Raw genomic sequence first — 72,089 nt, forward strand, 5'->3', positions numbered from 1 at the left:
GACTTTTAAACCAGCTGCAGTCCATATGATTTATTGTAGATATATGAACTCAGTATATTATTTGAAACCTGACAAAGTGTCAGTATCCGGTCCCTGCTGTTCCTCCATCACAAGGTCTCCATCACCTTTTCACCATCACCTGATCACTCACCCACCTGTTTCCTGTCAGTAGAACTATAAGAGATGCTCTCATTGACACACAGCTTACAAAGTATTGTTGTGTTAGCTACAATTCTAAGTGTTCCTGGATCCTTGTCTTTGACTTGCCTAGCCTGTGTTTTTGACTTTGTGCTGTTTTCTGATGATTGCTGCCGCCCTAACCCTCGCCTGTATCGAGATACTCTTGTTGCCTTGCCCTTGGACATTGTGTTTGCTGGTGTTGACCCTGCCTGTTTTGATTGCGCTCTTTCAAATAAAGCCTGCATTTGGATCTCCAACTCCGTTGCTACGCACGTCTGTTACACAAAGGTCTTTTTGTGGAAGTTTTGCTTGTAAAGTGTGCTTGTGCTGTCTTACATTTAAATTTACATTTACATTTAGCATTTAGCAGACGCTTTTATCCAAAGCGACTTACAGTGCATTCAAGCTATACATTTTGTTTGTGTATTCCCTGGGAATGAACCCACAACCTTTTGTGCTGCTAACCCAATGCTCTACCACTAAGCCACAGGAACACTGTGTAAAACGCACTCTTTCATTAATGTAAATGCCACTTTCTTTGATATTGGCACAGTGTGTTCAAACATTTCTAAGTGTGTCTTAAGTGTTGAAATGGTTTTCACGGCCGCTGTATCATTCAGAGAATGCACTTTCATATGAGAGACTCACGTCAAACATTCATCAAATAATCACAAGAAAAAAGAGAAAGCAGAGAGGAGAACAGGCAAGTAATATGCTAATACAGAGAGGATATTATCATGCAGATGGCTAGTTATTTTTACTCAAAAGGCTTTTCAAGCTTCCTCTCCACAGCTTCACTAATTCCTCCTCAAGCTCTTCTTTTTTGGACATGGCCAGTTTGGACTGGTAGTCCCGCACCACTGGTCTATGTAAGGGGCACTTGTGTTCCATGCAGCATGAGGGTCCACTCTTTCAGCACGCCGCTCTGTAGGCTTCGCCCTGGAAACCACCTCCAGCAGCAGGTTCCTCGAGGGTCCTCGCCCATGTGTGGGTGGTCATGAAGGGCCATTTGTCGAAGCCCACCTTGGCGGCATCATCCCGGGGTCGCGGCTCAGTAGGATGGACTTGGTCCCCATTGGTGAAGTCATGTTGACGTTGAGGTCCCCGCGGCGTCTGGCATGATGGTAATAACGGCCTGCACATGCTCCAGGTAGCGCACAAAGTTGTCTTTGCCCTGGCAGGCATCAGTCGTGATGCTCAGCACCAGTTTGTTGCCCGACTGTATTTTGCTGTGCAAAGAAAGAGAGCAAGAGAATGAGATTTTATAAAACTTGCATTTTAACACTGCAGAAGAGCAAGAGCAAAAGGAAACATGTAAACTGTGACTGATTTTAATTTTGAAGATGAGGAAGAGCAAGAGGAAAAGTGGGAATCAAACAGCAGTCACTTACAACCGTCTACATTCAATACTTCTGTGTTATGTATTTATATATATATATATATATATATATATATATATATCTATATATATATATATATATCAAAATCAGAATCAGAAAGAGCTTTATTGCCAAGTATGGTTGCGCATACAAGGAATTTGTTTTAGTGACATAAGCACGGATGTACTAGGATGGAGGGGTAACAAATAAACATAAGGATATTGCACATTTTTATTGCATAAGTGGGAACATTTAACTGTGCATGAGGTAGATTGCCTGGGGGAAGAAACTGTCTTGTGCCTGACTGGCCTGGTATTTGTGGCTTTGAAGTGCCGGCCAGATGGCAAACGTTCAAAGATGGGGTAACTTGGGTGTAACTTGGATATGAGGGATCCAGAGTGATTTCTGAGCCCTTATATATATATATAAGGGCTCAGAAAATCACTCTGGATCCTCATATCCTTTTACTGCATGGGGAACATTTAACTGTGTGCATGAGTGTAGATTGCCCGTGGGAAGAAACTTGTGCCTGAACTAGTCCTGTATTGGTGTATATGTATATAGTATATATTTGACAGCACAAACACTGCTCAGATAGATTTGATATATTGAGATGAGGATCCAAAGATATAGTTCTGCGCTTCCAGGAACAAACTTATGAAAACTGCTCACTGCATATACTATCCCTCGAGCATTCCAAGTTAAGATTTGAGGCACTCCACTTTCATCCTGAGTGCAACCTGCTTTCCCTTGCGAAACGTGAAGCAGGATATATTTCCAGAGTCTTTCAAAACGGATTACTGGAATTCGAGGCAAACGTGGGTTGATAATGTATCCACTGGGAACCATGCTTTGAAAAGGCTGGTGTGTGGAATAAACAGGAATAAGAAGGGTTTAAAAATTAAGTGGAAATATGCAAAGCAGACTATTTTCCATATAAAATAAATATATAAAACAATACAAGACCAACATTTTTATTAGATTGTTACACAACACCATGCATTCCCTAGGAGAAAAAGAAGTATGTTTAACTGTAATGAATGTGCACCAAAAATCTTAAAGTACATTTTAAAAAAGTTGTACTTTGTAGATGATAAATGGTGTACTTATGTCTCTTTGATGTTTCTTAACACATTACTTATTTTTTTAAGTACAATTTGTAACAATGCTAAAATAAAAGTTTCTACTTCATATTACATACATTAAATTATGTTGTAACAATTTTTTTAAAGTACACTTATTTTGATATTACATTTAAAATCAATATGATGAATAGATCTACCTTCAACTCCAAATTTTAACTCCATTATGCAATATGTTTTTGTTTACATTGTTCTTTCTATATTTTTTTATATTTTTAGAGTATTTTTTGTATAATACAGGTAAAATGTATTTTAATGTAAAATGTAATTCCTTTTTTATGCTGCAAATTGATTGAAATAGACAGTCATTAGGTATAAACATTTGCAAATTATCAACAAAAAGACCTAACCTACCTAAAATTGCTGTAAATGCAATGAATTGTAAATATACTTCATATAATGAATTTATTGAAACTTGTATGTCATGTATTTAATATATTTAATTTATCATAAATGCTTGTCAGTACATTCAGCAGTGTATTTTAACCATATTTCAAAGACAACAGATGTTGTTGTTGTTGTTGTTGTTGTAAAAAATGTTTTGTTGTAGTACTTATGCTGATCAGTAAATTAATTAGTGTATTTTGAAAATGTCTATTATTTTCCATAATGTAATGATAAAAATTAAACTTTCATATATTTTAGATTCATTGCACACCAACTGAAATATTTCAGGTCTTTTATTGTTTTAATACTGATGATTTTGGCATACAGCTCATGAAAACCCAAAATTCCTATCTCAAAAATAAATATTTCATGATAAGGTTCTCTAAACGAGCTATTAACCTAATCATCTGAATCAACTAATTAACTCTAAACACCTGCAAAAGATTCCTGAGGCTTTTAAAACTCCAGCCTGGTTCATTACTCAAACCGCAATCAGGGTAAGACTGTCCGACCTGACTGCTGTCCAGAAGGCCATCATTGACACCCTCAGCGAGAGGGTAAGACACAGAAAGAAATTTCTGAACGAATAGGCTGTTCCCAGAGTGCTGTATCAAGGCACCTCAGTGGGTAAGTCTGTGGGAAGGAAAAAGTGTGGCAAAAAACGCTGCACAACGAGAAGAGGTGACCGGACCCTGAGGAGATTGTGGAGAAGGACCGATTCCAGACCTTGGGGGACCTGCGGAAGCAGTGGACTGAGTCTGGAGTAGAAACACCCAGAGCCACCAGTGCACAGGCGTGTGCTTTTGAACCAGAAACAGCGGGCAGAAGCGCCTGACCTGGGCTACAGAGAAGCACCACTGGACTGTTGCTCAGTGGTCCAAAGTACTTTTTTCGGATGAAAGCAATTTTGCATGTCATTCGGAAATCAAGGTGCCAGAGTCTGGAGGAAGACTGGGGAGAAGGAAATGCCAAATGCTGAAGTCCAGTGTCAAGTACCCACAGTCAGTGATGGTCTGGGGTGCCATGTCAGCTGTGGTGTTGGTCCACTGTGTTTTATCAAGGCAGGGTCAATGCAGCTAGCTATCAGGAGATTTTGGAGCACTTCATGCTTCCATCTGCTGAAAAGCTTTATGGAGATGAAGATTTCGTTTTCAGCACGACCTGGCACCTGCTCACAGTGCCAAAACCACTGGTAACATGGTTTACTGACCATGGTATTACTGTGCTCAATTGGCCTGCCAACTCTCCTGACCTGAACCCCATAGAGAATCTGTGGGATATTGTGAAGAGAAAGTTGAGAGACGGAAGACCCAACACTCTGGATGAGCTTAAGGCCGCTATCGAAGCATCCTGGGCCTCCATAACACTCAGCAGTGCCACAGGCTGATTGCCTCCATGCCACGCCGCATTGAAGCAGTCATTTCTGCAAAGGATTCCCGACCAAGTATTGAGTGCATAACTGAACATAATATTTGAAGGTTGACTTTTTTTGTTTTAAAAACACTTTTCTTTTATTGGTCGGATGAAATATGCTAATTTTTTGAGATAGGAATTTGGGTTTTCATGAGCTGTATGTCAAAATCATCAGTATTAAAACAATAAAAGACCTGACAATTTCAGTTGGTGTGCAATGAATCTAAGATATGAAAGTTTAATTTTTATCTTTCCATTATGGAAATAATGAATTTTTTTCACAATATGCTAATTTTTAAAGAAGGCCCTGTTTGGGCCCAAATGCACTTTATGCTACCTAATAGCTTTTAAATATCAGGGTATACTAAAACTTTTTCTTTTAACATTAAATAAAAACATTCATATTAAAAATATTTTCATTTTTTTCTGTGTAAATGCTTTTTTTAAAAAGGATGCAAAAATTTTCCTTTTTTTTTTAAAAGGGGGTTAAATAGTGCCCAATTTAATATTCCATTTTTTTTTAAAAACTTAAATCATTTCTTTTTTTTTTTACTATTAGAGGGATGAATTTTCCTGGTGAATTCCGGGTTTAACTTTAAATTTCCGTTTCATTAGCTAAAAACCCCCGTAAGAAGGGAAAGACCCCCGGCCCAAAATGAAACAGGCATCAGACTCGAAAAATGTTTCCCCCCTCCCCAATTAAAAAAATGTAAATAAAAAATTTCCCAAAAATGAGTATGTGTGAAAAGAGCTGGAGCTTAATGAAAAGCCGGGTTTTTTTTTTTTTCAGAAAAACCCCGGGCAATTCTCCCATTCTGAGCTAGGGAATTTTCAAAAAAACCAGAAAAATGGGCCACGAAAAAAAAAAAAATTTCCCTCTTTTTCAAGGGTACCATCTTGCGGGCTAACAATTGCTTTGGCCAGAAAAGGGGTTTTTTCCCCCCTACATAAGGCTGTTTTGGGTTTTGGGGGCGCGAGCAAAAGGCCCCCCTTTTTTTTGGCGGGACAGCCTGTTTTTTGGTTCTGCGAGAAAACCCCGCACAGGATTTGAGGAGCGATTTTTAAAGGGGAAAAAATTTGCTTTTCCGAGGCAGGCCCTCCCACCTGGCCCATTACGTGCTAAAACCTTAGTGGGTGTGTTGTGTGCGCATCAGTTTTTGAGGGGCTGTTTTCCCCCCCGGAAAAACTAGTTGATAAAAAAACCCCAAAGGCCACAAAAGAGGACAAAAGGGTTTGGGGTTTGTGTTTGGGTGCACGAAAAAAAAACAACGTTATTAAAAACCGAAAAAACATCGAAAAAATGTAAAAGACCTGTTGGTTATTTTGTTTTGCGAAAACCCTTTCCCAGCAAAAGATGCCCAAAAACTATTAGTTATAAAAGGTATTTTGCGAAATAAAAACCCAAAATTTTGTGAGATAAAACCCCAAATTGTGCCCCAAAATTTCAAAAAAAAAAGCCCTACAAGTTTATATCTCAGTTCTGCCCTTTTTCCGGGAAAATTTCTTAAGTTTATACTCAAAAATTCTGTTTTTTTTTTTCCTTTGAAATTTCAAAGTCAAATTTGTGAGAAAAAAGGGCGAAATTTATTTTTTTTTACTTTTTTACCCCGTGGAATCGGGAAAAAATTTGTGAGAACAAATTTTCCGGGGAAAAGACGGGAATTGTGATATAAAAATCATACAGATTTTTTTTAAAATGAAATTCCCCGTTTTTTTTATCTCACAAATTTTTTTTAATCCCCCAATTTAATTTTATATCTCACAATTAAAAAAATTATTTATTTTTTTTTCCCAGGGGGGGGGGCCCTCCATGTAATGGGTGTCTTTTGGTAAAACGTAAAAGAAAAAAATTTTTCCTTTCCCGAAAACCATTTGATTTTAAATCTAAAAAAATTTACATGCAAAAATTTTCGGACAGACCAGGAACACGGGTAAATGGGTTTCAAATAAACCCTGGGCCAAAATTACGAAAAGGTGTGAGTCCCAATTCTGGATTTTTTTATGAAAACTTTAGAGTCCCTGAAAAACCCGGGTTCCCATTTTATGAAATGAAATTTAAACCCGTTTTGGCTTAAACACTCGGGAAAACGGGGAACTTGAAAAACAAACTGAGCCCTACCGGGAAACAAGGAGGAAGGTGAGCCCCAGCTTTTTTTTAAAATTATTTTGCTCTGGAACAAAAGGGGGCCATTTGTTGTCATTTGCCCCCTGTAATAGCTTTTTTTTTTTTTTTTTTGGTTTTTTTTTTTTTTTGTTTTTTTTTTTTTTGGCCATTTTGGAGTGCTTGATTTTGACCAAAGCATATCTCAAAGTTCTGAAAGTACACAGAAAACATTTTTTTTTAAATGTTAAACTTTGTTAATTAAGAGAAAAAAAAATATTTAAGTCTGAAAGGTCCCAAAAAATTACCCCTGTTTTTCTTTTTCACATGAGGGTGAGAAATTTATGGCAAAAAATCCTGAAGACCCCGGACAATAAAAATTTTCCCGGGAACTCCTGCAAAATAAATTTAAAACCCTGATTTCCCCTGGCCCAGGGACATTTGTGAGGGTGTTCGGGTAGTTATTTGCCGGGGTAGGCATTCATTAGCCCGTGTGGATACAGGGAAATGCTCTCCCTGTTTCCACTCATTACACCACTCACATTTTTCCCTTTACCACGGCTTGTTTGCTGTTCTTAAATTGTGCCTGCCAAACTCCTACCAACCCCGTGGGGTTTTGTTTATGAGGGGTCCCATTTTGGTCAAAGGAGGTTATGAAAAGGGAACCTACCAAAAAAGAGTGCACCCCAAAACACACACACAAAAACCCCCACACAAACACACACACACACACACAAAACCCCACCCCACACAGTCTCAGTGTAATTGAAAGCTTTTGCCATACCCGGGCAGTGCCCAGGGGGAAGTGGAGGGGACTAATTATGAGGTTTGAAAAACGAGGGGCCGAAGAACAGTTTGAGTGTGGAGAGTCAGGGGGCGACCCCTTTTAATTTAGGGCCTTCAAACAACCCAAAGGGGGGGCAGAGGGGCCCCGGGAAAACCCCAACCAAATCACACACAGGTATGATTCAAAAAAAAAGGGGGAAAAACAAATTTAACACCCCCTTTTTTTCTAAAATAAAATCTGTCTTAATTTTTATTTTTTTTTTTCCTTTTTTTTGGATAGGGCCACCCCAAAACGTGGGGGAGATGGGGGGTAGTTTTGTGCCCGGGGTTTTAAAGGGTTTTTAAAGGCACCCGGGGCCCTTTCACAATTAAGTGGGGTTTATTGCCATTAATGTCACCCCCCATGCCTTTCTTGAATCAAAACAAAAATCCCTAGGACCCAATTCACACCTGGGTGTGTTTCAGTCGTTTTTTTCCCCCATCCCCCCATGTAAAACAAGTTTCCAAATTAGATTGAGTTTTAGATCATGGGTTTGTTCCCAAAAAAGGCAAAGAGCATGAATCAGTTTGAAAAACCAGTGTAAATAAAGAAAAAAGCTTTATTAAAACCCCGGGTTCAAAAATAATTTAAAAAATTAAAAAAAAATTTCTGTGCAAAATGATAAAATTTTTTGAAAATTATATTTTTAAATTTTTTCTCCAGACCCTTTTCATTTGAAAATTTTACAGTCGGGCCCCCGCAGGGGAAATTAAAGTTAAAAACCCTCAGGGCCGCAGCCCGTAGTTTTTTTGTTCCCCCGGCTTTTTTCTGAAACTCACTGTTTTCCTCCCACGGATCCCGCCACCGTGGAATCTTTCCCGGGAACGGTTTTCCACCCCCCGGGGCCCATTTTGGGCCACCCCCCGGGAAACCAGAACCCGTACCCAAAACAGATGGTTGAACTCCGGGCCCCCCAAACACCCGTTCCCCCCCACGGGTTTGCCCCTCGTCATGCAGCTTTTTCCCTTAGGGTGAGGGCCCTCAGGGCTGCAGGTCCCCCCCAGTCAAGTTTGGTTTGGCAGGAAAAAACAAAATTTAAAGGAAACAATGTCAACCAGGGATAAAAAAAAAAAAAAAAATTCACTAGATGCTTGTTTGTCCTAACCATAAATCCTTTAAGCTCCCCAAACCCTAATAGTTCCCAAAACAATTTAATAAAAAAATGTGCACTTTGATTAAATAAATTTCCTCCCAAAAGCACAAGCAACAGAACAAAAAAAACCTTTTACATTGCAGGGGGTTTTCTCAAGAGCGCTCGACTCAAGATGAAGACAATTTGCGGGCCCAGCCTAAGGGGGAAGCGGTGTTGACTGTATATGATTTTTTTTAAAACTTTTTTTTAATTTTTTTTTACCACACCTGACTAAAATCCAGATATTGGGGGGGGTAAGACTAAACTTTATATGAGGCAAGGGGGTTTACTTTATTCATACAAAGTCTTGGAATAATTTTTAGGGTTTAAACACAGCATTTAGCGGGAAAAAAAGGAACTCAGAAGAAAAGAAAGCGGATTTAAATTTCAGATAGATATGTAACATTTAAAGAGACAAGCAAACCGGAAAAGGTAAATGTAAACAGAGTGTTTTTGACAAGATAAAAAAAAGGGGGTTGCTTTCCTTTACCACTAAATTTAAATTTTAAAAAAAGTATGTTGCAGCGTTTCTTGAAGGGCCCTAAAAAATCACAAACCAATTTTTGGAAAAGGGAAATTTAGGGCCCCTTTAAAATGCAGTGGTTGGGCCCCTTATTTCAAAAGGCTAAAGATTTTTTGATTTTAGCCTGAAACACCATTTGTTTTATGCCTGTCTCTTTCTTTTTCTTGTTTTTTTGGCTAAAGGGGCAAAAAATTTGGGAATCGGTTTTCAAAAAACGATGTAGGTAACACAATAAATACATTTTTGGTGTGTACATATATATATAAATATATAGTATGTAGTAGGAATGGTCGGGCTCGCCAAAATTCCAGGGGCCCCGAATTTTTGTCCCAGTCCCCCCTGAGCCCGCTGCACTACACCCCTTTGAGGGAAACCCCCAAATTTTACAAAAAAACATGGGAAACAGCTGCAGTTTCGCTTTTTTTTTACATTTGGCTAACAAAGAGACCTGCTCTCTCCCCCAACCCACCATTTTTATACTGAGCAAACACCCAAAGGGCTTTCCCCAGGGAAAGGGCCCTGTCAAAAAGCTTTTTAACACCATCCCGACACCAACGTCCCCCTGAAAAGTGTGAATGGGGGGAAATGAGTGGGAACTGTCAAATTTCCCCCCCCAGTTGGGCCCCCTTTCAAGCTTTTTCAATCAAATCTAGAAACCCAAATGTTGCTGTTTAAACACTGTCTACCTCGAGACGCACTCTTCTGACTTGGGAAACCCAAAGTATATGAAATTTTTAAAACCCGATAATATAAGGAAAAGGGGTTTTAGGGAAAATGCTGGGACCCTTTACCCCCTTTTTTTTAGGTTTTTGGGGCCCCAAAAAATAAAAAAACAATAAAAGCAGGGGAAACTTCCCAACAGCCTATTCCCCCGGCTTAGAAAACTGCTCCCCGCTAGGTTTTTAGGAAAAAGTTGTTAGTAAGGAACCCGCATGGAAGTTTAAATTTTCAATGGTGCCAGTGTTTTTGGGGTGTTTTTTTGTGTGGACATTTTATAATAAAAAAAATAAGAAAAAACAGTGGCGATATGATCCCCCTTTAAAAAAATAGTCCAAAATCTTTTTATTGATCCGTCAGTGGGGGTTCCCCCCTTAACCCTGAAATAGGTCTTTGGGTTCACACTCTTCTAAAGAGCCTAAAGTCCCCCGATGCAGCCAAATTGTTTGTTCCTTGGGTTCAAAGGGAAAAAAGGGGTAAGTGTTATTGAACCCCAAAAGGGGACTTTTAAAATTTTATTTTTGTGAAATGATTTGCAACTTTCCTGCCCGTTTGATTTCCCCATCAACGCCTTTAAAGTATGTGCAGGTCTCCCAGGATACCCTCCCTTTCCCCAGCAGGGTAACGTGGGTGCTGCCAGAGGCCCCCAAACTTTAGCCCGGAAATTTACACATTTTCCCCTTTTTTTCATGCTGCAAAACGTCCAGGACTTTTTTTGTTTATTTCAAAAAGAAAATTTTTTTAGAACTTCTGGGCTGTGTAGACTGGCCTCGGTTTTAAGGGGTTTGGAGAAGAAAGGATGGATGAAAGTTACAACAAAAAATGCTTTTAAGGGGTAAAAATAAAAAAATTCCCAATGACTTGGGGGGAAAAATAAGTTTTTCCCAAAACAATGAAATTTTAAAATTTAAAAAGGGGAAAGGAAAGGCCTGTTTTTTTTTTGGAGGTCATGCGGTTAAAATCTCATCCCTCTCAAAACCCCCGGGGAAAGGGAGCTTTTGGGTCGGCAAACCCACACCGTTTCAGTGTTTAAAAGGGAAATCAATCAGACTGAGGGGGCTTTTTAGAAAAGGGCTTTCTACGCTTTTGGGCCAACCCTCGTGCAGTAAACTACATCTCAGCTGCCCTCTGCCAGCGCTGCTGTCTTATTTTTTCATAAAACTTTGATAAGGCTCACTACTCATCATGTTGTGCGCTGGGGAAAAAAAAAAGTGGGACATACTTTTGGGCCCCCCAATGCCAGGGCAAACAAAGCCGCAGCCCCAGGGGGGGCGGCAGATGTGCCCGAATGCCCCAGTGTTTCCAAAATTTTCCCTACAGACCGGGGGGTGGCCGGGGGGAAAAGAAAAAGACAAAGAGAAAGCCTTAATTTAAACATTTTGTGCCGTGAAAAAACCATGTGAAAATTTCTTTGAAAATTTTAATTTAGGTTTTTTTTTCAGGATACCATCCCCAGTCAAAATGACGGGCACTTTGAAATTCCCTTTTATTGTTTTTGCTTCTGTTCTGAGTTAAAAATTCCCCGCTCACCCTTCAGCCGGGCAGGGTTTTGAATGAGCAGGGAGACCCATTTAACCCCCCCGGGGAAACAGAGCAAAACCAAAAGCAATTCCCTTAATTTTTTTAATGACATTTTATGTACAAAAATAAAAGGAATGATTTAAAAAAGGGCTGATTAAACAAGCAATATAGAAACCCCAAAATCCGGGGGGTTTTGGGGGTGGAGAAGGGGAATTTTGGGCCTGAGCAAGCAAAAAAAGCTAGAATAATACGGGAAAGCCTTATTAAAAGGGAAAGTTGTGTACGTCGTATTCCCATAGGTAGTGTGGGGCAGCGATGCAAGCTTTACTCACATGATATGCCAGAACTAATGCTACACTTGATTTTTGAATTGATTTAAGAGGCAGCAAAGGATGTGGAATTTTATGTTAAATTTAAAAAGAATGTATGAAATTCACAGGAGAGGTCGATGCTGTTCTAAGAAAAGTTATGAATTAATATTTAATGTGACTAACTTATATACATTGCCCAGAAATTATTTTACTATACATGCAGCTTTGCGTTAGAGAATTTTGTGAGCAATCTCCAAATGTAGTAATTCTAATACATTAATCTTTTTTTATTGACTATGGCGGAAGAGCATCAATTAGTCAAACCAAGATAAAGCACCCAGGCAGTGAAAAAAGTTTTTTTTTGTTTTGTTGTTTTTTTTTGTGGCCACTCATCAAGGGAATGCTGAAGTCAATTCGTAAATTTTGAACTTTGTTGGATTAACAGAAATTGTATTGACGCACTTGGTTCCACACATAAGGACCCCTCTCATCCAAATCTTTGTGTCACAACAACACTGAGGTAATGTCGATTTGAAGTCTGAAGTTCATGATCTATCAACAGGCGAAGATTGAAAAAAATCCATATTTAAACCTCCAGCGATGGACGTTTGTATTGTAACTAATTTTGGACTGATGTAAGCAAACCTCACTAAAATTCAACTATAGTATTTAGTGCTTTGTTGTAATTGATGTGGCCTATTTTGTAAAAATATATTTGAATGACTATCATTGTCTGTGAAAACTGTCATAATCAATACTGAGGTCGGTTTTCCAAATAGCTGTCACGCAAGGTTTAAGTGTTAACAATGAAGAAAACAGCCATCTTAATGGCAAATTTAGTTTCAAGCAATCCCAGATGGCATTGGGGTGTCTATCAAAGACCAAATGCTATCGTATATTGGAAGCACTCGAATCCCTAAATAGAAAAAGCACACCTAAGTAAAATACTAGACGACAACATATAAAAAGCAAGACATATAATTATATGTTGTCTTAAGAAGAAAATCAGTTCACCAAAAGAAAATTAGAACATGCTGCGCTTACTGTGGAATTCCACCCATACACGATGCTTGTGACAAACCTGTCTGGCTATATTAGGTCATAATTTTATGTTCAGGTGGCGGTATGGTATTCTATTATATTAAAATAGTATATCACGTTCCAAAAAACTACAGCCACTGGAAATAACATAAAATTCGTTGTATTCCTACTATTTAGACAATATAGCAATTGTAGGTAAAACAAACTCATATAAGAAATAAAGTGTCTATGTGCGGGTTAGTAGTCTTCCGCTTTTATGTTTTTTGAAAGAAGAAAAGGGTAATTCATCTGCACCTGTATATTTTTGGTTATTAATTGTCTACCCATTTCAGGTGCTCAATCAGAGAATAGCGATAAAAACGATTGGGGTTGTACACAGAACTGCCGGACGCTGACAACACAAAGGGGCAACTCACCTTGCGCCCTTTTCGGCATTGATGGAATGATGTCTATTGACAGACCTGAACCCTACGTCTTCAGTCTCATATGCTTTCTTACGAAGTCTTGGACAGCACAGGCTTACGTTGTTATGCATGAAGTTCCTAGTTGAATTGCATCCTAGCAATTGCCTACTCGACGAGATCATTGTTCAGGACACAAAAGGATGAAAACATGTAAATTCTCCAGTCATTGAGCACTGTCATTTACTCTGTATTATCACTCTGCTGGAAATAAAGGGGATGCGTTTTAAATCAAGTTTTTAAAGCACCTATGAAATGCACACTCTTGCACACCAAAACGATTCTTGTTGGTAAAAAATTTCTAGGACCTCAATGTCATTCCACTGCAAGACCTACCACAATTCACCCAGCATGCTTCCAGGGTTTGGTTTACCGCCGTTGATGAATGGTGGAAGGACGTAGATGAGGGTGGAGAGCAGAGTTTAATCAATACGAGCGCGGTGCGTCCGTCATTGATGGCTTAGGCTGTTAAATAGACAGGTCACTGTTACCCCATGACTCGGAGGCGTATAACGCGAAGGTTACAGTCGTTCATGCTACCACCATCTCCGGAGGCCCCACACATACGATGCGGCCTTTGCCAGCCCTCGGCAACCTGTCTGGACACCGTCACAAAGTGGCACTATAGGTGATGGCGAGCTTACGCAAAGCCAGCACTCAAACACCCGACACACAGCGCAAATAAGGAGGGCAGTTGTCTCTCTGTTGACCTATTTCTCTCGTTAGAGACGCCATTGGAGATTTCCATTTACATACACCTTCTATACTCACATAACCAAAATTGAAATGCTGATACTCCCGGAGCCCACAAGGCGGCGTTAACTACACTAACCTTCTTAAGTCTACAAGTAGGGAGGTGTGTGATGAGGACATGAGTCAGGCACGTGTTTTGTTGTCAGATTCTTGTCTGCAAGTTGTAATTTTTGATGCTTTTAGATGAATGCAAGAGCACTCTTTTCTTTAGGCTTTGTGTTTTATCGTGGCAGGCACCTGACCGGTAGAGAACAATTTGTTACAGTGCAATTGTGATCTTAAACAGGGTTACCTGCTTATTGTTATGTGAAACAGTACACCGGTTGATTATCCATACATAATGTAACATCGAGGAGCGGTATTATGCGATTATTTATGGTGCTTCCAGACCCCAGAGAATCAGCCCTCTTTGGAGGTAAAACAAATAAGAAAAAATAAGATGGTGTCTTTACATCTGCAATCGCTACAGAAACTGTAGGATCTTATCATAATTTTGATTTTATATACAAAAATACTCATTCCGCACCTATAACCCTAACGTTAGGTTGGGAAAATGTGTGATGGCAAGGGGCTAATAACACTTGCTAAGGTGTTATCGGCTTAATCTGAGGGAAAAAATAGAAACGTCTCAACCTGTGTTATAAAATAGAGTCACCACTTTACACACCCAAGTGTGTTAATACCTTGCAGGTGCCCCCCCCATTTAGGGACTTCATCAACCAGTCGCGCTATGGAAAGGTGTTCAGACGCCATTATTAGAAGCTGAGGGAGTGCCATGGCACCAATAACACAAACTCAATTCTTCAACCTGGCCGTTGGAAACGTGCCGGTCGCAACATTTGCGCAAAAATTAAGAGATTTATCAGAGCTTCTTGACGGCATGTTCCAACATCGTTCAAAATGCTACCATGTGAGTTGGCCCTGAAAAATGTATTGCAGTTTATCAGACACCAAGAATGTTAAGTTGGCAATGTTGTTATTAGGCCTCAATGCAGGAGGAAATAAATGCAAAACAGTTTACGAAGGTTCACAGGGGCAGAACTGTTCAATAGAAAACACTATAGTCACCCGTGGGTTAGCCGCAGATGCCGAACAAAATCCTGGGGTACAACAACGTGGGCGCGACAGCAAAACCCCATGCGCTCTGCAGAAGGTGTCTGTTAGCAGCCAGAGGGGTCAGGGTGGGGCGAGAAAGAAGAAAGGGGGGAAAATCCAAAAAAACACAAGTTAAAAAACACTAACCAGGAACATAAAAACTAGAAAAGAAACTGGAGCTAAAACAACCAAAATGTAGCAAGTTTAGCCACAAAAGATTCGCATATAAGTACACTAAAGCTAGAGACCCACAAAGAACCATCTATGCAAGGCACAAGACAAAAAAAGGGCGGCATAGATATATAGGGGCTGATAATGAGGAACACCGGACTGCTGAGTGCATTCAGCCTGGTGAGCTGAGCAATAACTCGTCTCCATAGAAGAAGGCTTTTCAAGTCTGATGCATTTTAATTATGGTTGTAGACAAACTAATATAGATTGAGATAGTCTGATCTGACCTAAGCATGCCACTAAACATGTTCGACAATTAATCCAGATCCGACCCTTTCATGGAACCTGATAACATCAATCCATGGCGATGAACATCATTGGAGATGTTTAATCCACAACCATTCTTTCTGAGGCATTTTTCCATTTGTGCTTGGTATTAACATCAATCCAACACAGTACCTTCTTTATTAGGTAAGGCTATTTCATACAAAATCATATATAAAAGCCAATTGGTGCCTAAGCATCGCATTTATAGTGTGACGGAGATTCGCAAATAAATTGGTATCCAACGGTAGCCACTCATGTTTGTAAATTGTTAGGTCTGCTTGTTAACGACTCCACACAAAAAAAAAAAAAAAAAAACACATATAATCCAGACATTGAAAAATATGCAAGATCCTATCCTTGAGTAACAGACCAGTGATCGCTAGAGTTTTATACAGGTGTTACTAGAAATGGTGATCAGATACCAACTATGAATAATGTGGAAAGTTACTGCCTTTTGCCTTGGTGTTGACTTCTCACAGCGTTGGCAGACAAGGCATATGGGCAGAGGACATTAACTCAAAAATGGTGGAAAAATCAAGTTTGCGCTCACAATTTTTTTTTTATGTTTTTATGTAGATAAGTTTCATTTTACTTCTAAAACCTCTACTTGTTAAATTTCCAGTGTCCCACCTATAAGTAATTTGGCCTGGACAAGTAAAACCTTTCAAGGTCGTTTTGTTAGCAGTTTCAAAACTCTAGCGAGTTAAGGTATTTTGCCTTTTTGTTAGGGCTAAGAAAATTGGTCTTGCATTAATTATTAATGATGCACTAGCAGCGTACTGATATGTTGCATTTTTACTATGCATAGGTTCAAGGTTTGTGTCAAATTAAAAACTTTATATAGCACTACTGTTGGGCAAGTTAATGCTGATAACAGTGCCAGTGATATTAGTTAACGGACCATGGTTTCTGATGTAGAGCTGGACTGTCAGAAAGCGAGCGGAGAAAAAAAAAAACATAGCCTACAGTTCTCTTTTATAGCACAGTAGCTGGTTTCTTTGGCACGGGCGGACCGGGCAGACGCCCCGGTGCGGCCTTTTTGCATGATTACATGGGGGGGTAGCACCAAGCGCAGTTGAAAAAAAAACTAATAAATAATCCTCTGCGCCGCCGCCGCGAAGCAAGTTTTCTCTTATCTATCAATTTTAGACTCATGTGGGGAATTCGGCAATTTGGACGCTCCTCCTTGATGAGACGTTGCCGTGCTCCGACGCTGTCTGTGCAGCAGCAAGGGGAGCCGGGGCTGGGCACGGGGGCCCGTTCCCTTATGGAGTCTCGCCCAAAATGGCCTCCGGCAAGGTTCACTGATATTCGCAGGCACTACTCTCATTGAATTCGTGGGCTCACAAGTCCGTCCCACCCCCCGACTCTTTCCCCATCCCGCACACATTTCACTTCATCACCTACTATACCAATCCAGGCGAGTCCCGTTCCTGCAAATGTATCTGGTTTTTATGACTTCGTAAGGTGACTCTGGCATACGTCACCCCTCGGTAATCCCACCCGCTTATGTAGGTCACCAAGGTGCCTTGGTTTCGTCTCAGGCCTTTGGTCCAGAGTGCCCGATGTAGACGGGGATGGGAACTCTGTTGATTGTCGTATCGTGCCAATAAAACCCCGAGAGGGACACAAAGACGAGTCGACAGCCATTCAGGGGCCCCATTTAGCCCCCAACCCAAAGCCACGCTGACAGGGAATACCACGCCGCGCCCGTATCCCGGTAGGGAGAACTCTGTTCTCTCGGTCTGATGATCCCACCCGGTGTCCCTGTCATGACTGAAGGGCTAATGGTACTTGGTGAGGTTATAACCTCTTACGTTTGGGTTTAATCTTTTTGCCTTATCATGCTTGCTCTGGCTTATACCACAAATCATTTCAGTTGCAACTCAACACCCCCCCCACCAGCTCTACATTTCCACCATACTATTGTGCTTTGCCCCACCCCCTCGATTCCCCGTTCACGTTGTCCTCGTTATATGTCAAATTTTATATAAAAAAAAAATTCCTGTACAACCAAAAAAGTAGGTGGTGACTTGAAAAAAAAATAATCACCATGGTTTTTGCCCCTCACCCATATATTGTGTGTCATTTTATTCTATTTTTTAACAAATGAGTTCTAGTGGTCCCCTACAGCGGATCACCAGCAGGAACATGAAGAAATTGCAGGTTTTTTATTTTTTACACATTTGTTTGTACCTGCTTGGTAACCACACTGTGGATGACCATGAAGAACCCAGCTTTTTTGGATTCTCCATAAGTGTTTTACAATATGTTCACCACTTAAGGCATTTGTGCATTGAAGAATACCAAATTCACTGCTTTTTTGCTTCTGGTTGTATATAATTACCAATTGTACGGTGTGTCATCAGCTATAATAGATTTTTTTTTGGGGGGGGGGGGGGCCCGGGGCTTCTTCGAATCCCTAGGATCATTAGCCTCCGGGAGGGCCTGTTTTTGTTGCCTATCGCAACTGCGACCGCTGCGTTGCCATGAGCGAGGCCGTTCCCGTTGTAAGTGATATCTTTATATATTCAGCTGCCTAAAACCTCACCCTGTATTTACATCTTTCCCGGGCATTTAGTCCTTACATATAAATCAATAATTCCACTAAAACATAAACCTCCCACTTTTGGTACGACTCAGTCATTAATGCTTTATATTTTGTATTTTTTATGTCCCGTACACTATTCAGCGTCGCCCTCCCATACTTCCATTTCGGTTAATTACTGGTAAGATTCACAAGATTCCGAAAAACTAACAATTTCTCCATGTTATTCATTCATTTTTCCTGTTCACAAATATAAAAAAACACTATGGCAGTCTCTTCTCGCCCGTTGGGCCTGTGCGACGAGGAGCGGCCCGATCGGGAACACCTGCTGTGTTTCTCAATCAGCAGATAAACACCAGTGAACTGTATGTATAGTTTAGTTTTTTATTGTTTTTGTTAAAATGTGGGTAGAAGCATGAATTTGAAATGAGGCTTCTGTTGCATTTCTTAGTCTTTATTTCACCGTTGACAACAATTCACGAACGGACCTGTTCCGAGTTGTTTGTCTGATCAGCAATATGCACGACTGTTACATTGCCAGTGCCTGTTTCTGGGTGTCAAGACCTCTACTGGGGCCTACACTGCGATGTAGCCATAGATTCCAACCGTTTTTTACCATTTCGCTTGACATGATAATACGAAAAAAAATGATATTAATATTCAGGTTCCTGTAAAAGTAAAAATCTAACATAACAGACCACAAACAACTTCAACTGGTGTCATTTTAGTGAACATAACCTCTCCATCTCTCTCTGTTTCTCTTCCTCTCTTGCTCTTTATGAATGGAGACCCATCAGCTGAACTCCAGAACAATTAGCTAAAACAAATGATTGCTCTTGGCTGCATGATTGAGGCAAAGTCAAAAAGTCGAACCGTATTTTATGTTTATGTTTTTAACTGTGGGTGCGTTTCCATCGTCCCTAGCCCGAGCTCGTGGACGTCAGTACGTGTACAAAAGTCGGTCACTGGTATGTTCCACTGGCTCGCTGCACATTGGGACAGTGATTACTCAATTTCCGGTGACATGAATAACGTACAACGTCAACAGAAACATTGTAGAACGTCAATGTCTTTTTGATATTATTTTTATTGTTTTTAACACATTGTTCTTTTACATGTTCTAGAAACATTGTAGAACGTCAATGTCTTTTTGATATTCCTGTTTTGCTAAAACACTGTTTTTAGCTGTTTATTTACTGTTTTATTTATTTTTTTTTTTGTTTTGTTGTTTTGCTAACTCAGCTGGTTTTACTGGTTTAAGTTGTTTTAGCTGTTTTTAGCTGGTTCGCTAAAATCAGCTGGTTTAGCTAGTTTAACATGCTTGCAAATCATAACTGCAAACTAGCATGTTTGTTAAAATGCTAATCATACTAGAAGCATGGTAGTTAAAACGTGTATGAAACCATAATATCAATGGTAATCATGCTACACAACTGCTAGGGCAACAGGTTAATCATGTTAAAACAGGTTACTAACATGCTAGATCTGTTAGAAACAGGGTATAACAACATTCTAATGCTAAACCAGGTAAATCAGGTTAGCAATGTGCAAATCATGCTAGCCAAACGATAGACATTCTATCTATCTAGCTTTCAAACTTCAAGTCCTACTTCAGCTACTTCAATCTTTTAGGACGAGGCTTTCTCAAGCCAACTTACAAAGCTTGTTTGCGGCTTTATCATCTCGTTAGCTTTTATTACCAAATACTGTGTTGTTGTTTTATCAACTTACATTACCATTTAGTCATTTAGCAGGCGCTTTTATCTAAAAGCGACTTAACAAGTGAGGGACAATGGGAAGCAATCAAAAAACAACAAAAAGAGCATTGATATACAAGGGCTATAACAAGTCCCAGTTAGATTAAACAAAGTACACGTAGCAAGGGCTTTTAAATAAAATATAATAAATAAAAAAGAAAAAACAGATAGAATAGAAAAAAGAATTAGAGCAAGCTAGTGTAGAGGTCTTTTTTATTAATTGTAAAGAAATGAAAAGAACATAGTAGAATACAAAAAAGATTAGAAAGGTAGTTAGATTTTATTGTTTTTTTTATATAGGAATAGAATAGTGAGTGCAAAAGGTTAGAGAGTCAAATAAGATGGAAGACGATGTCCTTTATAAGCGATTCTGAAGATGGTAAGGACTTAGCTGCTCAGATTGGTGGGGCAGGTCATTCATTCCACCAGGAGGGAACATTTAATTTAAAAGTCCGTAAAAGTGGACTTTGTGCTTCTTTGGGATTGGCACAAATCAAGCGAAGTTCACTTGCAGGAACGCAAAGCTTCTAGAGGGGCACATAAGCCTGAAAGAATGAACTTAGGTAAAGGGAGTGCAAGAAGCCCGTGGTGGGTTTTGTATGCAAACATCAATGCCTTGAATTTTATGCGAGCAGCTATTGGTAGCCAGTCCAAACTGATAAAACAGTAGGTGTGAGTGGTTCGTCGAGAAGTTAGCTGAATCATCAATCATAACTCCAAGGTTTCTGGCTGTTTTGAAGGGAGTTATGGTTGATGTGCCTAAACTGATGATGGTGAAATTGTGATTTAAACGATGGGTTTGCTGGGATTCACACAAAGCGTCTGGCGTGGCACGGTTGAGTGAAGGTGATAGGTCATTCATCCAGCAAGAAATGTCCTGTTAGACAAGAGGAGATGCGAGCAAGCTACGCTGGATCATCAGGCTGGAAATGGGAGGGTAAGCGAGTTATTGTGTTCAATCAGTCATGGCTTTTTCAATGGTTTTTATGTTTATAAAGTTGTCATGTTTCTGAATGACGAAACCTAATGATGGACTTGGAGACAGAGAAGAGAAGTTGGTCCATCCAAGAACTGAGCCCTGTAGGCCGCCAAGTAGGTAGATGTTGCGACTTGGACATCCTTCACCTATCCAAGGTACTTTGAAGGACCTATCTGATAGGTAAGACTCAAAACCACTGAGGTCGCGTGTTTCTTACTGATTTTGATTGACCTTTGTCAGTATAGGGTTGACAGGAGGATCTGGTGGTTTAAGCGAGTGTCAAAAGAGTGTTGTTGATTGTAGAGCAAGCAAAGTCTAAAGTTATTGAAAGATTTGGATTCCGCTTCTTGCCAGTCTTAGGGCTTCAACAAAATGAGAGGCAAGGCTAGTGCTCATTTGGATGTCCACTCTGCAAGCCAGATTGGTTGCTGTCAGGAGGTTTGTTCTGTATGCGAAAGGTATGAGGATTGTTTGAATACAGCCTCGTTCAATGGGTTTCTGCAAAGAAAGGAAAGACGGGGCAATGGTCTTTAGTTCTCTACAAGAGGATGGGTTGAGGTGGGTTTTTTAAGGAGTGGAGTTATACGACCCTGTCTAAATGATGAGGGAAAAAACCACAGTGTGGAGGGAATATGTTAATGATGTGCGTGAGTGGCAGGTTACAATGCAGGAGAAAAGTGCTTGAGGGAGATGAGATGGAATAGGATCCAACGCGGGACAAGTAGTAGGATGATTAGGAAAGATGAGTTTGGAGGATTCTGCCTCAGTCAGGAGAGTGAAGAGAACGTGTTTGTGCTTGGATAATTTCATACATTAGCACAATTTTCTATGCTTTTTTGGAACTGATTTGACATATTGATCTTTTTGGCCATAGATTGAGCTAGATTGGGCACGCCATGTTTTGCGGGAACTATGTGATAGAATTATCCTCAATTATTGCTTTTTTTACTCAAACTCTAAGTTGTTTGTGTGTTAGATTGAGCATATTAATTCCTCATATTAGTAATACAAACCTGTCCCAATTTAACAGAAACCACGTTGATAAAAGACCTGAGTGATAATAATATAGGCATATGCCTAGTGTTAACAAGCGATGTTCAAAATGTAAATTTCAGCAGGTTAGGGATCATAAGGTTAAAGGATTTTCAACACAGTGCAAGGGTTAAATAATTGGATATGTGTTATAACTACTACAAAAACATGTTGTAAGCCTGGTTATACTGTAAATTTTATTACTTGAATTAGTTGCTAGTGTGGGACCAGAATTGCCCATGGTGTTCTATCAGCAAAAACTCGTTGATCAAATGTCTGGAGTGTGTTAGTATATGTGTGTATTTTTGAATTCTTGATTTAATTTGTCTTCGTTTTTTCTTATTGACAGCAAGTTTTATCACCCACAGAAAATCATGGGGACTGATCCCAGATTTGTCTTCCACCAAGCCATCTTTACACAGGGTTGTAAAAGCAGCTGTGTGGTATTAATTGTTTGCTGCCCTTCAGGTAGGGTACAGTATACATCAATTCTAGAATTGTGTCTCTTGTGTGTTTGTGTTATTAGGGATGATGTGTGTGTGTTACATGACATGAATATACCCGTGTTACAAGAACATGACACTGATGAGCGATGGTGTTTTTTTTTGTGTGAAGATTTTCTTTATATGTCTATTGTGCAATGCCCCTGTGTTACATTTCTACTTGCTGTATAGTAACCACAAATTTTTGACTGACAAGTCGAGGTGATTTTTCTGTGGAAAGTGACATTATGCCAAACACACTGTAACCAGAAACAGGACAAACCACAGAGCTGACCTGTATCTGCCATTTTCATTAGCACTCTGTGTGGCAGCCTACAAATAAATAAATGAAGCATGCGAGATAAGTATTTGCCATCTATGCCCTCATAATGATTAAACATCGCCTCAGTATTACTACCCGGGCTCAACCTCCGCCCTCTCGAAATGCAGTGGGGGGGAGGTAAAACCTGAGGGACAGATGGATTGAGAGAGAGAAAGGGAGTCTTCACCCCATCAATGCTATTCTTGGTATAATCTGATTTCAATTGCAAAAAAGGGGGCTGTTCAAAACACACAGCGACTTTACTTTGTGCGGATGCCGTAGGCTTTGACAAGTGGAGCACCCTCTCATAAAGTCCTGACCTCAGCATGAGGAGCACTCAGCACCATTATACCCATTAGCCAAGGCAATGTTGTGAAGGCAGCAGTCACGAACAGAGGGAATGTGCAACTAAATGACACGACGTAGTGTGAAGCGATGAGACTTTGCAAGGTTGACATATGTTGGAGAACTCCTGGAGAGTGTTGGGGAGTCAAAGCATTTAATTTTAGTCATTTTGTGGAGGGTGTATTAGCATGAAGGTGTTTAGTATTTGGTGTGTATGACAACTGTGGGCACCTTCTAGACTAGTTGATATTCACCTTGTATTGAGGTTGCTTTCTTCATGTGGCTTTCTTCATCACCACCATGTTTGAAGGTGGTTGCCAATATATAATAAAGGTAAAAAAAATATGATTTTATTAATTTGGTATAAATCAATCTGTAAAAACTCCAAATTTTGCTACCATACATACATACATGCATACATGCAATAGATATATAGATATATATATATATATATATATATATATAATATCTATTATATATATACATATAATATATATATATATAATATATACATATAGGATGACTACACTGATATTTGCAGTTTCAAAAAGAGAGGTCAGCATTGATAACATTGCTGTAATATCTGCATACTTAACTGTGATTTGTTTGGGGGATTAGGGAATATATATAGAGATTTTCCTTCTGAAAAGAAAATTGTGAGAAAACTCGTTTTATTTGAATTGAATCTCTACATACACTCATATTTTCTGAAGCGTAGCATTAGTTGCCCAGTTGTCTGGGGTTTAAGTTGATCTAAAATGGCAGAGAGACCAGGAAGACTCAAATAAAAGGTTTAATCTGATTGGACAAGATGTTACAATTCTGTACCTCTGTTTTTTCTTTCTTTTTTCTCTCAGGTGATTTACAAGGGAATCAATTTAGCTACGCTTATCCTCCAAGAAACCTCTGTGGCTTTGGAACATGAGGTACGCCTTATTGACTCCGTCAGCCATAGCCTGCAGGGTAAGCTCACGTGGGCCGTCCACTGTTTTGCCATCATCGGTGGGACCCCAGCTGGCGCTGTAGATGTCAATAACCTGTGGCATGTGGCGGATGGATGAGGCTCGATGATGTCCGTATGAAGGGCTGTCCAGCATACGAAGGCCTGTGAAATTACAGGATTGAGAGCATGCCAACAGCAGTTAAAACCCCTCATATTGGGTCTGTGTATCAATTATTCTTTTGTAAATATTTTTAATGTCACCAAATTTTTAATTCGGGTCCTTTATTTGTCTGTTATTGGTCTTTTCTCATGGAGCTCCTGAGATGAAATTTAAATTCTATATATAAGAACAGATGCATGCACGCCAAATGTACTAATTCTGTATGTCACTGTAATTGACTTTATCTTGATTACTAGTTACATCAGCATATAATTATGTGCCCAGCAACATATTCATCTTAAAATTGCATGCAACTGTTAACAGTGAGTGGTGATGGTGCGTCAATCCTTTTTCTTCAATGTGTAAAAACATTGCAGTAGCGTACAACTCTTTATGAATTAATACCGTGCAGAAGACGTGGCTGTTTGATCAATCAAACGAAAGGGGCATTTCAGCACTGCCCACATGAGCGGATGAAATATTGAAGCCATTAACCGATTAGTAACCCACAAACAAAATAAAAAATAAATCTGTTTTTAAACATAACGAGCCATCTTTCCATTTCTTTAGTGTATTCCTCAAGGGATAAAGCAACTTGGTTCATACAGAAAAATGGAAAAATAAATATTGACCAGTTTTTTACAGGTTTTTTCGTTTGCCAGATTGAATGGGATAATTGAAAGATAGGATGATACACGGACCGATTGTACTCTATTCACGCTCTGTGGTGATGAGTGCTGGGGTGAGAGTGGTTGAGATTCACTGGCAATGACGACTGAACGTAATGGCTTTGGTACTTTATCAAGCACAAACGAGATTTAAACCTTAACTTTGCTTTTCTCTTCTCATCTACCAAACCTGCTGAAAATGAACTTACAAAAGTGTATACTGCAAGTTAATTTTATTAAGCAAACTTACGTAAAGTTCAAGTATTCTAAAGTAAAGTAAACTTTATTTAGAAAGTAGACTAAAATAATTGTACTTTAGTATACTTTGTATGTGTATTATGTCATCTTGGGACTCAACTGGCTTACTTTTTAGTTTATAAATGCTTTAATGCTAGCAAGTATACAGAAAAGTCTAAGTACACTTGGCCTTATACTTGTATTAATTTTTTGATTGATACTGTATATATTTAAAGTATAATTTAGTATTTCTAAGTATACTTGGCTTGTAGTTGTGTTTAATGTTGTAATAGAGTAACCTATTTTTCATACACATTAGCTTTTTTTGAGATAGCATATGTTTTACAATCTATCTGATAATCCTCTGTGTTCAAGCTCAGAGTAACTTCAAGGTTCAAGTCAGCTTCAAAGTCGAATAAAAAGGTTTTTAAAAAAGAAGTTTATTTTATTAAGAAAACTTAAGTAAAGTTCAAAGTTTGTGTCCCCAAATGATGCACTCTACACTATACACTTATACAGTAGACTATGTACTTATGCACTTTGTACAATCGGAGTCTGATAGCCCCTTCCCCCTTCGCTACATACTTAAAGCTGCAACAGTTGAGTGCATGAAGTGTCTCCAACATTCCATACTTCATGTTTCAGTTAATTAAGTGCATCATCCAGGTATTTTAAGTGCCCTTTTTGCTTTTCCAAAATTTTCAGTGTGAACATATTACTCGCACTATTCTCAAGCATTTTCAAGTATACTTTATGTACAGTATTAACTATAATAATAGTTAATATTCTAAGCATAGAATAGTAGTAGAAGGTATACTAATATCAATTCACTAGTAGTATACGTGTATATGTTACTATTTCAAGATCCTCTGGAAAAACTGACCCACTTTTTAGCTTATAAAAGTATCCTTTTAAGTGTAACAGTAGTAAACTTTCAGTATATGCGAAACTAGTTTACATCAAACTTTTTTACTCCTGAAAGTTTACTTTAAGTAAACCTTATTGGTATACAGTTAACTAGTTGTATACTTCTAACCCATTTTTTTTTTGTCTATGAAAGTCATACAGTAGTTCAGTAGTTTTTATACTGCAAGCTTTAATGTAATCTTGGTCAAAAGTGGGAGTATATGATATAAGATTATATAGGGAAAACACTGTATACAACTAAACAGAAAAGTCTAAGCTTAAATCCATGTATGGAGGCACTCCAGGAATATCAACTGCTCTGTGTCTTGAGATACAAGTGGCTGTTAGACTAAGACTCGTCATACTGACCTCTTCCTGGAAGAAAACCTTCTGTGAGCTGAAGAGGTAAAACTAGAGTCATGTGTGGCCCATTTGTGAGGGACAAAAGACATTCGCTGGCTATCAGTTGACTCCTCCTTTTCTTTTGTGGCCTTTTGAAAAGAAAAAAAAAAATCAATGTGCTGCAGAGCGCAAATGATGTTTTTATTGATGCTGCTGTTGGTGTTGGCTGGTGGATGTTTGTGGAAGAGGGGGGAAGGTTAGAAATGATCAATTTAGCTGATATCCATTAGGCTAAGAAACAACGCGATGTCTCAAAAGGAGACAAGTCATTCATCATATTTACTGACTGCACAGAACGAAACCTGATAAAGCATACAAGTATTCTAAATAAAACCCTGTCTTGATAGCACCAAACATGTTAAGGAGAATATGGTTTCTGAATGGAATCTGCTTCTTGATTGTAACATTTGAAACATACTGTATATTGTAAACTAGACTGTATCCTGTATATTGTAACATTTCTGTAAAAGCTTACATTATGCATCTAAAAAGCGTGAAACAAATGAACATGAATTGAATTGCATGCTGAATTGCCTGCACCATGTGTCAACGGAATATATGTTCTTGATGTTATTAGGTTTGTATGAGAAGCAGATTCTGCACAGAAACAGTTGTTGTGATTTCATGCTGATGCGAGCAAGCCTAATAATCTAATAGCCAGTACAAAAAGCACAAAATCGAACACCAGGAGACGGTTACCAACACAACTTTCAATGACAAAAAAGCTAAAACTCGCTCACTAATTGTGGCTCGATGACGTCATAATGGTGGAAACTAGAAAAAGCTTTATCCAACAAGTCTTTTGTTTGAAAAAGTCACTAAAGTTGTCTGGAAAGGTGACAAAAGGGGCTTTGCACTGTGTAGTTCTAGGAACTTAGTGATAGTAACTTAGTTTATAGTAACTAGCCAGCAGGGTGGGTCCTAGAGAACCACTTCCCCCCTCAGGCTGTTTTCTGGTTGCATTCGCACCTGCAGCAGGAACTCTGAAGCGGATGACCGACAGCAATGTCTTTATGTGCTGCATTTACAAAAATCAACAACCGGTGTGAAGTGGAGGACGACTATGACCGGAGCGGTTTTGTTTGTGTCGTGGGTTTCGTGATAACGTAGATGGAAAATATAAATGCACAATTTATACCATTGAAAGGGCAAAACGTTCCTATGACAACTGCAGTGTTACATATCATCGAGGGCTTAGAAAAGAAAACAACAGGTTAAATGCCGTTTATCACTGTTTTCCGTGTTTGTGGGAGTAAATATGTTTACATGGCTTTTTTATAAATGCCGGATAGCCGGTGTTTTGTATATGCGTTTGGCCAATCAATGTACGCTTACGTCACTGATAGTTCCTATAGAAACTGTTTTAGACCCTACTCTGAAGTTGGAGCTAATTTAGTTCCCCCTAATGGAGTTCCTAGAACTAAAACTGTTCCTAGTTCTTGAGGTGCAAACACGCCTAAAAGCGAGAACTTCCGCCAATAGTTCTAGGAACTATGAAAAGCTTCCTCTGGTGCAAAAGCTCCTAAACTCTCTCAGTTAGCAACACTGAAAGCTTCTATATACACAGAGTAAAAAGACTTTACAGATGCAAACGATCAGGGGTTACCGAGGGGAACAGGAAACTGAAACATGACTACAAACTACAAGTCCCCATTACCAAAACACAGAATACCTTTACGACAACTGTGACACTTTGTCTAAATTTTTAGCACTTTAATATCGTAAGATTATGAGTGAATAATGTCTGCGTACACAGTGTAGGATATGTGATTTTTCTGAAATCTAAATGGGATGAAAAACAGCTCAGGACAGATTTTTTTAGGCTCTCCAGAATTCATCTTCAATAAAAAAGCAGCACTAATTAAACCGTATTCCACATGAAAGTGTTATCAGCTGGGTACTATGGGGACAAGTGCCATTGTCTGACCTGACAAGTGCTTTTCTGGTTCCTCCCTTGACTGTCGACGCCTACTTTGATCGGACTGTCAAGACGAGTCGTGCTTGACCTCTCAAATGAGACGCTTGTTTGTTAGGAACATTTAAAAGTTATTATGAGGTCATCAGAAACATACCTGCTACCTTGGAGTTGTAGGCCACACGCCCACCCAACAACGATGTTGTTGTTTGAAAACTGCAGACACCCTCTCACAGCACACCTGGTTCCATGCAGTCTGAAAAACCACCATCAGGAGATCAACAGATTTCACAATGGTTTCATGTGGATAGATAAAATAGTAAATATGAAATATAGAACAGCTTAAATATAAAAATGAAACATCCCGCTAAAACAATCAAGCGGGTCGCAGGAACCAGTCAAAAACCATGGGGAAATGAAAATAAAAAAATAAAATAGAAAGTTAAGACAAGTTGGATGGTTGGGAAATAAGCATTTATGTCATTAAAATCACATATAAGCCCAATGCCTGATATTAATCTTCCTGAAGCTCAAACACTAGCGAGGGAGAAGAAGAAACAAAACCTATTCTAAAACTCATTGAAACAAATTACTTTGCAAAATATCTTCACTATTTAAGAAACGTCTAAAATGTTCTCATGACTGCCTGGTCAAAAAAAAAAACAAACAAAAAAAAACAAACCTTTTACAAACCAATTAGCAAATATTTGATTAAAAAGGTAATCTATTAAACACATCAACACAAAATAATGAAATACCATTTTAATATGAATTGTGTAACCTATGTTCTTTTATAACTCAGTGATTATTTTGCTGATTTTATGGAGGGCTTGGCCAAAAACAGGGTTAATAAGAGTCTTAGTCATATATATTTGTTTCATTAAGGCCATTACTCAGATAAATATGCTTATTTGCTCCATTATATTTCTCTAAATGTGCATAGTCCTAAAGCTGTCTGTTCAGGAATTGCCTGCAAAAAAATTTTCCATGGTTTTTGTAGCAAGACTTTTGTGTGGACACATAATTGATATCTACATTGGCAACTAAGGTGTTTACCTTTTACACCAACAGTTAAATTTTCTAAATGAAACTGGAAATATTGGCTTAACTGGGGAATAGTAATAGGGTCAATATGTTTACGACACTTGGGCGATCAGAATATGATGATATTCCGATATTTAATCTGAACTTATGTGTATGTTAAATGATTGATTGTGCCCCTTTTACTACTTAAATAACAACCTACACAATGCACAAGACCCGACGCTGCCTAAGATGGTCTGGAGACACAGAAGAGTCCTCCAGAAGAGCCACAGCAGTGCGTCCTCCTCCCCTGCACTCAGACAGGACAAGCGTTCTATTTATATATAAAGCGTCTGAATTATGCTGTGGGATACTTAGGTCTCTGACGGCACGACTTCAGGATGATATTACTGCTGCTCTCGAGCACACGCCCCCAGCATGGCTTCACCATCCGCGACAGGACACTGGAGAACACAGAGCCACTTGTCTTCACTTCGTATTAGATCCGGTGTCCTGTCCTTGATGTGCCACTGGTACACAGCAATATACCAATTATGCCAAGGTTTAGCTGTAGCTATCATTATAACAGAATACTGTATTCAGACCTGAAACTCAGAAATCAGTTGCCAGGGTTACGGTGTCCATTTTTATTATTATTTATATTATTAATTTTTTAAGTCTGAGAAAGATTCAACTAGGTATCTAAGAAAGCCTTGTTATAATAAGGCTGGTCACCCTGACCTCAGATACTGGACATGTTGTTGTTTGTTTTATTTGTCATCATGTATCTGAAGTTTGATCATAAATACCGTGTTTTTATATAGTGCAGGTTTTTAAACCAGAAAGGCACAGATATCATCCACAAATCAAAGCATGTACTGTTACTTTAACTACTACCAAAAGAAAAATTCCCATTAAAAAAAACAGCAATATTAGCATTTTGTTACAGTGTGTCTTTGGCCACAATGAGCGTCTCTGAAGGTGTGAATCGTGTGTGCTGTTGAGCAGGCGGCACCACTGACCAGAAGGCTTTGCCAATCTTCACTCGACCTTCACTCCCGTTTAGGGGGCACCTTCTGTCCTCCATGCATTACTGTCTGCAGGAGAAATATTCTCTCGCAAAGCGCTAGGCTGCCTGCATGCAGCAGAAGCGCTGCCATCAATTCAACTGGCTGTCGGTCGCGTGCGTCACAAGCCCAGAAAAAAGCATCTTACCCTGTGAGGTTTTGGATAATTTTCAGCGAGCAGTTGAGAGTGTCTGGCAACTGGAGACCCGTTCATAGCTGGGGAAAATTGTGGCTCTCTTGAGTGAATATTGCTGCTTTTTACTAAGAGGTTTAATCAGGCTAGAGTGTGGTTACAATATTCTTGCACTAGCACTATGTGGCCTTTCCGGAGCCAGAAGGGATGTGCTCAGTTAAATGTCATTTTTCCAGTCTCTTTCTCTATTTCTCGTGAGCTGTTAAAAAGGATATCAAACCGTTTTGCCGCTCCATCAATACTGAAGTAGGCTTTATTGTTAGAGTTATCAGAAAAACACTGGTATCTCAACCAATGGCGATGGAATTTGGAGGGTAGGGGGGACTAAAATATTTGTCCCAACACAAGAGTTAATAACAGGGCTTCCAGAAGGTCAGAGGCTCGCGTTTGTCTAGTGGCACAGAAAGAAATTAGCGACACTTTTGTATGTACAAGAAGGACTGTATATGGGGCTCCATGATGTGACACTCAATCATGTCGAGAAAACTGACGTACAAACAAAACAAAACAACATTAATTTTGTATAGTATTATTATAAAAAATGAAAAATTCAGTGCATATGCTCTGTTGATTTTTTTTTTGTTTGTTGTTGTGTCTTAGTTGATGCACTTTTATTACGTATCTCTAATTTTTTATGCTTTTTAATGTTTGGCCTATGTGAATGCAAAAAGTGCATACAAGTAGGTGGCCAACCAAAATGAGCTTTTTGCCGCCGCGTCAGTGCCAACCGCCGCATCTGCCATCACTTAATAGGTGTGCAATTTAATAATTTATATAATATGAATTATGTGTTATTCTAAAGTAAAATGGTGGGGGGTTACTTTTGATCACAAGAACGACCGATTAGGAAGCGGAGCAGTGGTGGCCTATTTTAGTTGAGCTAGGCTACATGAGATTTAAAAGCTGACGCTAGAAATGAGACGAATGTCACACATAAGCGTGCTCACTATGTAGGAATAGATTTGTCACAAAATACGGCCATTTTTAATTATATTTTAAATTTCCTTAAATAACAACAGCATGCACATTTTTGTCAACGCACTACCTTTGGATATTCGTTACATGTCCGTTATTGTTGGACGAGTCTAACTTCAGTGTTGGGAGAAGTCGATATCTGTACTGTCTACATGAGTAAGACGAGATCTGTTGTGTTTTTATAAACATAGATTTCTTGTAGTTGTTACGTTAAAACGTGACTGGCTCACGTATAATTTCTCTCCCATTATTTTAATGAACTAATTACAACCAGGAAATAGAATTGAGGAAATTAAAACTGCACACATTAGCTAATCCATTGAAAAATCTAAAGAATGGGAAATGATTTAGACCTAAAACGTTTACAGTCGTGCTTTAGAATTCAAGTTCTGCCCAAATCATAATCACCAAAGTTGCACAACAATTGTAAAAAAAGGAGCTTGATTACCCATTGAACATAATACTTAAGTGATTTTTAATGTGAGCCTTAGCTGTCTATTGAGCACACAATTTGAGTAAAGTGGAGAAGAACACATAAAAATGCAGACTGCATTAACAATGCAAGTTGTGTTCAGATATTCGTTAAAACATAAGGCAGAGTGCGAAAGATTTGCGCAAGATGCATTGATTGCTGAGTGCGATGCCACAGCATTAATTCTTATTGGTCGACATAGTATTTATTCTTATTATAGAAACAGTGCGGTTGTTTGGGTTTATTTTGGATAATTGCAATGCTCTTAGGGTGGTAGAGCATGGGGAAACAAGCACAAGGTTGGGGGTTCGGATCACCGGGAATACGTGATAGCGTACAAAATTGATAGCCTGAATGCACTGTAAGTCCATTGGATTAAAAAAAAAAGCGTATGCTAGATGCATAAAATTAATTGAATTTTAGTAAAGTTTAATAATTGCATGTAAAAAAGGGATTTTTACTTTGAATGCATATGCAAACATGTGAAATCCAGCATGGACGAAATTTATTCCCAGCCAATAGAGCGAGAGTTTGTTATACTTAGTTGGTACAGAATTAGATATTAAACACCATGATTATATTTTTTATTATTAATGCAAAATGTCACAGCGCAGAGATGTTATTAAAACAAGTTTATAAGAGTCATGCATCGCACCGTTGAATCGTGAATCAAGAACAACTACATGATCAACGAAGGTGGGGGCGCGACGAAAGTCCAGCATTAGCATCAGCAGCATTGGGAAAAAGACCATAAATAGTCCTTTTCAATTTTACAGGTTATAAATGCCATCTGTGATCAGATGTTGTAGACTGGTGAAGATTTATTTTTAATGTGGATCCCATATTGTAATCTAAAAGAAATGTGCTATGTTTTTTTATTATTTCATATTAACGTGTTTGTGCGAAAAGATATGGGAAAGAGATTATGCGCACCGCGATGCATGACAGGGAGACGCACTGTCTTGATCACTTGGATTTTTTCCCTGATAATGAAATAACTTAAAATGGGGTCGTCTCACATACATAGAGAGAAATAACCTAGTCTACAGAAAGCTTAAAAATGTCTACTTTTAAAACGAACCAATTCAACCAAAAACAAGAAAGCAAATACTCCCTGATAGATAATCTGTGAAGGTTGCATTTCTCTTTAAGGCGCTGTACAGTATAACTGTGGAGATGAGAGTCAGCATTGTGACTTTCATCTTGCAGCCGACAAGAAAACATTAGTTTTATTAATAAATAATTTAAAATGTCTCCTTTTTCACGCCAAGTTGTTTTAGGCTATACTTCTTCCTGTGCTTTGTGGCAAACTTAATGCGTGTGCTTGAGCGTGTAATATATTTAAGGCTCAATTATGGATTATAGATGTAAAATTAATATTACTGTGTGATTACGTTGAATAATGACTCTAAGGATGACGGAAGGAACAAAAACTTACCGTGGGGGCAACGGGGGGTAAAAAACAAAAAAAAAAAAACCGCCTAAGAAATAAATTAAAATTACACCTCTAGAACATCTCTGTTTAAGTTTTTTTAAAGCATTTTGCTACATGTTTGCATAAATTCTGCTTTCCAGAACGGACCCGTAATGGAGAGATGCCTTACCACACAGTGATTTTTCCTTTTGAAACACAAACAAACGAAATTTGAAATAAAATGATATTTTATGTTTTGAGAATGAGGCCAACCCTTCTCCATTCTGCCGATATTGTTGCTTCTGGGTTTGTGCATTGTCAATCACAGAAAGTCTCTACAAAATCTTGTCTTCCCAAAAACTTGGGTCTTTTTTGTCAAGTCCATAATGCCACGTGTATTTCCCAAATCTAAATAGTCTATTAAAACATGTTCATAGAGGATACCTTTTCTGATGTCTGGACTCTGTTTGGGATTAGAAAAACATAAAGAGATGGTTCAATATATGGTAATGAATAGGCTACATTCTGTGAGAATTTATTTATATTCACATTCTAAAAAAAATAATTTTTAGATGTTTGGACGCAGCAAAAAAAATAAATAACCTAAAAAACAGGAGCAAAAAGCAATCAATAATAAAAAAATACACAACAGTTTGCGCCCATTTTTTATTTTATTTTTTATTTTATTTTGTTGCAGTGTTAAGGCCAACTTCTTCAGACAATAAGTCACAATAACTAATAAACTATATTGGTGCATAGGTGGGTGGGTAGTAGTCAACATTTACTTAACGTGAATCAAAACCATTCTTCAGAGTCCTAAAACCGGAAAACCAAAATGTGTTTCTTCATCTTAGGACAACATTTTTGATTGATCCCCTTCAAATGTTACTCACTGGTACATATTTAATAACTTGTTAGTTTTAACTGACAATTTACTAAGTTGAATACTTCAGAAAAATTTAAGGTTGTTCTCTAACTAAGCTGTCCTAAGTTGCTTTTTTTTTACATTGTTTTACAATTTGATTCAATCATGGACACTGGTTACTAAGCTGAACTAAAATTTTATTTTTTTTGTTGAAACAATACTGAAATAAACCAATTTTTTAGCACTTTCAACCAAATTGCTTTCTGATTGAAACCAGCATATAAGAGGAATGCCCAGTGATGACGTCTGTTTTCAATCTTGAGCAAAACACTCTACTCTTCAGCACAATATATCTCATAAAAACCAACAACATAACAAAAACACACTTTTAATACTAAAAGAACTGAACACTGAACATTTATTAAATCTTCTCTGTTCTGATCTTGAATAGAAATGCAAAAAATAGAGTTTATTTCTTCATTACCACATCATTATTCAGTCACATGCAAAGCATGCTGGGAACCTGAAACGTGGAACTTGAAAACATTTATGGGAGCTAATTACCTTGAGATACAACTTAAAAACCGTTTTAAACAAAACACAGTTATTTCAAATAACTTTTAACTGCAGGCAGATATAGGCCTACATTATTGTACATTACAATATTTGGATTTGGACTTATTTCTGCCCTTATTTTCTTAAAGAATAAACACTTATTTTCTACAGGAATAAAACACTATTTTCTTAAAGAATAAAAGAGAAAGAATCACAATTAGCCCTTATTTTCCATTGGTATGTACCAACATTATAAACACTATAGGATATTTTTAGTGCCCCTCACTTTTTACAACAAATCCTTTAAATTTAACTATCAGAACAGAACAAGAATTTAAAATATATATATTCTAATGGATACATATAATTTCAGTATATAATAATATAGGCTTAACTATAAAAAAAAAAAAAAAATAATAATAATTTAAAGCGAAACATAAGGTAAGGCTACCTCTCTCATTCGGGACAAATCCAAACATTTCCAAATTCATGATGTTGCCCATTTGAAGCAAAACTATTATTCATTAGGTAAAATAGGACTTTGTAGTTACTCGTGTTTCAGTATCGACGGAAAAAAAAATCATAATGAGTAAAATATGCCAAAGTGGACCGCTGCTCACGCCGAATGGAACGGTGAACAGCTGCGCTTTTTCCAATGATATGTGTGCGAGGCACCAGCGCGAATTCAAACAGCTGAAACAGATAAAACTCAATTTTTTGGTCACGCAGTTAAAGGCATGTAATTCGAAAATCCAAAGTATTGCAGTTTGGAAAAATCAAGAATAATAGCAGAGTTAATAAGAATATTTCTAAATGTGGACTGTTATCATTCCGCTCTTGCATATGGAACCTGAAGGATTTATTTAATCCCGTGTAAGCACTCAACTCACAATAAAACATCTACTTGCATGCTACCATTTCCTCATTGGGGTTGCCACGTTTCCGGGGTGTGAATTTTGAGGGGGACGCCTGGTTCGATTTTTCCATATATATTATATATATATATATATATATGATCTATATATACACAGCAACACACACACACACACACACACATATATAGGCCTATATATGGTAATCGACTGTTTAATAACAATAGCATGCAGTAAGAGCCTTTGTGTAAAGGTCTTTTTTTAAATTTTTAATGCGTAGACTGTAGCCTAAAGGACTATTTTGAAATTAACTCACTGTAAATTTACTAATGTTTTTTTAATGATGTACCAATGTAATATTACAATGTTATTGTTGTTTTAATTGTCCTTTCATCTCCGTTTACAAACAAACATTTTACAATTACAGTCAGTTTGCAATCCGTACCCTTTGCGCCAACTGGCGGTAGTTTTGCAAATTATTTTAACACGCGACAGACTTGCAGTTAACACCGCGGCCCTGCAGCGGCAGTACACGTGGTTGGTAATACCCATTCTGGTTGTCCACCTACTGTTAGCTGCAAGCTTTGCCATTGCATTAGGAAAATGTATCGCAAAGTCTATCAAAGACATTAGCATTTAACCCGTTCTAATCTACTGTTAGTTCTCTTTCCGAAGACATCTTTCAGATTTGGAGAAATGTAGAATTGCATAACTTGTTCACCGATGGATGCTCTGCAGTGAATGGGTGCCATCAGAATGAGAGTTCAAAAACGGTGATAAAAACATCACAATAATCCACAAGTAATCCACAGCACTCCAGTCCATCACAGTTAATGTCTTGAGTAGCCAAAAACGTGTGTGTTTGTGAGAAACAAATCCATCATTGTGATGTTTTTATCAGCTGTCTGGACTCTCATTCTGATGCCAACCCATTCAACCGCACAGGATCCATTGGTGAGCAAGCATCCAAATCTGTTGAAGAAACAAACTCGTCTACATCTTGAACAGCCTGAGGGTGAGCACATTTTCAGCCAATTTTCTATTGGTGAACTATTCCTTTAAACTGTTCACATGTTTATGGCTAGCTACCTGAATAATAACACATGCAGTTTGGCTCAGAGATTTAAAGTGAAGTCCATCACACTCTTGAGCAGTGAGGTCCAGAATGTGATCAACTGGACTGTATTTTATGGTGAGATTTTTGTTCCTTTTTTGTCCACACGCCCTCACTCACATACACATCTCAGATTTGCCTAGTTTCAGCATGCACAGCATCAAATGATGTTATTCAGAGAAATGGAGGAAAGCAGCATTGATTTAACTATTTGCATCACACAAAGCATGAATTACAGTTTATTGTGAAGTAAAATCTCCTGAATACTGAATCAGAGTTAGCATTTGGCACTGGTTTTGAAACACGACTTGACATGATGGCACAGTTTAGCTCTTAATCTTCAACCTCTGGACAGTTTTGGTCAGTCCTATACTGCTCTGATAAGAGTGCAGAAGGGAAAGCTCGGCACACTGTGTCACGACTGCTGTGTTAATGCAGCTGGGCTGAGAGCCAGTCAGAGATTGACTTAATGGGGCTACGTGTAAGGAAAATCAATACAGAGAGGCAAGGAGTCCTTCTTTGAAAACTGCTGAGAAACACAGTTGCAGGTCAATGCACTGCCTGCCTGCGAGGGGTGAGAGCGGATCGAGCAAAATCCTTCAGCACGCTAGGAGGAGTAATCTTATATCTTATATGGCATGTAGTGCAAACTACTGTTTTAAAAGTTGGGGTCAGTGCAATTCTCCCTCTCTCTCTAAAAATATAAAAAAAAATAATAGTATTTATTCATTAAGGATGCATTAAATTGATCAAAAGCAACTAAAGACATGTAAAATCTTACGGAATATTTGTATTCCAAATAAATGCTGTTCTTTTGAACTTTCTATTCAGCAAAGAATACAGAAAAATAAAATGCATCACTGTTTCCACAAAATTACTGGGCAGCACAAAATTATTTACAACAATAAAAATAATCAGAAATTCTTGAGCAAAGGAGCAGCAAATCAGCCATAACAGAATGATTTGCTGAAGAATCATGTGACACTGAAGACTGGAGTAATGATGCTGCAAATTCAGCTTTGATCAGAGAAATAAATTACAGTTTAACACATATTCACATAGAAGACATTTATTTTAATTCTGTGAAAAAATATGACATTGTTAGAAAGGGAATGACAGTGTGTGTGTGTGTGTGGTGTGTGTGTGTGTGTGTGTGTGGTGTGTGTGTGTGTGTGTGTGTGTGTGTGTGTGTGTGTGTGTGTGTAAACAATATCAAATATATACATAATTTTTGTGATACCGTTTTTCACAATATTGCTGTTTTTTACTGGATGTTTGATCATATAAAAACAGCCTTATTGAGCAGATACTGGTAAGAGACTTCTTTCAAAAGAATTTAAAAATCTTACTAACCCAAATTCAATGCTACTGTGAAATAAATAATTAATGATATAGTTATTGAATATATAAAGTCACCCTTTATAATACAGAGAGAGAGAGAGAGAGAGAGAGAGAGATAGCATTATCTTATAGAATATTGTGTGGCTTCACAATATTCAACCCAAGTTGCATAACAACTTTAAAAAGACTAAAAACTAAAAACTAGTGTTTAAAAAAAAAAAATCCAATTGGATGAGTCACATTCAAAGCTGTAAAATAGTAAATATAAACCTGCAACGCTGCACAAGCAGTGCAGTGTTCCCACTCCATATGCTCACATCACATGAAAATCACAGAGTCCTGGCCTCTGATATCCACTCAAACACACATCAGAACTGTATTCACACAGTCCATGCTGTCACACTGCTCCGCTCTACCACCTGCAGGAAACAGCGGCACGACACTGAGCTCATTACCTGTTAAACCAGTCATCCGTGTAGCGCGGGTACGGGTACGGGTCGTTGCTACTGAAGTCAAAGCTGGCTTCTGCATCTGAAAAACATCGACAAGAAATAAAACATCGTCATAAAAGCTTTGCAGACTTACAATTAGCCAGTTATGTCAAAACAAACAATGAGCCTTATTTGAATAATTAGTCATTCATTATTTTGAAACCAACTCTGGAATTTCCATTGTGCTCACATCCCTGTGTGTTTCCATTGCCCCTCATCAAGCAATTCGTCTAGCTATTCATTAATTAACTATCCAACCGCTCTCAGAAGTAATATGTTTGAGCACGGCTGGAAACACGACACTGAAACCTAAATTACTTGAGGAACTTTATTCTGGTCTGGCCGAGATTTGAAAAAATCTAATACCACTGTATGAGTCATTGGGTCACAGTAATGGTATAACAATATACATTAAAAAATTTTATGAACAAATGTTAAGACTCATTTTATATAATCCAGTTAATTAAAAATGTTTAATTCTATTTTAAGCAAACTAAAAGTTCATGTTGTTCATGCCATATGTATATAGACACACACACCACACACTGCCATTCTTTTCTAACAATATACGTGTTTAACATCACTTTTTTATTAATTTAACACATTCTTGCTATGTAAAAGTTTTTTGTTTTTTTTTTCAAAAAAGAAAAAATTACTGAATATTTGTTCTTGTCAAAGAATCTCTTAAATTATCTCAGTATCAAAGAATCCTGAAAAGAAATAAAAATAAAATAAAAACTATCACAGGTTCCAAAAAAAATTAAATAAATAAAAAATTGGTACTTTTTGGTACTTTTTTCAACATGATAATAAATCAGCATATTAGAATGATTTCTGAAGGTTCATGTAACACTGAAGACTGAAAATTTAGATTTGCATCAGTTGCATCAGTTTTCTATATATATATATATATATAAAACTGATACTTTAAATTGCATTAATATTTCACAATATTACAGTTTACTGTATTTTTGATCAAATAAATACAGCCTTGATGAGCATAAGAAACGTCTTTTTAAATACATTAAACTTTTAAACGGCATTGTATACATGTATAAAGTCTGGCATCAGTGCAAAAACTTGGCATTACTCTGTGCTTCTTCATGACATTCTTGTATAAATTTGTCCTGATGGCCATTCAGACATATCTTACTGCAGCATAAAAGATGTGAAATCTCTCTATCTACTGTCACACAGAATATACAACCCAGTCCTAAAACTAGGAAAGATGCAGGAGCCTTAAACATCTCTCATAAATTCAGCCAGTGAACTCATCTTCAGAGCGGATCCAGCAGAGGCTGACAGAAACCTCCGGAGAACCTTCCCCAGTCTCACTCATCAATGATCGCTCGCTCTGTAGCTCTGGTCTTAACAGCTTTTCTCAGCACGGTCTGGGCCACCATATGCTCTTTCATTATCCGAAGCATTCATTATCCGGAGAGCCCGAGTGCCACCTTCGTTAGGCCACAGTTGAAAAGATGCTTGACTTTGGGTAGTCAGTGGCTCCAGGCTGATAAGGATGCAGTCTGGCATTTACCAGGATGACTCAGTGGGAGACAAAAGCAAGGCCTTTCGTTCCCCAGGCTCGGCTTAATGACGTGTTTGGAGCAGGTAACTGGGAGGACAGAATGGCTTGGGGGAGGTTTTCATCCTGCCCGTCTAGAGATGATGCAGATCATGGACACTGGACCCTCAGAAATGAGGATCCTAGTTGAACCATTGATGAGCATCAGCTACATGTTAACTATTAGGAAAAGCCAAAATGTATGCAATGAACATGTCTGGTAGATGATGACCTACAATATGCCCTTATCCAGCCACAAATGTTCAGAGCTTTTAATTATTGGCTGCCAAGAACATGAAGCATCATCAGAATTGTTGAGTCAAGTTTCTCTCTGTTGACATATATCAGACTTAGGAGTGCGATATTGCCAAAAAATAAATAAATAAAAATATGTATTTTTTCCGGGATTTTGTCAAAATCATCTAGACAGTATTTTGCTCAGTGTGTTTTTGCGGCTGGTTTAATGCCTGTCCTGGACCACTAACTCACAACGCTTTTCCTTAAGTTCAGAAAAGCAAATTCATTCAGTAACAAAACACCACTGCATTTCGCTCAGAGAATCATAATGGTTCTGCTGTGGCTTTATTTTGATAGTCCATGTTAAATATTCTAATAACTATAAACAACTTTGCAGCTAAACATCAACTAGCAGTCTGCTGAATATCTGCTTACACTTTATTTTGATGGTCACATTCTACTGACTACAAGTAACTTTGAATTATTATTATTGCATTTGTTATTCTACTAACCCTAACCCTAACCTAACAGTCAACTAATACTCTAATGAATGCTAGTTGACATGTAGTTTCAAGTTACTCATAGTAACTAGAATGTCTACAGTGGATTATCAAAAACCATGGCTTTGTTTGGCATAATTAGCCTACTGATGGCAAAAAAGACAATATAGTTCTTATCTTTTTTGATAATCTGTTTCACTCAGATGTACAATTTAGAAGAAAAGATCTGTCTCTACTTCCATTCATTGTGACTCTCATCATTAATACAACTTCTAATTTTTACTACTACTAAAGATTTCCTCCCAGTATTTCTGCTTTTGTGTTCCATAGAAAAAAACAAAAAACAAATGTTGAATGGGTTTGAAATGTAAGTCGTATGGGGTTGCGAATGTGAAATTTCATGAGACCTGAGTTCGCAAGACCTGTTCAATTAAAGACATTAGATCTCTACCAGCCAGTCACTGCCACCGAATAAAACATTTAAAAAAGAGAGAGAGGCCAATCTTTTCTGTGAGTCTGCGCTGAGAGAAAGTAGAGCATGATAATGGCCAGCGGTCCCAAGATGTACGGCTACCAGAGCCCCTGCACACAGTGAGAGCACAGGAACTAATGACACACCAGTTTGCTGAGTCTGTCTCCATAATCCATCACATCACAATCATGACATTCACATTAATGGAGAGCAAGACCAAACCATGAAACCACATCAGCACTTCCAAATGTCATAAATATACTGTTTACATACATACAGTTTCAGCAGTTATTTGGCTGAAAATACATAATGTGCACTCAGCTATTCCTGCAAAATTATACCCAATAAATTTAGTCTTGTATCACTCTGAAGAAGTTTATTAAAGATAAACAGTTTGATTTTCCCACAATTAAAGGGAAGTGGAGGGCCTATAAACTCTAGTCTCATGGTAAATATCTCTGAGGGCCTTATGTGTGTATGACAACATGTTAATCACCATGGAAACTGAATACCATCGAGGAAAGCAGCTGAGCATGATGCGCTCTGTTCTTTGGCAAGTCTCCGTTTGGCTGCTGCCTGGAGACTGCAGTTAGCAAGCGATGAATTAAATCCAGTCCCCTGTCAAAAAAATCCTTCAACGATTATGCTAATTCACTCCTCATCCCACATTAGTCCTTATTAGGCCAATTATCCTGAATCTGTTTTTAACCCCACTCACTTCAGCCACATGCACACACTAAAACGAACGTATACATTCTCTCTTTCGGCGAGTATAGCTCTGCTAAAAAAAAAAAAAACAGCAGTTCTGGTGAGGGAAGTCTGGAAGTAATTGGTGCTAAATAAAACAGTAGCAGGGGAGGACATGCTGAGTTACTGCCTCATCTGGGCCCGGCTGGAGACGTCAGCATCATCCCCCACCGCAGTCAAAGCCAGATTATTTTTGGGTTAAAACTCATCTGTGGTGCACATTCACGGCTCCTGCGGCTTACTGAGCTCAGCGGGTCTCAAAACAATAATGTCTCTATTTCACTGGCAGATATCTAGCACATTTCATTTGTGAAATACTTTGCAGGGATGCAATTCTGCTTCCGACTCATATTTCAATTGCATCGTGATTCCTTTCAGGTCTGGAAGGAGAACCTCCCCAGTAAATACTTTATATACTAAATAAGAAATCAACACAAGAACACTTTTATTGTTACATAAACAGAACTAAAAAAAAAAAAAATGTTTTCAAACGCTCTCCCTATCTTTCACTGGTCAGACAAACAGATAGTCGCAACCAATCTTTTTTGATTTTGACTTTGCAGGTTGACTACATTTAGGCTGGTTTGGGAGCAGTTTGGTGAAACTTTCTATCACATGCCTTTGGCTGTGAATTTTTTGACCAGGTCTTGGAGAGCTTTGGGGCTGGAAATCATCAATCTAATCTGCCAACACTGGCTGTGACATGTCTCTTCAGAAGGTGAGAAATCTGTCAGGTTTCATTAAAAATACCTTAATTTCTGTTTCAAACATAAAAGATTTATTGGCTTGGAATGATATAAGGGTGAGTAAATTATGACTGAATTTTTGGATATGTATAAACTGTATTGTTGATGGATACATTTTAGTTATTTTTAAGATTCTTTAAAAAGAGCTGGTTCATAATAATCATTTGTTCATGAATTGGACCACACTGGTCGTGCTGTATGTTTGTGAGGACAATGCAAAGGAAACACATAGACTTTGTGGCACAGAATCACTCTTTCTCATCCCATTCAAATCAGACTAACAAGCTCACAACTCAAAACATCATAACTAAAACATTACTGCTTTTGCCGTGACATTGCCCTCAACATGAGTGCAGGAAACACTGTAAGAGTATTTTGGCATGTCCACATCAATGAAAAGTCAAGACTGAAAAACAGAAGCATGTTTTCAGAGACACAGGGTGAAGTAAAAATGGAAAGAGATCTGCTGTATGTATGGTTTGCTGTGTGGCAGCATCTCTTAATTGATGATGTGCCTCAAACTCCCATTTCAGAGGAGAAGATAAATCCACCATCAGCTGCATATTTAATCACACACAGGATGCAAATGTGTCATCTGTTTGAGCAAAAGAAAGCCTGTCTTTGCAACCCATTAGAACGGGGATCATTGCCATACGCTGGATTAAGTCCACTGTGTACATGCTGCATTGCTTCATAAGCCACATGAATATTAAACATTAATTAGGTTGAAAATCGCAAAACGACACTGTCATTTGCTCTTGCTTAGCGCTCTACATTAACCTTAAACAGCCAGTTGGGGAATCTGTCACGAGCCGAGGACAACTCAAGACTCTTGAGTGTGGTGTGACTGAGGTTTCACATGATATAAGTCATCTAATACCATGTTAACTTTACTGAAACTAATCAACTGATGTCACTACTGGGAAATAAACTGTTTTATTAATAAAGTAAATGTGTTTTAATTGCATTGCCGGGTTATGGGTTTGCATGTAAACTGGGACAGCTGGTTATTTCAATAAGCTGATTTTTGTGAGTTATCATTGTATTGGTGTGCAAGTAAAGGTGCTCAATGACAATATAGAATTTATCCATCCATCCAAAAAGGTTGATTCAAATCATATTAAACATGTGGATCAAATGATGGAGAAAAAAAGCACTTACGTAATTTGAGGCGAGATCTGGATGTAGGTAATCAATACCTGCAAGGTGATGGCAAAATGGTACATTACTGCACATTTAGTGTTTACATTATTGCATATTATCAAGCCTTTAAGTCTTAAATAACTGGTCTATGGTTGCCAGATTTCACACACCGTCGTCCATGATGGCGATGGTAACACCTTTGCCGGTGAAGCCCATGTTCCAGGCTTCTGCCACGTTGAGATCCAGCCCTGGGGTCCCATCCGCTTGGCCTGTATTTATCTAATCAAACAAAACCAAACCGTCACACAAGCAGAGCACCCAATGCGTCGAAAATGAGATGTTATGAGGGAAGTGGTGCGGGAGGGAAAATAAATGTCACACAGATATTACACGTGGCTGAAACCCTGCTGTGCAGTGTTTATAACTGACAAACAAAATTAAAGACTGTTCTCCCTGGCAAAACAGACAGGGATGCCTGTCACGATTAGCCCTAGAGAAATAAGGAAGATATCAGTGTGTTTTGATGCTGATTCACACACCAATGTTGACGGTGACGGCTAATGAGGAAAATGGTTTAAATGAAGAGTATCAGCGATCCCGGCTAATCCAATGCAATCAGTTCCAATGCTGAAGGTCAAAAACAAATGAAGGCATTACGAACTGTAATTACTTACAAGATACCACTGCTTGGTGAAAAGCGGGTCACTCATATTGACGTCAATGTTACTGATTTCTCTGTAGCCCCTCTTTTGACGGCCAAAACCCTCCTGAGGAAACACATTTTTCACCTGAAAAACAAAGCAAAGACAACTTTCATTGGATTTCCTTGGATTTCAGCCTTCCAGGCTCACAGTTCTTTGCTTGAATATCACGTTTCATTCAACAAATTGTGTACCAAGCAATAAGCTAGCATGAAGCAAAGTGCAGTCATAAGAGAGCATGTTTCTGTGCTCATTTTTCTTTTTTTTTTCTTTTGTTTTGTTAAAGACAGTAGTAACTAATGGTTATCACCATACTTATCTAGTTGACTGTTTACATTACAAATTGCAAATATTTTGTATTACAATTTTTTGTAATTATTTATGTTTAAATTTGCAAATTAGGTATTATCTTATTAAATAAGCACAAATTTGCATATATTACAGAAATCTGAACATTTGATGAAGCCAGGTTCAAAATTCTTATTTGGTTTTGCTGACATATTAAAGGTTTTTATACAGAGGATTTTGGTTTTCTCTTTGTTTATCACTCAACAAATCGGAAAATACTGTCAAAAAAAAAAATGCATGTTTTTTTGGAATAAATAAAATGTTATATATAACCAGACAAATGCTATGTGAACAAACCCCTCAGAATATAGTATATGAATGTATGTGCTGCTGAAATGGGGGGGGAAAAACCTCACAGCCTTTGAAGATGTGTATTGTAAATGAAATCTACAGATACAAATAGAAGTGCAATAAAATAAACACTTAATTGGGGAAGTTGTGGCCTAGTGGTTAGAGAGCTTGACTCCTAACCCTAAGGTTGTGGGTTCAAGTTTCGGGCCGGCAATACCACGACTGAGGTGCCCTTGAGTAAGGCACCGAACCCCTAACTGCTCCCCAAAAACAATGTTTTTGTTCTTGCCTTGTATTGAGCAAATTCATTAAGTAGAATCTATAGTCCCCAAGCTAGTTAAAAAGCCTATTGGGAACACCAGCATCCAAAACACAACATCTGCTGGTGATCAGCCATGAAGTCTTATCAGCCGAGCACAGCACAATATTCACAGCCTGTAGAGGCTCAGAGTGCAGGATTACTCATGGCTGGATGGCTGTCCTTTAAAAGCAGCTTCACAGCGTGACCTTTCACCTCAGCAGCAGCAGAAGCCACTGAAGCCCACCACTGTAAAACATGACGTCAGCCATTGCACACAGACAAAGAAAACCCCAATGACACTTGCACATTAGCATGTGCACTCGCCACAGATAACAGATCAAAGTCTGCACTCGCATTCAAAGAGAGCTTTGATGGTGGCACTAACCGGCCCTCCAGACAAGCAAAATACTGGCATCAATTGAGCATCTTCATTTTCACAGCCATTTTGATTGTTAATTTAGATTTTGATCTTGGTTGCATCGCCAAGTGTAAAGACAAACAGATTTGAGAACATTTTAATGCTCAAAACACTGATAGCTGATAGCTAGTGTTTGCATATTTCGTTTCACTCTGTAACCTACAGATCTGTGTATTAGTGTTAAATGCTACTGTTCTTGATAGCATTGATAATATTTCTGACAGATAATAACATGATGATTTTTGCATTTGCCTTACTGAATGTGGTATCCTGTCAGCAATAACCTGTCCGTGGGCTTTTTTGATTACTGTCAGTTTAAGTGCCATCAATGCAGTGTTGCAAGATATTGTTATGAAAACAAATACAAACCGAAAAATAAACAAAAAATAAAATGAAATTAGTTCAAATCTTTTGCAAATGAGATAAGATAAAGATATCGCTAACCCCTAAACTGAACTTCCCACTTTATTACCTTTCTAAACCGTCAAATTAAGTGGAAAAGACAAGTCCAACAACGCTTATAATAGCTGGATCTGGATCTGGCAACACTTTTTTTTTTTTTTTTTACAGCAAATTAGTCTTTCAGAGAACAATTTTTTTTTTTGAACAGAAAAATTCCTGAGGTCTGGGCTTTGATGACTTCATAGCACGGCCATGCTTCTAGCAAAAGGATGAAACATGTTTTAATTTACTTCTATACTCATAACTAATGTGTAATAATATAATGTTTATAGCAAAAAAAATAAATTAAATAAGGACACAGATTATGTAGCTACATTTTATAAATTTTGCAACTCATGTTGGAATAAATCTGTTCATTGAGCACAATATGTGGCAAATTATTGTAATTACTTTGGACCTTTACATCCATTAAAATATCATTACCAAAACAAAAACACTAACAACGAATACACAAAGCTCTCTGTGAGATTATAAATAACTCTTAGTCGTGCAAATAAATGACAGCAGCTGGAGACGCAGGAGAGCTCAGAACGGTTTGACCCCATTGATCCAGTGTGAGAGTAAATCAACAGATGAAACACTCATTCAGAGTCTCTCAGATTCAGTCATTCAATCAGCTTGTCTCCTGTAGTTGATGTCTCTGCAAGTAAGGGTCATGCTAAGATACATAAAGCATTCTGGGAAGAATAGAAAACTGGGCCAATTTTGAATTGTAAATATCAAAACAAATTGGAAAGACCCTCACAAATACAGAACTATGTGTTAATACAATTATGAGTGATAGAAGGTTATTTCTAATACATTACTGAAAATTACAGTATGACTTAAGGTTATGATGAATGTATGTCATAGCTTAATATAGATTATTTAAAGTAATAATTCAGACTACAAACACAGTACAGTAATCTGGACAACTGTCACACTCTCACAGTGTTTGGACTTTGTTTTCAGTTTGCACCAAGTTTGTTGTCATGGTTTCAGATTGGTTGTCATTTAGTTCAGGTGTGTATTATTAATTACCCTTGTTTTCTCAGTGTATTTAAGTTCATGTCTGGCACTCTTCAGTTGTTGAGTATTGTTAAAGCTTGTGCTTTGGTTGTCATCCTGTATCTTTAATTAGATTTACCTGTGGACTATTAAAGACTGTTTGGATTACCTACAGTATCTTCTTCCTCGTCATGCAGATGCTTTGTTCAACCAGAGCTGTGACATAATACCCCACCTAAAAAAAAGTGGTTAGCATTGAAGACTTTTTTTTCTTTTGTGAGTTTTTTTACTTTGTTTTCATCTTGGACATCCCTGCTGTTCACCTAATATGTTCACCAGCAGATGACAACACAAGCCCCACCTTCAACCCAGTGCCAAGCCAAGCACCGCCCTGCTGCAAGGAGCGACTATATGAGCCGCAAACGGTAAGGGCACCTCATTTACGATGCTGGAGCCAACATCAGGAGAAGCGAGCGAGCCTAACACTAGTATGAGTACTGGTTGGATTTATTGGATTGTTTTGATGATTGTGGAGAGAGGAATCACCAGTTTCCTTTGGTTTGACCAGAATGTGAATCGTCTTGGGTCATGCAAACTCTGTCTAGCCTCCCTCCAAACTCCACCACCTCTCGAATCTGCAGCGCTTTGTTTTTCAGTGGTTTTGGCATTGTTCTTCATTCTCCCCTTCAGCCCTCAGCCACTCCTGCTACCCAATCATCTCTGTCTCCCATCAGCCCATCCTCTCAGTCATGTGATTACACCTCTGTTCTGCTGAGCTCTGCCTTCGGCCTCTGAGTGCTCCATTCCACCTCGACCCATTGTCCTGACTCCTACGCCTGCACTTCTTCCAGCCTCAATGTAATCAGAGAAGATCAGGCATTCAGCCTCACTGGGCTTCCTCAGTACTTCGGCTCCACAAAGGTCGACATCGCACTGCCTATGCCTGACCCTCCACCCCTTCGGCTTCGGCTGGCTCCGCCCTCAGTCGCTCCAGTTCAACCTCTGCCACCCAGATCCCTGCTTCTGTCTCAGGGGGTCATCACTGTGGCTCAGTCACAGCCACCACGGACTTCAATGTCTCTCCTCTTCATTGGCTCTCCAGCTACGTGGTGGGCTCCATCTCTGAGGTTGCCGTCATCTCCATGAGGTCATCTGGTCTTCTTCCTCCATGGCTCCTCCCTCCAGCAACTGGGTAACCATCTACCCTTCCCTGTTCAAGATTAATCCTGGACTTGTTTTTTTTCCTTTCCCAGTTTTCCGTCCTCCATCTAAGCCTGGTTCCTGCCTCCTTCTTCCCGATCTACGAACGTTTGTTACAGAAGGTTGCTCCATCACCACAATCATTTCAGCTCAAGTGTTGTCACAGAGCGTGGTGTATTGATCTGTTTCTTGTTTTTGTGCTCTGCTCATTCACACACTCCTCTCTGCCTGTTTACACTGTGACTCTGCTAATGTTTGCTTTGCTCTTCATTTGGACAGTCTCTCCCTTTCTGTCTGGTTTAGATGTTATGTAACAACGTTCTTCAATATGCTGCTGAATGTCTCCCTAAGGTCAACATGACTGTCTACAATCTCATTTACTATCGGATTTCTGGATTAAGTTATTACAAGGAATTCCGCCCTTTATGATGTCATACAGGGCCATACTTGAAAAAAAAAGTTTCCTTAAGGAGTGTATTCAGCACAGTCATACAATCAACTAATTTTTTTTTTTTTTTTTTTTTTTTTTTGTTTACTTTGGGCGTGTTTAGCATGAGAATCCAACTCTTTTAACGGTGTAAATAACTTTGATGCATGAAATAGCATTAGACCTCCCCTTTAAACTCGCACTAGACTGAAGTCAGCCATGTTCTTTGATAATGTAAATGATCATATTATATACAAATTCATTCGCATTAAAAAAGATTTTGTGACAAGACACCCATATCTGGTATGTATGTTGCCACTGAATTAAAAAAAGGGTTCCTCGCAATTGTGAGTTTACATCTTACAGTTCTGACTTTTTTCTCAGAATTGTGTGATATTCTGAATAATTATGACTTTTTCCTGCAATTGCAAGCCATACAGTCAGAATTTTTCCTCAGAATTGGACTTGTTAATTATGCTAGTGACATGCTAATCATGCTAAAAACATGTTAGCAACATGCTAGTAGCTTGCTAGTCATGCTAACAACATGCTAGTAACTTGCTAATCATGCTAACCACATGCTAGTAATTTTGCGAATCATGTTAGCTTATTTTGTTTTTATATTAATTTGATGGTATATTGGTTTTTATGTTTAGCATTTGTTTGTGTTGTTTCAGATTGGTTGGGTGTTCAGGTGTGTATCATTAATTACCCTTGTTTTCTCAGTGTATTTACGTTCATGTCTTGCACTCTTCATTTGTCGGGTATTGTTAACTCTTGTGCTTTGGTTGTATATTTCAAGTAAACATTTTTAATAACGCTGGCATAAACCAGCTTTCCTCAGATATCTAGGAGAAATATATATCATGATATTACCGTGATAAAAAATGACTCATACTGTGATATGAGATTTTGGTCATTGTGCAAATGTCTATCCAATTTAGAGCATGTGCTTCTTTCTGCAAAAGAGGGAAATCCAGCTCTGCCAGGCACTGGATTCAAGGACATGATAATTGAGTTGTAAGAATTTGAGCTGAAAGGAGGGAAAGTGACAGGTACAAGTGGTGTTCTCTGGATTAAATTGGCTTCATGGGTTTTATTGGTTGGTTATGTCTATCGTTAAGATTCACAATTTTGCAGAACAATTTCTACACTACCGTATATCAGTACTGAAGGACACATTACCTTTCATTTACCAATTTTGCAATCAGTCGCATTGTGTTTTACCATCCGTGAGCCCAAAAAACATATCAGATTTTAACATTGATTTCTGATGTTTCTTGATTGAGAGAGCAGAACAGCAGTGGCACATTCAGACATATGCTGGTTAACCCTATGTGCTCTGGATGCGCTGGTGTTTCCTGTGGGACGGCACTCAGAACAGCCCGTCTTATATCCTCACATCTCACACACTCATGACTCAGATGATGCTGCTTCTCAAAATGGCAGCCTACGCTTCATATGTGCATCACCATGAGTACTTTCCTTTTTCTTTGCAGACAGATCTTCATGTTGTTATGTTTCACCCAAAGCAACTTTAAATAAGTTAAAGAAATGAATACAATGATAGAAAAACAAGTACCAGATTTGCATTCCATAAAGAAAATACAAGCATTTCCAAGGTAGCAACAGTAAGTGCATAATTTCTTCTATGTTGCTAGCATGTTTTAGTATGATAAGCACATTACTAGCATGTTTCTAAAATGATTAGCCTGTCGCTAGCATGTTGCTAGGATTATTAGCAAGCTACTAGCAAGTCATCAGCCTGTTTCTAGCATAATTAGCATGTCACTAGCATGATAAACAAGTTACTAACATGATTGCCAAATTACTAGCATGTTGCTAGCATGATTAGCTAATTAATAGCATGTTGTTACCATGATTGGCAAGCTACTGACATGTTGTTAGTATGTTTCTAGCATGTTTATCATGTTATTAGCATGTGGTTAGCATGATTAGCAAGTTACTAACATGTTGCTAACATGATTTGCAAAGTTACTAGCATGTTGTTAGCATGACTAGCATGTTGCTAGCATGATTAGCAAGCTACTAGCATGTTTTAACATGATTAGCAAAAAAAGACCTAGGATTTTTTATAGTGTTTTTAGCAAGCTTCACGTGGGAAGATGTGGCTTTATGTTTGGTTTGTTGTAATTTTGATTAGGAAGTATAATGTTCGAGTCTCGGTGCTGGCAGGAGTTGTAGGTGGGAGGGAGTGAATAAACAGCTCTCTCTTCCACCCTCAATACCCATGGCTGAAGTGCCCTTGAGCAAGGCACTGAACCCCCAGTTGCTCCCCGGGCGCTGGATATATAGCTGCCCACTGCTCCGGGTGTGTGTTCATGGTGTGTGTGTGTTCACTGCTTTGTGTGTGCACTTGGATGGGTTAAATGCAGAGCACCAATTCCGAGTATGGGTTACCATACTTGGCAAATGTCAGGACTTTCACTTTCATTGGCGGAAACAGGCTAACATAAGTACCAGATATGGGTGTCATGTCACAATTTGTATATAACATGATCATAATTGAATAAAAACATTTTAAGTTACTGATTATAATGCTTTCATTTCCACGGTTATTCAAACAGTGAATAAATTCTATACACAAAGCGAGCAAGGAATATTTACATTTTATCAAAGAACATGACTGACTTCAGTCTAGAGTGAGTTTAAAGGGGAGGTCTAATGCTATTTCATGCATTCTGAGTTATTTACACTGTTAAAAAGTTGGATTCTCATGCTAAACATGGCCAAAGGTTCAAAACACGAGTTGATTGTATGACTGTGCCAAATATACTCCTTAAGGAAACTTTTTTTTTTCAAGTATGGCCCTGTATGACATCATAAAGGGCAGAATTCCTTGTATGGGCACTTCTCCAGGAAAAGCACACGCACACATCAACCAGAGCGAGAGTGAGATCACAAGAGTGAGTGCTCGTGACTCTTTAGCTCCGCCCATGGCACGCCTCCAGGAGCAGCGGTACAGCTGTATCTGTCTTTAATAAATCTGATAAAACGAAAGACTCTTCAGAGATATGAAGGATGCAGTACTACTCTATAGGTACTAAAGAGTAATATAAGATTGGCAGAAACTGTGTTATGTCCCCTTTAAGCATGCTCAAAAATCTTCCGTTATAATCACTGAAGCTGTCTACAGTGTCAAATTAATCTCTTACTTACATCGAATGTACATCTCGACTTTGTTGTTTACGATGAGAGAATTCACGTGCAGAATTCAGTCAGCAAGCGTGTCCACTGAACTTTCAGTGATGACTCATCTGGACGCTTCTGATTGGCCACTGCATTCATAACCTCAACAAAAAAATTGTGTGTGATTGGTCAAAATGCGCAACACTGTAAAAACACGTAAAAGGAAATTTGATGCATCATTAGCAGATCTAAATGTAATCCCGCAATCAACACTTTTCATTTTCACTTTATTCATGACATCCTTAATAGATTTTGTTTAATTGTACAGGGGCTTATTTGTCCAATTTGGTGACATTTTTTGTCCCAAGCCCCCATTAATTTTAGACCTGTGGCCAGGGGAAGGCTAAGCCTTGCCCAGCCTTTTAAACACGCTCCTCATATGAACCAATGGCTTACTTCTAAATGAGATTGAAGTAAATGTTATGACCCTAAACATACATTCCTGGTCTTATTGTTTAGTACAGATCAGTAGTGCACGTCATCTGCGTAATCCTTCATTAAAATGTAATAACTTGATTCAGAAATCCGGAAGTGAAACAGATCGTAGACAGTCTTGTTGACTTCAGGGAGACATTCAGCAGCATAATGAAGAACGCTGTTACGTAACATCTAAACCGGACAGAAAGGGAGAGACTGTCCAAATGAAGAGCAAAGCAAACATTAGCAGAGTCTCAGTGTAAACAGCCAGAGAGGAGTGTGTGAATGAGCAGAGCACAAAAACAAGAAACAGATCAATACACCGCACTCTGTGACAACACTTGAGAAATGATTGTGGTGATGGAGAAACCTCCCCTTCATCTATAAGCACTGATTCTGAAGGGTCTTCCAGGGTCAAACCGAAGGCTCTTTTCGTGAATATGAATGAGCACCTAAAGCCATCCCACTGTTGGGGTAAATCCATCACTGACGGCTAAAGCACTGCTTCTACTTCTCCAGGATTTGGGTTTCCTGATTGGGCATTAGGTGGCAATCCAGCATTGTTCAAAGTTAAACAAAAATGTCCTTATAGTCAAACACTGGAATTAAATTATTTCACAGTTAAATGCATAGGCTCTACAATATACAAAATCAATGCAACAAAGCTGTCTATTTCACTTTCTGAACATTTCGTTGGTCCATGCACAAACCAACAAAGGTGTTTATTCCTATTGTATTTGAATATGTACTGAAAAAAAGTTTGGGTCATATTTTCCTTTACATTCTGTAGTTTTGTTCACGTCTGAGTACAGATGAGGCCATGTCTGTCTGAGTGTTTGAGTCAATTTTTTTGTTGTTGTTTTTTTTTTTGTTTGTTTGTTTGATTGGTCACACAGTTAGTTATACTTTTTTCTATTATTTGCATTTGCGATAGTTTTTCCCAGCTGTCCATGGCCTGATGTCCATTTTAAGGTTTCGGCCCATCAGTGAGAACCGCTGAGCTAAAGCACATCACAGTGTGTTAATGAGACTCGGGTGTCATTTGTCAAGATGATGAATGGATTGAATGTGATAGGTCTGTCACTTCTGAATTTATTACCCTGGTTGTTGGAACAGTCTTTAATTGAATCCAAACTCAGATTGGGGAAGTTATCAGACATCATCTGTACAATAGATGGAATAATGGGATTTTTACAATTTTTTACATTAAAAGTGAATGCTAGTGGAGACAATTTTCTTTCTTTTCATCATGTGATGTATTTTTTTGAGATTATAATCAATCAGGAAAAAATGCAGGGTTGGACTTGATTTTATCCATCAGGAAATGAGGGGATATTGAAGAGTGGGCATTAGTCAGGTGGTTGGAGGTGGTGCTTGATTTCATCCACAAATTTCTTATATATGCCTTTTTTTTCCCTCATTTAATGTGAATGGATGAGTTAACACACTCAGCCCTGATGAACGGACTAATAAGTAATTCAACTCTTCAAGGCCGATTGAAAACCACAATTGAACATTAATAGCTGTTTCGTTATTAAAAGTGCCGAAAGTGAACAGATCCTCTCATGTGAGTGCAAATCAGTGCTGTAGCCACTCACAGAATTTATGGAGGTTGATTATAGGAAATCTTCCCATGTTCTGTCTCAAAAAAACATGGTTCATTTATTTTTATGAACAAGTAGTTCTACAGTCAAGTAGTAGCTCCAGACAGATTGGAAACCAAAACTGTGTTTAAATGGTAGTGGGGTGACATCCAGGAGCACAGGGGTATATTTCACTTTTTGTGTCTGTGAAATAACCAGCACTTGTTGGACGGAGTCTACACACTTTTTGTTCAACCATTCACATCATAACATAAAGACAAACACATCTCTGTTACTATATTCTATATTTTAGCGCAACTAGAGCACCATCAGCAACTAAGAATTTTCATAATGTAACCTCAATCAAACTTCATGATGTCATAATACCTAATAAAATACCACTCAAGCATCAAACCAAGGTACGAGCCAAAACAGAGTCATTCGGTGATTGGCATGTTAGCCTTCAACTTCTACAAACAATGGCTCTGGCATCAGATTGGCTATTGTTTTCCAGTGCCTGGGCTAGTTTCTATGGGAACAAACACACGGTGAGTTTCTGGTCTTACCCGGTGATCCTTCGCCAGGCGTCGGTGCTGCTGAAGGCTGCGTTTCCTCCTGGTTTTTAGGGATTTCCCATGGGTAGAAATGAAAAAAGTCCCTCTCCAAAAGGAAGCTGCAATAAAACGCACCTTGATTAGAAGAGCAGCAGAGAGTTTGGACTCTTAAGAAGTGTGGAATATGATTATGGAAAACCATTAGATGCAAATATGACTGATAATGTTAAAGGGCTAGTTCACCATTGTTTACTCACCCTCATGTCATTCCAAATCTGTAAGACCTTCGTTCATCTTTGTAACACAAATGAAGATATTTTTTTATGAAATCCGAGAGCTTTCTGACCCTGCAATATTTTGGCAGCTGTATTGTATTTTTAATCTTATCTCAGCTGTCTTGCTGTAGTTTTAAACTATAATTTTGTAGTTTATATGAAATATTAACTCTTTTTAATTTGCCTTTTGGTGTAATTCATTTTATTTGTTCCTAAACATTCCCTTACTTCAGGAGGACCGAGTAATTTCACCAGGCTGACATTGTAAATTAGAATCCTGTTCTATGAGACTTACCATGTTAAAGAAAAAAGGGAAATCCCTGAATGAGATCAAGTGATGTAACTGAAAAATTGAAGACTCTCAGACAAAATCTCTTCAATAAAAAAAAAAACAAACAAAGTCAAAATAACAAGCTATACATATGATAATCAGTCAGGTGTTATTCCTTAGCATGGCCACACATGAAGCTCTGTTCCACTTCAGTGAGAGCTGCAGCAGCCATGCTTTGACATTTGACAAGGCTGATTTGTCAGGCTAATCAAGTCCTCTGTTCAGTGATAAACGGCCCTTCGTGGAGATGGGATAAAGAAACACTGCGAGGTCAGATGAAAGATATGTTTACTATTTACACTAGAATCGTTCTCAGTCATTTTCGTACTGCTCATAACACTTACAGAACTGAATAATATTAGCATAAGCCATGCTTTTTTTTTTTTTTTTTTTTTTTGCAATTATGAGGGGTTAATGTTTTGTTTTTAATTGTAATATTTCTATTGTACTTCAAAAACAAGAAATCGGGATTCATTTGTGTTGACTTTTAAAAATCCACATACTAATGATGCTGTTTTCATAATTACCTGAATATCTTAGATAGTAGTAGATTTCCAACCTCCTAGTTCCACACTAGTCTAATGATTTTACAGCGATGTGTCCAAGATTTTTATTGGAATCATAATTTGGAACCAATCATGACATCAAATATGGGCAAAAATCCCACTGGATAAACTGTCATTCCTGTTTTCACATGTATTATTATAATAAAAATGATTTTTTTTTAAGTGTTCTTATTAATCCCTGTAGGATTTGGCAGTTCCAGTAGGAATCCTGTACACTTTCCTTTAATATTTCTGTAGGAAAGCCTAATGATTTATATGACCATTAAAAAACTATTCATTTGACTTTGTAAATTGACATACTGTAACATAAGAGCAGTTTTATACACCAACCTCTCAACTTCTGAGCTTGTATTTTGTTGAATGAATGTAGCACTTCATTCCAGTTGCATTGTTTGTGTTGTACACAAGAACACCTCGTACTTAGATTGATATGATTGATATATATGTGATTGCATTATTATAAAAGTATAAAACGAACATGAGCGCATCAAAGTGGCAGTTTTGAAGGCGTTCTGCTGTGCATACTGCTACTTACCTTCCTTGCGCTCCCAAAGCCATGCTCCCGGGCAAGTTGATGAGCGTCTTCATTCGTCCCCTCGTGCAGCTGGACCAGAAAATGATCAGTAAAGATGACCTCCTCGTCTGCTGCAGCTATGAGCACCAGTGCATTGAGCAGGATGAGAGCCACCGCTGTCCCATCTCTACAGAATCTAAGCATCGTGCGGTCTTCTGTCTTCGCCGTGCTGTTTGTGAGTGAACGCTGTCAAACGGAGATCGCTGGGGCTCTTCAGCAGGGGCTCGTCAGGACGCATCTCCTCAGTCATCGGTGGATGAGGCGCGCGCGCAGTCGGACCGTGCGTCGATCGAGTTCCGTGTTTGTGTGTTGGACCGAATCTGCATTTTCAGCCTCCCTTTAATCTATAATTCATCGGCATAAACGTGTGGCTCTTTTGCATGTGACGTTCCACGGAAAGATGCCCAATAAGCTGAAGCGGGTGTGGCTGATCGCCCCTCTCCCTCAGTAGTGTGGATGAAGTAGTACTTTCAGCACCATGGAGAATTCCTCCATCCGACTCCGCTTAGTCTACCCTGCTCGGATTCGAAGGCAATCCAGACTAGTTCAGATGCGCTTGAATACCACGGAAAATAATTTCCACTCGTTCCTCAGTTTGTAAACGAGGCTTTAAAATAAATGCAGCTGGTAATTTTGTTAAAGTGCTTATTAGCTAATTCCACCACACAAAAGTGTGTATTTGAGCTATAAATCGCCCATTTAGGGGTGATTCCAGAATCCAGACTTATGAACTTGTAGTATCGTGATGGATTTTTTTTCTCTCTCTATTTGCTGTATGTAAACAGTCCTTTTTAATATCTTTGATATCATTTAGCTTCACATTTCAACCAGTTCCAAACTTTCAATTTTTAATCCCAGCTAACAAAAATATGTTACTTTTCTCATAAGTAGGCTAAAGAAATGAACAACATGGTACTAATTTGCTCAATATTAAAAACAAAAAAAGCTAAAAAGATTTATGAAGCACATGTCTGTCACGGCTTCTACTGTGTCAGAATAAGGAGAACGAAAACGCAGGAGATTCAGCTTCACAATCTTTAATGAACCAAAATAGCAGGGAGCACACATATGGAACTTAGAATAGACATTTAACACCGGACAGGGTACAGGGGCAGAACACACTTTAAATGCTCAACTTAACGAGGGAATTAATGGGACACACCTGAGATCAATGAACACAATTAAACACAAGGGAAAACTAGGTCACGGGGAGGAAACACAACAAAACATAGGTCTGACAATCTCACTTTAATTGGGTTAATGTAATGTTTTCTTGCTTCATTTTCTTTACTTATGTATATGTACGTTTTTTGTTTTTGTTGTTGTTGCTGTTTTCATATTTTCTCTGAGATGTGTATGTTTGTACCAATATTTGTACATAATTTCATAAAGAAATCAATAATATATATATATATATTGAACTAGCTAGAAAGTTTTGAGTTCTGAAACTTGTAGCATGATTTTATAGTACATTGACCTGAAAATCTGACCCACCACTTAAGCTCTCAGGTCAATTAGCCTTTAAAGCCTAGATTGCTTATGTTGCAGCAATGACATCAAATGTCAATGTCCAGAAATTCCAGGAATCTCCCAAATATTGTATGCAATATCCCAGAGAATCCCTGTCTCCACCTGGAATTAAGATGTGTTTTTGGTGATCTGATCACCAAATAGTCAGCCAAAACCCATTTCCGTTTTTTATCTGGTATTATCATGCATTTCAAATGTGTCTCCTGTGACCGCTTGCATTCAGATTTCCTATTATTTTGTCACACTACACTACAGGGGAGTGTTTGTGCATCTATTTCATTTCCCAGAAATGCATTTTCTGCAGGGTGGGATGTCTGAGATAAGATTGTCAGTGGTTTTCGAGTATGCAGTACTTCCCAAATAATGTGTCGTGTGTGGCATTGATTCCATTGCCAGGTGAATTATTGTGTAACCACTTTATATCCTTACAAACTGAGGGACTGATTTTTTGTTTTTAGCTGAAACTATACTACATATCAAATAACTGTGCCATTACCAGGCACTTTGTAATGAGTTAAAGTGTGCATCCTTACTCTCACACTCCAAAGCTTTAGCAGCAGACAGTTAAAAATGCCTTTTTTAACAGTAATATTCTAAAAGAAAGAAAAGGAAAAATGGCCCTTCCAAACAGTGGCATATATTTTGTTAAATAACTGTCTCTTAAAATAAGCGTACTGTCTTCATAAATGTACATTGGGCAAGGGAGCAAGTTGTTAGCCCAATTTTAATCAGAGATTTGCAAGACAAGCATTTGTTTGACTTGGAATAATGTGCACAGATAAATTGTGAATAACAACCAGGAACATGTTTTAAGATTTTGATTTCATGTTGAAATTAAGATTTCATGCTGGTTTGGCTTTATTCATAGTAAATGAAGGCAAAGAAGGGTTAAACATCCATCACCCTCAGTGACCGACTCCACTGTCATGTATTCAGCGCCGAAGGCTTCTTTTCACAGAACACGCATAACTAACACCAATTAGAAATCAAACACAAGGTCAGAGAGGAATGCAGGTACAAACAGATGTTGTTTACTGAGCTGTCCTCTGTGCTCATCCGGACACTACTGTATAGATAAGAGAGTGCACTGGCAAAACCTCACCATCATACTGTCTTTTACTGTCTTCAAGGGAAAAAAGACTATTGTTTTAGCCATTGCTTTATTTCTTCTTTATATTTAGATTATTTGTAGGGACAGACAATTACATATTTGAATACATATTTGAGTGATTTAATTTTATTAGCAAGGGATTTTTTTTTTTTTTTTTTTTTGTTAGTTATGGTTTTTTTTTTTTTTTTGAAATTTATGTATATTTGCATGATCTATTCACTGATCACTAACATTTAAAATGTTAAAACAATTCTGGGCAATTAATGACTAAGTTTGGCAATTTTCTGACCAATTACTGAGTTTGATGGAGTGATTCACAAAATCCCTTTCTAAAGGTCACTCTCTTGAGGACCCATGAAATTGATAATCAGAGACCCAACAGAAAATAAATAGGACATTTTGCTTACAATGTCAAATAATGTCTACTTGTGCTTATATGCCATGAAGACTGAAAATCGTTTCAGTGTAGTGCAGTCCTTTTAATGACTTCTCAAAATCGACATATGTGATGTGCATGAATGTAAAAGCGGTCTCGCACTTGCATGTTCATTGATTGTTTAGTGCATGAGGAGGCTTTCTGCTAATGATCCCATCTCACTCACATTCTCACTCCATATGCAGCTCCAGTTCATTACCGTACACCGCTGCTCCAGATATTATGTTGGTAAATCATGCATGTGTCCTCGTATTACAATAACAGTAGGAACAACAGCGCGATTGTAAATCACTCTGGAAGGCAGCGCTGTAATCTTGATGAGCGTGTTTGAATGCACTTAAACAAATACTCACACACCTGCAATTTACAGCAGAGAGACAGTCATCTGTGCTGTTTGGGCTCTTCTGTTTCTGTTTATGGAGAGTGAAAAAACAGGGCTATTTGCAGGAATTCTGTTTAACAATCCATCAGCATTAGAACTAAAAAAAAGCCATGCATCTTTAGTTAGTAATAATAAAATAATTAATAATTAATGAATACTATTTTATTAAAAGAATAGTTCACACAAAAATAAAAATGCTGAAAATGTGTTGACCCTCGGGGCATCCAGAATGTAGATGAGTTTGTTTCTTCATCAGATTTGGATGAATGTATCATTGTATTACTGTTTCACCAATGGATGCTCTGCAGTGAATGGGTGCTGTCAGAATGAGAGTCCAAACAGCTGATAAAAACATCACAATAATCCACAGCACTCCAGTCCATCGATTAACGGCTTGAGAAATCACAACCTGCATGTTTGTAATAAACAAATCCATCAAGACGATTATTATTTTCATCTAGTCAACAGGTCATATCATTGAGACTATTTGTAAATGTTTATTATTAATTTTATTACCGAGAGAAGCAGTTTAGAGGGATAGTATTTAGTATTCAGAATAATTGTCTATAATTATGGATTCTTCACCTTTGATGTACATTTTATTACCATTATGATGCTACGAAAATTATGAAGTGTGTAAAACTTGTATTTAAATCATTTAAATTTTAACTTGAGGATGGAATAGGCTATATATTAAAGGCTCATTATAGTTTAATTATTCACCCCCCAGAATATATTTAATTTAATTTAATTGTTGGTTGGTTTGGGCAGTTCAGTGATGCAGGAAAGCTTGCAGACGGCTGCAGGGAATCAGTCATAATCACATGACACGAACAAACTCCAGCAGTGTGACAGAGCTGGGAGTGAAGCGGAAGAGCACTGACCTTTCTCTCTATCAGATTCATTCACCTGGTCACTCTGACCTTTTGAAAATAACAACACATTGATCAGATGTTTTCACTGAGCAGCCATCGTTTGATATCCTACAGAGCTTAGTAGCTTCGTTTTATTTTGAATGCGGTTTCATTTAAAATCTTTCCTCAGATGCTGATTTCAGATGTACAGCAACATCACCAAACAGCATCTAAATAAAAACTTGTGAAAGCATAATCACTGTATGTTGCCTGGGAAACAAGCTGGACTTTAACATCTGGAGAGACAGAAGCATTCCTTCTTTGGAGGCGTCGACTTCTTTCTTTGACTCTGAATGGTAGATTAAGTGAGAGGTGAGGGTTCAGACTGATCTCTGTGTACACACTTAATCACAGCCATCACATCCACACTGACTGCAGGTTTGTGTGCACGTCATTGCCTTTCTTCGGGTCTAATGTCTATCTCACTTTCTCTTTCATTCAAAAACAGAAGATAACTTGCATTTTTTGTTTCAACTCTGGCCCTTTGGAATGTGAGTTTATAAAACACTCATCTTATATCAAATAACTTCTCATTAATAAATGATTGTGTAAAAATGTCAGTTTTAGATATTACAGTGTTATTACCATGTTATTACTATACACTTAATTGTTGGTTTTGTATATTCATGTTTTTTATATATACAATACAATACTATACAATACTATACTAATTCTTTGAAATTTCGCATTTTTACATGAAATTTCTCCCAAATATTCATGAGAAATTTGATTTGAAATTTATAGGAACATTATGAGAATTATATCAACTTGATTTAATCAAAACACTTTGAGCACATGACTGCTTGAAAAAGTCTAGACTTAGACTTTTTCTAACAAAACAACAAAAATATTACTCTGGAAGGTTTTAAAATGGAATATATTCATTTTACTTGCAGAAACTTTAACTTTCATGGTAAAAACAATATGAATGTTTTATGCTGCAATGGTTCATCAATAGGTGGCGGTAAAAATTCCCCACTTACATCTTTTGTATGTTTGTAGATTCATATTTACCATCAAAATTCAGTGCTAAAAGTGTTTGTGAGATATGGGAAATAACTTTTTGAGAAGACCAATCTAAAAGACAAAAAAAAAAGGAAAAAAGGAAAAGAGAAAAAAATAGGTGTACAATTTACAATGCATTTTTTCCACTTTTTTATTTTTGGACAATGCACAGAAATCACACTCAAATAAATGATGCATATTTTCATCTTAATCCATTTCTAAAGACTTGTTCAAGTATTAAAATGCTTTTCAGCATTTTTATGTAATTCTTCCAGGTCATAACTGACCCAAATGTAAGGAGGGTTAAAAGAGGAGCTGAAGCAGCTCCAGACTCTTATCACATGCCAGTATCATTCCTTGTTCTTAAAAATCAAAACAGTCAGCTCATTATAATCATGCACTTGATCATCCAGTCCATAGTTAACATAAACCAATGGCACCTCATGTCTTTTCTAACAACATAGCTGTCAGTCAGCTTTGTGTTGCTCCTCTGGGTTTTGTTGGAGCCCTATCACATCCAGAAGACTGCAGGACCCTTCAGACTGCAGAAAACACCTCTTCATTGAGTTTGTAGTGGAAGACGGTGACTGACGATTTGTCATGTGACACAACACTGGTTGAGGTAGATTAAATTGAATCCATCTGTCTCGCTTCCCTCTCTCAGGAAAAACTAGATCTGTGGACTACAACATTATTAATATGGAAAATAATGCTTGGAAGAACATTTCATACACCATGAGTCAAGCTAAATGCCCCCAGTGAAAAATAAATTTACTAAAAGCTATTTAAAATACATTTATTTAATGTTAAGTATACTACAAATACATATACATATTTATGTACTTGATAAAAATACCCTGCAACTAATTTTGTACTTAATGCACTTCAGTTGTGCATAATTTTGTACTTAATGCACTTCAGTTGTATGATGGTGTTTATGTGGTTGTGCTAAAGTTGTGTTATTTATAGTTTGTTTTGGTTAAGTGGAACTATTCCAAGTATGTGCACCTGATATTATACTGATATTATACCGAATACCGATGTTATCGATATTAAGATCATACAATCCTCATCAATAGTGACATTAAAACACATTTTATGCTTAATATTAAAAAGTGTGCATTGAGCACAAGTAGCAAACCCAATAAAGTTTAATAATAATTTTTAGATCAGTAAGTCTCAAGCAAAATATGTTGACAGATTTGAACCATTCTAAGTGTGAAATGAATGTATTTTAAATATATTACTTTATTACTAGGGGCTGTGCCTCCAAAAATGCTCTCAAGGGCACACATCTAGGCGTTTTCAAAAGAGCGCATGCTGTTTTCAGTTGGCTAGAAAAGTTTTGGTGGACACACAGCCTTACGGCCTTAAAATGGGAATAAAATTATATAAACACAATAACTGCGAATTTTCACTTTAAAATAAGCTTTAACAAAGCACTTTTAATGTTAATGTTAAATTGTGTTGACCTTCAATTACAATATATTTTTCAGTTGATCTTTAGTTTAATAGACTAATTTAAATAAATGTAGTATACAAGGAAGGAAGGAAGGAAGGAAGGAAGGAAGGAAGGAAGGGGAAAATTCCATGAAAATGATGCCCCACTGTTATTCTTGGTATATGCTTTCTGTGTGTGAATTTAGGATAATGAAGAAAAGAAAACAGGAATGGTGAGTAATGAATAATCAGACTAACTCCCAGCATGCACTTGTTTTCTATAGCACTTGTGTGGCTCGAATGAATGAACCAGAGTCAGTGGCGTTCCACAGAACACAATTAATATATTTTAGGAAAAAATGTTATACTAATCAAAGAAAATTGTTATGATGTCAGAGTAAAGCTTTTTAAAACCAAAGATTTTTTAATGCGAAGATTATTAAAATTGTAGATTGGGGAAGCGGAAGAAAAAAAAAAAACATTACTGCCTTTGGCATCTAATGGAAGCCTACAGACACAATGTTGCCTTTGGCCCCATTTACTTGCTTCAGGAGTTCCTTCATTTAGTTTTGAGTTTGAGTAAAGAATTGATGGATTTTCACTGCATGTAATAAATTAAATTGTAGATTTATCTTTAGATTATTTTTTCAGTTTTCGATGACAAAAAAAAGTGTATTCTCAGACAACACATCAGATGATAACGATGCATGTCTCCAATAATCACTCTTGCTCTGTCTGCGGCATAATAAAATCCAGTTCAGGATCGTTATGTTGTCTTTGTAAGTGAGATGGAATCTGGAGTCTTTCACATGTGTTGTAGATGCTTTATATAGTGTTCTCCTTCAGCTCAGGACTTCAGTGCAGTGGACTGAAGGGCAGTGCTGGTCGTAACTCTGAGACAGCTTGGGAGGAGGATCGACTCAAAGACAAAGCGTCGATCCGAGCTCCATCTTGTGTTGTACACGGATGAAAGGATACGACACTTTGGGGCCGCTCTTTGAAAATGACTCCTTTAAAAGCAGGTGATTTGTGAGCGGCAGGGTCTGTTTCACTCCGTCAAGATACAACTGACATCAGAGAATATGCTCCAGGAAAATAATCTCATTCTGTATCAGCCAGATAAAAACAGAACCCAAAATACAACAGTATATCCTGTTAGGGTGCATGATAAGATGCTTGCCAAAATAACAGCACCTTAATATTAAAAGCACCCAAGCCTAAACCCACAATTCACATGTTGCCAAAACCATTTCAGTAAATTAGGTGGTAATCATGTTACAGTTAATGCAGTCACAAAGGAAGTATATGGGGCAAGGCAGCTCAAAAATACTGCTTAAAAATATGTAAATCGACTGGATTATAACTTAGAACAGGCTGTTAATATTTCATTCCAAACTGCACTTTTAAAAAAAAAAAACGAACAAAGATTATTGGAGTAGGTATTACAAGAAAAAAATATTATTAAAATATGTATACTTCTATAAACTTCACATTAATTCAACGTGTTTACTTTTGTTCTAAAAAAAACATAGAGTCTTTATTCAGGCTCAGTTTGATCCAATTTCACGTTCAATAACAGTCTCAACGTTGCACAGTTTATCAGTATGAAACAAACCTTAAATCAGAGCCCAATAGTGTGATTATTTAGCTCAATTCAGTTCATTGTTAATGCAGTTTTTAGTTCAATAGGGTAAATGATAGAAGGTTGATCAATTAGGAAACAGTTGTTTGCTAGTGTTACTGAAAATAAGACGTGTGAACTAATGCTCAGGGTAATGAGAGAAATCGACTGCAATGTCAGACATCTGACCTGTGGTTTGGGGTCAAAGCCAATGATCATCATACACTGGCAGCGTTACAAATCACCAGAGACGTGTGTGGGCTGATGTTCTTTTCCACCTCCAAATTACATAGCAGAAATGGTAATGGCACCTCACTGTTCTCTGTCTGCTCGCGGTACTCACGCTATCACAGAGGCAACACCTGAGCGGCACAAGAGCACACTCCATTAGAAAAGCAAACAGGGTTTTACAGACAACCCAAGGCACAAAGCTTAAGTAGGTTTCCGCTTCTCCCCAGCGCAGTACACAGACACTGCGTGTTTGTTCAGCCGGCACTGATAAGCCTGTTTATAAAAACAATGGACCAAAATGAACCGAGACAGAAAATGGAAAGCATGTTATTACAAATGTTTTATCACAACAACGTCTTCAATTCACTGTTTAAATGAGGGCAAATTTGCAGCACCGATCATGTGAACACTTGTGAAATTTTTTTTGATTTCCAAAAAATCACATACATTGATTATGATCATCAGGTTTTATGCAAACCTGTGGAGTGCATGCCGGATCGACTCCTGCTGTCATTAGCAGAGCGAGCCGATTTTGAGGTCAAGCTTGAGTCTCTGTGAAGAAAAGCAACAGTGACACTGAGGCTTTCTGACAGGACAAGCTCTTAGCAGAGAGATGTTGAGGGCGGTGTCAGGGCGGTTTAAAACGAGCCCTGTCAGATTAAAACAATCTCCACATGGAGGGACGGTGTCCCTGTTCGACCCCAGCTATGGCTCATGATAGCATACATGTGCCACAATGCAGAGTTTAGCAAATGTAAAAGGTCATTAGAATATGCAGATGCAAACTTTATATAATATATACCCCCACTATAATATGAAAGAAAAATTATGAGAGTTGCATGTTCTTCCAGTTCTTGTTGTGCTTTTTAGTTTGTAGACTGTTCAGCTCCTGTTATTTGTGTTTCTGTGTCTTGTAGACCACCCTTGTTTTCTTTTATATTTTTAGCCCTTGGTTTTTGTCACGATACTGCTGCCGGAAGGAACGAAGGAGCTGTGGATAAACGAAAATGTGATTTATTAAATCCAACACACAGGGTAACTCCACACTTGGAAGGGAAGAAAGACACACGCACACAACTGGTAGACCCGACCAACACAAACTGAACAGACTGGGGCTCAAATACACAGGATAACGAGGGAACTGGGACGGAGGAACACAGAGTGAACAGAATGAGTAATTAGGGGCGTGGACTGGTTTATTCAGTTCATTTGTAGATGGTCTTGTTTTTTTCATTTACATTTACATTTAAATGTAGACTGCCATTCTCATGCTTGTTGGATTTGTTTGTAGTTTTTGCCCTTTCATTAAGCTTTTTCAAACTTTCAACATTAATGAAACAAAAACACTCTGCAGTACCAGATTAAATCGTCATAATCGCAAAAAAAAAAAAACCCCCCCACCCCCCAAAAAAACCACCCCCAAAAAACTGATGGCAATATGACTTTAAAAACGTACAATGAACAAAATGGGGGGATACCAGGGATATTAATACCAAAGATAGTGGCTTTGCACAGGGTAGCTTCTAGGAACTTAGTTATCATTTCATTATCCAATGGAAACACAAGCAGGTTGACTTTTATTTAATTCTAGAGGAAGAACAACAACACAACAACAGGGGGCCCTAAAATAAATTTAATATTTGTAATAAATCTATGGTCATCTCCTCTCCCTTTGTGACTCATATGCCAAAACTGAATGAACAACGTTGGCCCCTCTCGTTCCGTGTCAGCAGATTCCGGTCATTTGTGTGTTTAAGAAAATAAATGGTTTTGGATTGTTACTACAACTAATACTACACAACAGATTCAGCTGCAGTTGCAGGGAAAGGGACAATGTTCATTATTGAGTTGAATCTGTTGGCAGGTCAGCAAAACAGCAATGAAAAAGCACGCTGGTTCAATACCCTCTTCAGAAACCAGGCTTAATCAGACATCTGCCGAAGATAATAACACTCTCCATAAAGGCTATTTGCAGGCACTCAAAACAACCCGGCCGTGCATTAAAACACAACCGGAGCTATAAAACCAGAGAGCAAAAGGTGCCTAGAGATCCTTATGTTAAAAGAATATTGCTGGCTCTCGTCCACCAAGTAGCTGCAGCTCAATCAATGAAAAGGCCATTAAGCCGAACCAAACCTGCAGGATCTATAAAAATGCTCTACTGACCTCTTGAAAATAAAATAAAAGCACAGCTGGAGTAACGGAATCTAGGAAAACATTTACTGACATATGTGGGACAGTTTTAAAGGCAGGGGTCTCCAACACTTTTTTACACCACGGATCGGTTTTACATTTGGACAATTTTCTCACAGAATGGCTGGACGTGGTGGGGTGGGGGGTGGATATATCTAAATATATATACATATATTTGGCTTTATATAGTATTATAGTGGTTTCAAAAGCATTATATTGGTCTTTTTTTGTTTGTTTGTTTGTTTTTTTGAGTCACAGATATGATAATTTTTTTCGGGATAAGCAAGAAAAAAAGTGTGTTTTTTTTTAAAATGCACAATAACAATTGTCGTGAAGCGTTTTTGACGCGTTTATTTTAAGTGTACATATATGCAACTCTGGATTTCTGCACTGTCTGCAAACACGTCTCTATATGCGCTGTGTTCTCGCACACTATCAATTACGTATTTTAACATGAAATCGTTTCAAGTGTGCTACTCCATGTCAATCACATACAACAAAAATACTGAATATTAAGTGATTTAATTAATTCGTTTTTGATAACATAGTGTTGTATGTGTATGGATTTTTTCTGGAATGTTTTTTGGTGTGGTTTGAAATAATTGTTAATATAGTATGTATAGTAGAGGTGGTTGGGGACCTCTGGTTTAAGGCACTAAAAAAAAACCAGTAGAGTTTGTCAAGTGTGGTTTAATCAGCTTGATTGATTAAATGATGAACAATTGCCCATCTTCTTTAACAAGAAATCTGTTGTTGACAAATTGATGACGTTTGATTGACTCATGTTAGTGAATGAGCAAAGTCAAACTGACAAAACAAAGTGTACGATAGTGCATACTATTAAAGCAATAGTTAAGACCAACTCCAAGACAAATGCCAAATTCTCCATTTCAGCTCTCCAATTTTATCTACCTCACAGTCTCATTTGGCAAGTGTGGTTACTGCATGTGCTTCTGTGCATCCCATAGAGCGCTTTGGTGGGGTGTGTTTGTGAAGTGGCTAACCCAGAGTCTGAGCTCAAGCCATCACTCTCAGTCTTTCCACTGGATTCTTTCCTTAATTTGCTCCTCTTTATGTAAGCACAAAACTTATAATATCACTCACAGCAGTTAGCCAGCAATCAGGCATCAGCTCTTATTGGCGTTACTTAGGCTTGTTCTCCTTGCATGTTTAATTGGTTGTCATGGACGAACTTCACATGCAAGCAGGGAGGGGAAAGAAATCGGCCAAAAGCCAGCATGACTAAAGAAGATTAGAGTAGCCAAGAGAAACTGACTGTATACCACAATCGAGACGTGTGACGCATCAGTGCGAAGCAGTCCCTGCTAAAGTACAGATGAGTCCTGCTGGGATTGTGGACGTTCAGACTTGTCACAGTCACACGTGAAAGAATGGCCTCTCCAATTGCTGGCATTCTGCTGTGCATGGACAAAGGTGATTTCATTCTGACAAAATGGCCACCTCGATGTTTCTGGCAGTTGGTGGAGGAAGGATATAGGGTCAAAATACAAAAAATGTCAGTCGTAAACATCAAAAATCGATTATAGGGACCGATTATTAAAAATAAAAAAGAAAAAACTAAGAATAAAAATATAAAAAATGAAAGATAAACAAAAAGGAAGCATTTTTCTTTATTTGGTAAAGGACAAGGAAACCATTAAGAGCAGTAGGAGTGCTTTTGTTTTTTCTTGCAAGCAGAATAGACAGAGGACAGAAGCCTATATTAGGCTGCATTTGCGACTACAGAACTTGATGCATGATCGAATATTTTGACCACAAATCAGATTTACAATCACTTAAAAAATCAAATGGAACTCAGTTTTACTTCCTAAGACAATGTTACCTATGGCCAAGAAAGTGCAATTTGATCATTTATGACGCACATATCTATCGATCTGTCTATCTATATATCTATCTATCTAGTAATATATATCTATTTATCTATATATAATATATATATATCTAATCTATCTAATTCTAATTCTAGATTATATATATCAATGTATGTATATATATATATATTTTTTGTTACCATTTTTTGTATCAACGTAGTAATGAAGTAGGCCATAGCAAATCATCCTTGATTTAAATATAATATGCCTATTATTCTGAATTTGTTTATGCAATGAGTGAATGTATGCAGAGCTTTCCAAATGAGGTAACTTCCATTTTCAATTAAGATGCAGCCTGCATGGGCAGCTGGAGTGGATGACTCTTGTTATGTGTCTGTGGTGTGGTGATGGTCATGGAGCAAAGTAACATGTAAATTCTGCTCTCGTAGTTCACCACAAGAACTATCTAACAGTGATCATGGAAAAAGCTATGACTAGAAACAATTAATGTTCTATTGCTACGCCTTTATTCTAATATTTTTTTATTCTTCAATTACATGTTTAATCTTCATATTGCTACAACTTTATTCTCATAATATCGACTTATTCTCAAAAATACTACAACTTAATTTTAGACTTATTCAGATACTTAGATACCGTAGATATTAATATTGCCAAAAACACAAAAAAGACATATTTCAGCTGTTATCCTCTCCTTTAACAGTCAAAAGCAAGCGTGTGGGGAAAATCAAATTACGTAAACTCATTCAGTTTGAGTAATGCTTACTATAATAGTTACTGACCTACTGAACTTTTCGTATTTGACTAAAATACTAGGTTTTTGGATGAAGTGGAAGGTGACTGGGGCAATGCTTGCAAATTTTCAGGACAAATCAATCTTTTTATGCAATTCTGCACTGTGGTTCAGACAGTAATTGTTTCTCATAGGAGGTAAAGTGATTTTAACATTACAGGGGTCTAGTCTGTGATTTTTGGGCTGTCCAAAATACAAGAATGTCAGTGTTTTTTTCTCCTATCACCTGCGTAAAAAAATCACGGCCAAATTACAGTTTTTTACAAACACCAAGGTAGTGTGATACTTTAATTTGCCATCTGAATCCACATCTCTGAGTTTAGAATAAGGGATCAATCCAGAAGTCGGTTTTGTAAATCCGTGTTTGACCACTGCCCAAGCACCGTAACAGTATCTCTTGCACTTCGTGTGAATGTGCTCGCACTTTAAACATGAACACTATTACTAGAATGCTGAAAACACTAAGTCACTGCTCCGTTATAACAAGTAGAGCTGTTAGAACACATATCAAAACACAAACTTTAAAAACTTTCGTTAAATGTGTAGGCCTACATATCTAGGTTCTTTGATGAAACTGTAGATGGTTGCAGGCGAGATAGGTTTCTTTTAATTCAGTCCTGCTAACAATCACATTCACCCCAACCTGGCATGAGCTCATTGTTCTCTGTTACAGTACCAAAAAATCTGCTGCTTTAAAGGTGCTGTATGTAGGATTGACCACCGAGTGGTTGAACTAGGTATATGGCAAGTACAACTTCAAAATATTGGCGAGGGGTTTTTTCATTCACCCGGCCCCTTCATTTTCCCAGACTTGACACGCGGTAGTTTGGCCAGATTTGACGCACACACACAGGAACGAGCGCACTTGACGATACACGAAAGGAAATACGCTGTGTTTTCTGCCAACTGGCACACCGGTGGTGCCAAAATACCAATTGGGTAAACTGGCAGTGACGGGTTTTCACAAACACCAAAAACCAAACACAGACATCTACAGCCGCAACGCCACATTTTCAAAGGAGAATAACTGACCATAGCATTGTTTTTCAAGATAAACAAGTATGTTAACTTAGCATTTTGCTTAAATATATGCAAACATATGACTTTTTATGCTTTAAGTTAGAGTCAACATCTTCCATACAGCCCCTTTAAACATTTAAAATGGTGTGCTTCTGCATTTTCAGTAAGCACATATCACAGCACGCTAATCAGGAAACCCTTCCACACCAATCCCATGCTCCACCTGTCTAGATCTGCTTCAGCTAATTAATGTATGTTGTTGCAGTTGTCATATCGCATTATCATTGCCCGACTCCTTCCGATAGTAAACCAGGGCACAATGTGTACCTGAAGGGGGGGAAGAGGATTAGGTCCACACGGTAAAAAGGACTGCAGCATCGGATGGAGAGAAAGACAGAAACCCATTTTAACGCTGGATGTCAAGAGTTTCTAGGAGGACATAAGAGGTTAAAGGGAACACCCAATCAGGTGAAGCAGAGTTGCTCAGGGTCATAGATGTACAAAAACTCCACGTCAGTCACCGGAAATAAAATAACGTGTCTGAAAGCAGGAGTCTAACCCCAAAAGCCTCAAGCAAATCAATTCGAAGCATTAAAGGGTCAGAATAAGGCGTTATATCTGAGGTTATTCTTTGTTAAGCTGTGAAATTAGTATTTCAAACTATGAAAACAAGACATAATCAACTGGTGAGAACAAGTTTAGTAAGGGTTTAGTTATATTTTAATTGATGTTGTCAAACCTCCCCACATGAACCACACCAAAATGAACTGGAAAATTCTGGATGGCCTTAAAACAGTTTTGCACAGTTATTGTTACTGTGGTTGGACCCAAAACAGCGTGAAAACAGTGAGATCCAGGGCAGACTGACATCACAGGGGGGGGGGCAAAAACCCCCGAGTCCTCACTAAAAGTTTTTACATGTCAGTCTTCAGCAGGCAACTAGAGATG

General features: G+C 38.0%; 1 pseudogene; it reads right to left on the reverse strand.

The window, feature by feature from the left end:
* Positions 1-859: 859 nt before the first annotated feature.
* Positions 860-56,828, reverse strand: LOC122133915 (annotated as a pseudogene).
* Between the last annotated feature and the right edge of the window lie 15,261 nt (positions 56,829-72,089).

Source organism: Cyprinus carpio, chromosome A13, assembly GCF_018340385.1.
Source record: "Cyprinus carpio isolate SPL01 chromosome A13, ASM1834038v1, whole genome shotgun sequence".
In the NCBI taxonomy this organism is placed as follows: Eukaryota; Metazoa; Chordata; class Actinopteri; order Cypriniformes; family Cyprinidae; genus Cyprinus; species Cyprinus carpio.